A 65,976-nucleotide genomic window follows, 5' to 3' on the forward strand; every position below is an offset into this window, starting at 1 on the left:
CTTTAAGAGATAATTATAAGTTTCGACATCAATCCGCAAATAATTTCGCCAGTCGTTAGGTTCGCCCAACAACTCTCGCAGTAAATTTACGTTAGAAAACTGCTTTTGCTTTATCAGCCACTGTCTACACCATTTCGACCGCTTTCTCTGTTTCCTGCGGTTGGTCTGAATGTTTTTTCCAACACAAGTTGCGGACACAGATCACAACAGAACATTCTGCATTTCTATATTTCAAAATAACTGAATAAAATTTTTGACGTTTACGGGGAGCGTAGTTGCTTGCCACTGATATTTCTTTTCTACACCGACAGATGTCGGGCTAATAATAGATTGGGGTTTGTGTCGTGTGAACACACCACATTTGCAGCGATCTTTTGCATGTACAGACATCTGCGCCGATGTCTGCGCAGACAGATCGTTGCGTGTGGACCGGGCATACGTTGTACGTTGATCAGGTTGATGTGCAGAGTGAATCGATCTATACTAGATGCGAGAACAACAGTAGGCCTGTAGATAGTCGACTCCAGTGCGTCACATCGTTTGCACATCGACCGGATCAAACATCGATAGTTAAAATTTTGAAAACAAACAATATGTACCATCGATATATTCGATTACGATCGATATCTTTAGTGTGACTGCTGACAGCTGTTGTGGTTGGAGAAGCAAGTGTCTGGTCTCGGTATTGATTGTTGTGTGCAGATTTATTGACGAACGTTGACCGTTTTGTGTATATGTAAACATTTTCAATAGAATGCAGGCGTGTATACAGATTACAAGGAAAGTAGAATGCTTGAGCGTCACCCAGGAAATATGAAGAGGTTGTGAATCTGCAACCAAATATATAATTGAGATATAAATTTGCCTTTCGGCAACCTAGTAACTCTTATGCGAAAGTCTGTCCCAAAACATGTCGGCAGCGCCAGCAGAACGATGGCCGATCAGTTGGGTGTGGGCTCTGGGGTGATGGAGCTAAAACTGGGTCAGAGTTTTACAAGTAAAAATTCTGCATCATTTCATACATTACGATGTGAGTATAACATCTTTCACATTATTTTATACATGGTTACTTTATTCTCGAAGAATGAAGTCAATTTTGCCCTTGTTTACATTAAACGATCAATTGTAAACATGAAGCAGAAGCTTTGGTTTGATTTTTGTTTCGTCAACTTGCTGCTTAAACACTAGCTCCAAAAGAATCATTTTTTGTCAGATGTACTGTGCTGTACTCCACTGGACCTGTGTCTAGCCATGTATGATTTCCGAACACCACATTTAAATACAAAAGTACTTACTTTAGGGTGCACTGAAAAATATTAATTGTTGTTGGAGGTGATCCACTAACAGCCAATACGTATAACATTGTCGTGATATCGTTTTAATGCCCGAGTGTAACAGATTAAATACTTAAAGGTGCTCGATTTGCTTTGCAGAGTAGGGAAGTGCAGCAGTTTTTACCATCAGGATGCGCTCATTTTATCAATCTTTTCAGTTTTTTTTAACCATTTGCTTCCTTTAGCGTCTTCACATTTGTGTGTTTTCGGTAATTCTTTTAGTAATTTTATTTCATATGTTACTGTATGATCTCATTGCCTCCATGACCAGCATTTGCGCAGCAAAATTTTTAAAATACATTCAAAATTAGTGTGTTTGGACAGTCAGCAGCCTGTATTGCTACCACATAGACCTGTGTTACATACTCTTTTCAATGTTTGCATTTTGGTTTATCTCCGTAGTACAGTAATGAAACTGTGATACAACAGTTTGGCTGTAGAGGACCACATGTTCTGCTCTGCAGCAGGAATTGATCAGTGTCATTTTATGGCAAAATAATATGTTTAACTGATACAACAGCTTACTACCTAGTTTTCCAGATATAGCTATATTTTAATTTTAGTTCAGATAAAACTTTTAGTAACTTGTTATGTTAAATCTATGCTGCTACAGTAACAGCAACAACAGTTAGTAATAATACTACTGTTGCTACCACTGCCACAACAAACACCGGCATCAATGTTGCTTTTGTTTATTGTGAACATAGTAGTAGCAATAGTTTATGGTGACTGAGGTCAGATTGGTCATCGTAGTGTTACACTTGCTTTTATTAGCTTCAGGTCTTTGACTAGTTGTTGCAAAGGCCATTAGTTGGGCATACACTTTCCTTCAGTCCTTTTAAATTCATCTACATCTTTTCTCTTGAAACCACTGTGAAGTGCATGGCAAAGGGCATGTCCCATTATTCCAGTTACTAGATCTTTTCCCATTCTATTCACGTATGGTGTGCCGGAAGAGTGACTGCTTAAAGATCTCTGTGTGCACTGGGACTAGTGCAGCCTTGTATTCGAAATCCGAATGGAAGAGTCACATAGGGGTTTGTAGTATTTTCCTAGATTCTTTACTTAAAGTTGGTTCTAGAAAGTTTCTTAGTTTGTTTTCACGTTGTTGTTTCCATCTATCTTCAAGCATCTGCCAACCCAGTTCTTTCAGCATATTTGTAACACTCTCCCATGGGTCAGATGAACCTGTGACCACACGTACCAGCATTATTTGTATCCCATTAATGTCCCCTGTGGTATGGGTCCCACACACTTGAACAATATTCTAGACTGGGTTGGATGAGTGTTTCATGTGCAATCAAGTGATCAAAGATTTTTGTTGCTGAATAATGTACTCCTTTTTGAGCTACTGACAGCTTCAATAACAGATAGGACAGGTCATTTCTCCCTCTAGTGTTGTACGTATGAACATCACTGTTCTTCGCAAATTGAGATGGATTATTTGTAATGAATTTCATTAGCGAATATATGTACTCTGATGGTGCAGTTAAAATACCTGAATAAGTGCGTACATGACATCCTTGGGTGAACACCATTAATTATTCTCACTGCCTCTTTTGTGCTATCAGTACTTTATGTCTAAGTGGTGAGTTAACCCAGAAAACTAGACCATAAGACATTATTGAGTGGACACCCAAAAATTTGGAGAAATCTGCCCTGTTGACTGAACCCTGTTCATATGCTTCATCAGTTGGCGGTATGACTCTGTTCGTTGTACAGAACTGGATATAGCGAGTTTTTTCAAAATTAAGGGACAGTCCATTTTCTGTGAACCACTTAATAATTCTTTGTAAGACATTTTTAACAATATCTTCAGCTGCTTTTTCTGTAATGGAATTTATTATAACACTTGTGTCCTCTGTAAAAAGTAGTAGTTCTGCTTGGTGAACGTTAAGTGAGAGGTCATTGACATGAATAAGGATCAGCAGATGACCCAAAATTGAACCCTGTGGGACTCCCTTTGTGATAACTCTCCATTCACTAGAATTTACCACCCTCCCAACATTATTTGTGTTAGTCAGCACAACCTTTTGCTTTCTGTTTATTAAGTATGATTCAAACCAGCTGTGTGTATAGCCTTCAATTCGATAAAACCTGAGTTTTTCTGAGAGTGTGACATGATACACACAGTCAAATGCCTGTGACATGATACATACAGTCAAATGCCTTGGAAAGATCACAAAAAATACCAACTGGTGATAATTTGTTATTTAGGGCTTGTACTATTTGATGGATAAATGTATAGATAGCATTCTCAGTCGAGTAACCCTTTTGGAATCCAAACTGTGACATGCTGAGTAAATTATTTTCACTTAAATGTGAGACTGCTCTTGAAAACATAACTTTTTCGAATATTTTAGAAAATCAAGTCAGCAATGAAATCATAATCATTGAGTCGTAGGTATCTGAAAGAACGGAAATTGGTGTCTGACTAATGACTAGGTACACACCCGAGTCTTCAAACCCAAATTTTTCAAGAATGGTTAGCTTTAGGACAGCGCTATTGGACAGTTTTACTATTAAGAAATGCAGGTATCTATGCATTATGATTAAAAAAAAATCTGAATGATGTATTCTACTCTTCATACCTATTTCAGCTTAGTGGCCTACATACTAATTCCACAAAAAACTGAGGTCTGTAGGTCAACTCATTATTGAGTTGTGCTTGATTTTTTTTTTTTTTTTTTAATCATAACTTTGCACAGGGAAATTGTAGAGACCACATCCTGTGTGCTGTAACTCTGTATAATATAAATAATAATGAAAAGCATTGGGCATTGCAATTAGTAGTTCATACTTTCTCTTAAAGACGACTCCATCACAAAACAATGTCAGTCAAACTTGGCAGCAAGTCCTTTGGTGGGGGGGGGGGGGGGGGGGCTATGTAGAGAATTGAATCTCAGCTTGATTTTTTGCTGGAATTTTTATATAGCTAATAGCAATCCCAAGTGCAAAGAAGTATATCATAACAGACTTTATTCATTGACACAGAATAAAATGATAATGCTGCTTACACATGCAATCCACTTTCAACACTGTAGGGAATTGGTAAATAAAAACCATGTGTAGCCCTTGAAAAAGGGTTCCTGAAATATGTGTGTGTGTGTGTAAAAATTCTACAAAGAACAGTTTCATAATAAAGTTCAAAAATAAAGAAGGAGATTGTACTTTTAAAACTCTTTTGCTTTGCATATAACTTTGTTTTCCTTGACATCTTCATCCAAAAACAAAATAAGTTCACTGAAAAGTGAGAGATACCATTTTTTCACAGTACTTATTGTCAAGTTTATACAACTACACACTGTGACTTTGTAATAATGGGACATCCACCTTAATATGTAACTTTGGAGAAGGGGAACCAAACAGCATAATTCATTCTGAACCGTGAAAGGAATCATGATTCAGCAGGAGGCATGCAATTAATCTCAACATCTTTAAATTCATGTGATGCATGGGAAATGTGTCCTATGTACCAATTTTCATTGTATTCGAAAGCCTCATATTATCTGACTTGAAACTGTTCCCACAGAGCATTTTCATGAGCTTCCATAGCAACAATGCTTGCATTTACATCTGTTGGAAGTGTCTTCTTCATTAGAAAGGTGTAAGTAGCAGTAACTAGGTACACATGGTGAAGTCATGTTCCTGGAACTGTCCTCATTGTACAGTACCTGTGTTCCAAGAAACCTTCATATGGTTTGATCTCTTGTGAAGAAACAATGGACATGTGAACATCCCGTATTTTGTGCACATCTCTTTTAGAGTAAATAAAATAATCATTTTATTTACCACGACAGAAACGTAATCTATCCTTCCTTGTAAAAAATCTTGAGAAATTATAATTTTTGTAAAATATCAGTACATCTTGTTCCACAATTTCAGGTAACATCTTTTAACCTTTTCTGCTTTCTGGAGGAGCAGTTACACTCCTGCACTCTTTAACTTTTCTTTCTACATGAGCCATGTACTCTGTGACACCAACAGTACATGCCATGACGATGGAGAAAGTGGTAAAACTTGAATGTGTTCACTGCGATTTGAATTTTGGTTTCTTAGAGCACAGGTACTGTACAGCAAAAGACAGTTGCAGGAACACGATTGCACCATGCAGTCTAGTCACTGCTACTAACACCTTTCTAATGAAGAGACTTCCAACAGATGCAAATGGGAGCACTGTTGCAATGGAAGTTCATGAAAATGTTTTGTGGGAATAGCTGCAAGTTGGATAATATGTGGCTTTCAAATACAGTAAAAATTGATACATAGGATACATTTCCCAGGCATAACATGAATTTAAAGATCTTCAGTTTAACTGCGTGCCTCCTGCTGAACTACAGTTCCTTTCGTGGTTCAGTATGAATGATGCTGTTTGGGTCCCCTTCTCCAATGTTATATCTAAGGTGGATGTCCCATCATCACAAAGTCATAGTGTGCAGTTGTATAAACCTGACAATAAGTACTACAAAAAAAATGTACCACTCACCTTTCAGTTAATTTATTTTGTTTTTGGATCAAGATGTCAAGGAAAACAAAATTATGTGCAAGGCAGAAGAGTTTTAAAAGTACAGTTTCCTTCTTTATATCTGAATTTTATTATGAAACTGTTATTTGTAGAATTTTTACATCAATATAAACCAGTATGTAATTAAAAGTTATTAATGTCTCTCTTTCTTATGTTTCTGTGAAATTATCTTTTTAATTTACAGTAGCAGAATAAGAATTTATCATATGCTGAAAAGACATTTAACAGTGAAATTCAGTATATAAATTAAGAAAAATGATTAGTAACTGTTTTCAGCTCTTACCAGTTTGCAGTTGTGACCTATAGCCCAACCACAAATATTTTAGGAACCTTATTTCAAGGAATACACACGGTTTTCATTTACCAGTTCCCTGTAGCATTGGTTGTGAATGGTGTGCATAACTGGAAATTCATTTTATTCTATGTGAATGAAAAAAATGTTTGTTAGGATATTCTTCTTTGTACCTGGGATTCTACTAGCTATATAAACATTTCAGCCAAAAATCAAGCTGAGATTCAGTTGGCTGCGTACCCCCACAGGACTTTGAAGCTTGTCAAATTTCACATTTTTTGTGATGGAGTCGTCTTTAAGAGAAGGTAAGAATGACTAACTGCAATGCCAAATGCTTTACCGAGTGATATGGCACATTGGTTAGCACACTGGGCTCGCATTCAGGATGACGACGGTTCAGACCCACCTCTGGCCATCCTGATTTAGGTTTTCCATGATTTCCTTAAATCACTTCAGACAAATCCCGGGATGGTTCTTTTGAAAGGGCATGGCGGACTTCCTCTCCCATCCTTTCCTAATCCAATGAGACCAATGACCTTGATGTTTGGTCCCTTCTCCCAAATGAGCCAACCAACCAGCCAAGTGCTTTTCGTTATTATTTGTGCTAAATGCTAGGATTAAAGAGTTACAGTGTACAAGATGAGGTCTCTACTATTTCCCTGTGCAAAGTTAATGATGTTTTAAGAAATAACAAATTAAAGGAACAGCATAGAAAAAGTGTGGTTTTCAACATTTTTCATAAAAGATCTGAATGATGTATCCTACTTTTTATACTTATATCAACTTAATGGAGTACATACTAGATGCATAAAAAAATTGAGGTCTGTAGATGAACTCAGTATTGAATAGTAGGTCTCTGAAAATAGGGAACTGGTGCCTGACTAATGGCTGGGGACACATCCTTGAGTCTTCAAACCTGAATTTATTAAAAATGGTTAGAGTTAGGACAGTGCTATTTGGCTGTTTTACTATTAAGAGATGTAGGTTCAAATGGCTCTGAGCACTATGGGACTTAACATTTGAGGTCATTAGTGGCCTAGAACTTAGAACTACTTAAACCTAACTAACCTAAGGACAGCACACACAACCATACCCGAGGCAGGATTCGAACCTGCGACCATAACGGTCACGCGGTTCCAGACTGAAGCAGCTAGAACCGCTCGGCCATACCGGCCGGCAAGAGATGTAGGTATCCATGTACCAAATATGACTAAATTTTGAAATGGTCACCTTACGATCCCCAGTGAGATTGCATGGACTGGCCCTAACTGTAAATCAAGTGTTAAATAGGAAAACAACTGAAATAGTTAATGAGGTCACAACAGACACCTTTAGTAGGAACCTGCAGGCATCCACTGGAATGAAGTACACATAGTGATGGACATAAATTATAAACTTTGGAGTAACTAGACAGTTGATTGCAGTGGCGTAGTGAAGCTCTAGAAGATGTGGGTTTGCCAGCATTTCTCAATCGTTGATGTGGCATGCTGCGACTGTACATGTCCGTGGTTTCGTTGTGAGATGCCAACCTTGCTTTGACACCTTGTCCTTCAGACACCACCACATTCCTCTTCCCCAAACCTCCTCACTGTTGTTGTGTAGGGTGGATGCTCTGTGCCTGCAAGCTCAGTATCTACCTTGCAAGTTATCAGGAACACTAACTCAAAAACCAGTTACAGGATGCACGCCTGCATTCAGAAATGCAGACTTTGTAGTTGGGTGAACATTAAGTGTATCTTCTTGGGTGGCATGATGACCATATGGGGATGTTACATACATAGACATCTGTTCAGGTAGCTGAATGGATGGCAATGTGGGTGGCAGCAGGGCATCAACCACCGTGGGCAGCACAGTGGATTGTGCCGCCCGTGACTGTCAAAGAGACGGAAGCGACAGCTGGTGTGGACCCCAGTGACATGCTGGGCCTGTGGACAAACATTCTGGAGTTGACTCACTGACATAGAAGCACGCCACAGCTGGTTTTGTTGGTACAGCTGAAACCCTGTAGAACCTTGGATGACATGAGAAGACCATCTAGTGGCCTTCTTAATGACTCTGTGCTGGGAGGAATGGAATTTCTTCATGTGACTTTTGAATGAACCATTCAGCTTCACTGTTACACTGAGGAAACTGAAAAGATGCAATAGTCACATGGTGTATGCCATTGGCAGCACAAAACTGTTGGAAATTGGCTGTGGTCCATTGTTCGAGATAATGACATCTGGAAGCCAACAAGACAAAAAAATAGAAGATAAAACCGATACTATACTTGCAGTGGTGGATAATTTCATGGGAACAACAAAAGGAAACTTGCTGTATGTGTCTACCACTAACCTGCATTTGTTCCAGTATGGATCTGCGAAATCAGTGTTAATGTATTTAATGTATTGCCACGAGCCAGATGAGTGTGGCCATTCAAAAAAGCATTGCAGTGGAGCTGACTGATATTCTACAGAAACTTTCCAGTGAGATGTCATTTGCTCAATCTGAGCATCTATTCCGTCTTAAGTACAATGATGCCTGATGAATTCCTTCATGCAAACTATGCCCCAATGACCTTGGTGCAATAAAGACAAAACTTCCTGCTGTAGGGAGTGAGAAATCACAAGACACATATCGGCATTCTCTGTATGTAACAACAGGACACCTGATCCTGCAGATAGCACATAATAATGCGAAAAATTGTGAAGGTGGCACTGGATGAGGAATTTCTTTCAAACTGCATGGCTACCCATGGGGCATGTATTGCAACACAACCTGAAGAGCTGTGTCAGTCAGTTGGGGCAGTATGCTGAAAATCGAGGAAAATTTTGAAGACATTAAAAATTCTGAGAATCAATTTGAAAACATGATTCCCCACATGAATCAAACACTGTATCAGTACCGACTGCTAACCGAGACAACAAGTCAGTGTCCAGATGTTGGGCAATGAGCCCATACAACAACTCATGCTAATAATTTGACAATATCAGAGGACAGCATTGCAGTTTTTGCACTGTCTGAGGTGGGTCAAACTTGGCAGGATTGAACAAAGCCACCAAAGGGCAATGATCTGGCAGAAAATAGAACTTCCGTCCATACAAATATTGGTGGAATTTTGTAACACCAAAGATAACGGCAAGTGGATCTTTTTCATGCTTGACTGTAGTTTCACTATGCTTTGTTAAGAATTTTCAAGGCAAAAGCAACAGGTTTTTCAGGTGAACCAATTTTATGGGAAAGCATAGCTCCAATTTCTCAAGGAGTTGCATCCACAGCTAGCATGACAGGCTTAGTTGGAGCGAAGTGAGTAAAAAATTGCTGAAATGCATTCTGGGCCTCACAAAAGGAACATTTTTCTAGTGCAGCCAGTTGAGCAATGCAGCAATTTGCACATTGTTATCAACAAATGAGATATAATATGTGAGCTTTCCCATGACTGATTGGAACTCTTTAATGTTTCTGAGCACCGGCAGTTCTATAATTGCAGCCAAATGCGATGTAGGAGGATAAGCACTCTGTGTATGAATTATGTAACCTAAGTAGTTCAGTCCTTCCTGGAAGAAGGAACACTTTTCTTTGATGCACTTTAAGCCAGCCACAGCAATAACTTGAATCAAACACTCTAAATTTGCTAAATGTTCAACAGTTACAGAACCCTTGACTATAATATTGTCCAAATAGATTTTACAAGCAGATAGTTTTGCTGTTAACTGTTCCAAGAACTGTTGAAAATTGCAGAAGTTGAAGCAGTTCCAAGGTGAGTGTTCATAACAAATTATTGCATGGATGCTTGTCTAGTGGTAACTGCAAATATGCCTCACGCAAATCAATCTTTGAAAAGTATCTGCCCTGTCCCAGTCTGTCCATCAGTTCCTCTGGATGTGAAAGAGGAAAAGAATCCATGACAGTTTATGAGTTTAATGTTGCTTTAAAATCAGCAAGCAGATGTATGGTATACCACAAGAAGGCTTCTTGTGAATAACTGTGGGTGATGCCCATTGGCTTGCAGATACATGTTGGATAACCCGATTGTCTTTCCATCTGTGCAGTTCCTGAGCAGTTTGCTAATGTATTGCATGGGGGATAGACCGTGAATGAACATATTGCAGCTGTGCATTGTCTTTTGTTGTAATATGTGTTTCAAACAGTTCCTTGTACTGTACAAGTTTGATTTTTGTTAAGTTATCAGCGGAACAAAAGGCAGTTCGCTTACAGTTGGACACTGGTGATTCTCTTTCCTTAATTAATAAAGACACATATGACAGAATCAGTAGTCTACATTACATCAGCCTACTTTTGTTTCGTCTGCCTACAGTGGACATGAAACTTCATTCCTTGGCACGTGTAATTTTCCTGCCAACTTTTCGCGGAGTGATGAACTGTGTTTTGTTTATGCCTGCCTGTGTGTTGCAACGGACGATTTCCATGATACAGAAGTGCAAGATTCGATTTGTGCCATTGTTAGTGGCTTACCTAACCTTAACCCTATGCACTTGTTCACAGCTTTGCTGCAGTTGTGCATTTGCACAGTGGTGGCCATTGATTGTGCCTAGGTTGTCACATAAACTTACAATTTGAATGCGGCCATGCCGTCCACACTGTCAGCAAATTGCATGACAAGGACAAGCTTTCTGGCCATGATTCAAAAAGCACTGAGGACAAGACTGCCTCACAGAATGTTGTAATACATGGCATGTACCAAAAGATTGATAGATTTTACTTCTACACTTACTGTTTGTCTAAGTTCTTTGTTTAATCATTTTAGCACCATAATGTACGTGAGTGACTTGTGTACTATGAACAAAAGAAATACATAGAGCCTCAAAATCAACCTCTGTTGAGTCAACAATAGTTTGAGATTCCATGATAGACAGAAGTGTTTTTAGATCAGGATCTGTCAGTTTTAGAATTGCAGTGTGAATACACATATGTGATACATTCTGTGTGATTGAATCACAAAAGATGACATTACTGTAATTGATACCACAAGGACACTTAAACTTAGAATGCCTTGTTAGCCCTCTGAGTTGGCAATCCACTGTTTTAGAGTTTGATTGGGCTTCTACTTGTGACGAAGTAATTTAAACTTTGCAGGTGCAACCCGGATCTGACTATCGAAATGTTCATCCAGCAGTTTAACAATGTCGTCATACTTGACTGATTTGTGACTAGTATCTGGACACAGATTAACACATTGACAGTATACATTGGCATTGACAGTTGACAAAAAAAAGGCATTACACTCCTTACCATTGCGTAAGGGGGGGGGGGGGGTGACGTGAAATGTTTCCATCATCCACTCTTAAGATAAGAAAATGTGCCAATGTGACATCATGAGCCTACTTTACACTTCATGAACTTCTGAGCTGTGGCCTTCTGCACCATTACAAAGGCAGGTTTTAGGCACATTTGAGCCAAATTTCATGCTTCTGTGTCATGATTGGGGGGGGGGGGGGGGGTGAATGCCTGAGTTTAAAAGAAAGTGGTCATTTAATTGTTTTGCGCAGTGTATATAAACCTTCTGAAGTACATGAGTTCAGCAATGTGTGCTCTATGTGTAATTGCTGATGTTCGTGATAAATGCATTAAAAAATTGCCTTACTTAGCTTACTTCATTGGCTGGTGACTTATGAAATAATTTTATGGAGCAGTGTCACATGTAGGCAAAGTATTCATTGCACAAGTACATTACGTAAGGATAGTATCTGGTGTCTGTTATCAATGTAAGCAACTGTTTAGATGTACTAACAACAGCTTCACAGTACATTATATTTCTAATGACATTTGTTGTGAAGAATCGGACACCATTTGAAAATAATAGTAGCATTAATAAATACTGTGGTGAGTGAAATACAACACTAAGAACAAAAATACCTTCCACTGTCCACAGCTTAACCCTCTCACACACAGAAAGGAGCACGGAATGCAGCCATAAAAATATCTGACCACTTCTGATGTGAAATAGAGATAATGGCAGTTTTAAAAAAACAAATTGAAATTATTTTTGCTTGAGAATTCCTCCTACCTGATAAATGAATTTCTCAGAAAATAACTTGTATGTGGTTGAGTTATGTTTATAAGACTTTGTGGTAGCTTAAGATTGAAATACATCCAGTTATGTTACTGTCCAGCGTGTAGCCATTTTTTCACTGAGGAAATGTATCTTATTTGTAAAATTACTGACTTATTTCACATCGTAGCAAGTTGTCATGCATATGATCCATGGAACGTGGAAAAAAATTAAACCAAACTTCTGCTTGGTACTGGGCGCATAGAAGTTTGGGGAAATGATGAATGCGGTGGAACAACCTTGATGGTTCGTGGGGAATACAATGTGTAATTCGTGATGTTGAATAATAGGTGTGCAACTGTGGGATAATGAATGGTTGGTGGTGAAGGACAATAAGATATGATCCATGAAACCAATGCTCTGACCACAGCACATCTTATATCAGTCACTCTGATGTGTTTCCTAGTAGGGCATTATCATTTATTGCATATCTTTACTAATGGTGAACAAATTGTTGTACTACGTACTTCAACAGCTTGCACTTCATATTTTAATACCGCACAACTGCTACGGTCACAGGTTCGAATCCTGCCTCGGGCATGGATGTGTGTGATGTTCTTAGGTTAGTTTGGTTTAATTAGTTCTAAGTTCTAGGGGACTGATGACCTTAGATGTTAAGTCCCATAGTGCTCAGAGCCATTTGAACAATATTTTAATGAGAAGACAGAAGCAGACTTAGGTGGGTACCTACCCTCTATTTTAATTGATGGCAGGACAAATGGGACAAAAAAATTAAAATGTTGTGTGTTGCCTGGACTCCAACCTAAGCTTATAGGCAAGGAGCTTTAGTCTGTTGCAGAGTGACTTGCTCATACTTTTCAGTCTAGTAATCAACCAACTTCGTTTTTTGTTTCATAATGTTAGGTTTTTCTTATTTTTATCTTTAAATTTAGATCTCTCTCTCTCTCTCTCTCTCTCTCTCTCTCTCTCTCTCTCTCTCTCTCTCTGTGTGTGTGTGTGTGTGTGTGTGTGTGTGTGTGTGTGTGTAATCACCTCTATTACATGAGATTTTAGAATAGGCATAGACATTATGCGCCAAAAGAAATCTTCTCCTCCTCATTACCAGTTGAACCAGACAATTTTGCTGGTTTACAATCCTACATCCACGTACATATTCTGCAAGCCACTGTATGGTGCGTAATGGGGGGTACGTTTTACCACTACTAGTCATTTCCCTTCTTTTCCCACCCACAAATAAATCAAGGGAAAAACAACTGTCTGTATGCCTCCTTACAAATCCTAACGTACTTTATTTTATGTTAATGGCCCTTATGTGAAATGTGCATTGGCAGCAGTAGAATTATTTCTAGTTAGCTTCAAATGTCAGTTCTCTAAATTTTCTGAATAGTGTTCCTTGAACAGAACTTCTCCTTCACTCCAGGGATTCCCATTTGAGTTCCCAAAGCATCACTGTAAAGCTTGGTGTTGACCGAACCTACTGGTAACGAATCTAGCAGCCTGCAGACACTTGAGTAGTACTCAAGAATGGGTCACACTAGTCTTTTATATGCAGTCTCCTTCACAAATGACCCACACTTTCCTAAAACTCGACCATTCGCCTTCCCCACTATAGTCCTTACATGATCATTCCATTTCATATCACTTTGCAGCTTTGCAGTATTATGTCTAGACATTCAATCGATCTGACTCTGTTCAGTAGCACACCATTAATGCTGTATTTGAACATTATGGGATTGTTTTTCTTACTCATCTGCATTAATTTACATTTTTCTACAATTAAAGCTAGTTGCCACTTATCACCAACTAGAAATTTTGTCCAAGTTTTCTTGTATCCTCCTACATCACTCCACAAAGTCACCTTCCCATACACCACAGCAAACAGCTGCAGATTGCTGCTCATTCTGTCTGCAAGATCATTTACATATAAGGAAAATAATACGGGTCCTATCACATTTCCATGGGGCACTCCCTGTGATTCCTTTGTCTTTTATTGACTCTTGCTGTCGAGCACAATGTACTGGATCCTATTACTTAAAGAAGTCTTCGAGCCACTCACATATCAGGGAAACTATTCCATATGCTTGTACCTTTGTTAAGGGTCTTCAGTGGGGCACAATTTCAAATGCTTTTTGGAAATCTAGGAATATGGTATCTGTCTTTTCCCCTTCATCCATAGTTCACAGGAGAAGATGCAAGCTGAGTTTTGAACACACAATGCTTCCTAAACAATGCTAATTTGTGGATCTGTGGACAGAAGTGTTTCCTTCTTAAGGAAATTTACTATGTTGAAACTCGGAACATGTTCAGGGCTACTGCTGCAAACTGATGTGTAGGACAATGGTCTCTACTTTTATAGGTCAGTTCTTTTACCCTCTTTGTATCTAGGCATCACCTGCACTTTTTTCCAGTCATTTGGGACTTTGTGCAGGGTGAGAGATTTGTGAGAAATTCTGTAAGTGCCGTAGAGTACGCTTTGTAAAACCAAGTTGGGATTCCATTCAGACCAAATGACTTATTTGTTTTCAAATTTTTAAATTGCTTTTTGTGCCATTGACACATACTGCTATGTCCTCCACATGGGAGACTGTGATACTGAAACAATGTTATATTTGTGTGATACTCCTGGGTGAACTATTTCTTAAATGTGAAATTTAAAACTCCGGCTTTCTTTTGGCTGTCTTCTATTGCAGCACCAAATTGGTCAACAAGTGGTTGCATAGAAGCCTTCGACCTGCATATCAGTTTTACATAGAACCAGAATTTTCTCGGGTTTTCTGTTAGATCCTTTGCTAAAGTATGATGATGATAGTCATATGCTTCATGCACTGATCTTATTGTGGACTCATGATCCTCTGTTAACTTTCACCTGTTGTCATGTGCACCTTCTCATTTGAACTGACAGTGCGGCAGTCTCTGCTTCCCCAGCTTCTTCCGAATTCTGTTAGTAATCCACTGTGTGTCATTTCTGTCCTTAATCCACTTACTCTGCAAATACTTTTACAGAGTGTGATTTGCAATGCATTTAAACTTTGCCCATAATTCCTCCGCTTCTATCATACTGGGACTAAATGATGTCTAATTACTAAGTGGGATGCTAGCAACTGCTTATCTGCTCTTTCTAGCAAAAATACTCTTCTAGCCTTCCTGATAGGTTTGTTAACTTCAGTAACCATCATCACTGTGATGACATCGTGATCAGTAGTCCCTGTCTCTATACTGACACCATCAATAAAGTCAGGCCTGTTTGTAGCTACAAAACCCAAAATATTTTTATTGCACATGGGCTGGAGAACTATCTGCTCAAGACAGTTTTTGGAAAACATCTTCAAAAGTACTTTGCAGGACTGTCCTTTCATACCCCTTGCAGTGAATCCATAGATGACCAGTGTTAAAGTCACCTCCAACTAAGATTGCATGATCTGGGTTTTTCTATGCTACTGACTGTAGACTTTCTTCGAATGACTCTAAAACTGTCATGGTAGAATCAGGTGGCCAGTAATAACGTACAACAATTAACTTAATTTCACCTAGACTTGTTATAAGCATCCAGATAACTTCGCAGTCTCACTCAAAGTTGGCCTTATTAGAGACAATATTTTCATCAACTCCAATGAACACTCCCCTTTCCATGGTGTCTAATCTGTCTTTTCGATATACGTTCTACGACTCACTAAATATTTCAGAGCTACCTACTTGCAGGTTTCAGCCAGCTCTTGGTCCTGAGAATAATTTGAGCACAACGAATTTCCTGCAGATCATAAATTTGGGTACCTTGTTACAAATACTTTGACAATTAACTCATAAAATTTTGATGGTCTAAGTGTCACCCTCCATTGAGGGCCGACCCCCCCCCCCCCCCCCCCCCCCATCGTGGCAGATGCGCACAGAAGGTGCCTCGGCAGCAGAGTCTGTGAACGAAATGAGTGATACCTGAGGTATCTCTGCCACTGCTTAGCCCGAAAGTAGCAGGCTGAAGACAACTGACTGTAGCCAAAAGCACCTTGAGCTGTTCATGATCTGTGGCCAGCTCCTCCAGTGTCCGCACACAGCGCATACACATCCTGTTCATACTGGCACTACTAAGAAAACCCAGAAAAAACTAAGTACAGGGTGATCAAAAAGTCAGTATAAATTTGAAAACTTAATAAACCAAGGAATAATGTAGATAGAGAGGTAAAAATTGACACACATGCTTGGAATGACATGGGGTTTTATTAGAACCAAAAACAAAAACAAAGTTCACAAAATGTCCTACAGATGGCGCGTGAATGATCTCTTGCGTGCGTTGTTTGGTGTGATCGTGTGGTCAGCCTCCACTTCCGTCATGCTTGGCCTCCCAGCTCCCAGACCTCAGTCCATGCGATTATTGGCTTTAGGGTTGCCTGAAGTCGCAAGTGTATCATGATCGACCGACATCTCTAGTGATGCTGAAAGACAACATCTGACGCCAATGCCTCATCATAACTCCGGACATGCTTTACAGTGCTGTTCACAACATTATTCCTCAACTACAGCTATTGTTGAGGAATGACGGTGGTCATATTGAGCATTTCCTGTAAAGAACAACGTCTTTGCTTTGCTTACTTTGTTATGCTAATTATTGCTATTCTGATCAGATGAAGCGCCATCTGTCGGACATTTTTTGAACTTTAGTATTTTTTTGGTTGTAATAAAACCCCATGTCATTCCAAGCATGTGTTTCAATTTGTAACTCTCTATCTACATTATTCCGTGATTTATTCAGTTTTCAAATATATACTGACTTTTTGATCACCCGCTACATAACTGTATGTGCAATATAACTGAGGCAACAATAGCTGTGCATCTCCATATTAGATTCATTTGCACACTTCCCATGAACATGTAGTAATGAATTTGCTTTGTGTTATAATAGTCTTACAACTTGTTTGTCACATAACTTAATGTTGCGTAAAATAAACATAGCATGCAGAAGAAAAGTCCAAACAACAGAAATGAATCATAACTGTTCTGTTGCCAGCTGGAAGCATTCTCTGTAGCTGACTGTGATAACATGGCTTGCTGTAGCAGAATAGTGTAACAGTAGTGAAAAGAAATACAATATCGTCAAACTCATTCTCTGATTTTTTATGTAGTTGGTGTTCTGTAAACAACTGGCAGTGACTCAGTTTATTATTCTGTTCCATGTATAGGACTGTGTTATCAGTCTTCATTGATTTTATGTCAAACAGGTTGATAAATTTGGTCATAAATTTTCAATGCATTTTTGTGAAATAATTGCATTTATATAACTTGTACATATATTTATTGTCAGTCTATGTATACATTTTCATTATACTTCAGTGTGTGCTCCTTCCATTTTGAATCCTTGCTTCCACCATACAAGAGCAGACCTGAATACATTCTGAAACATAACTAGTGAAATAGCCATTGCTGCATTCAGGGTTTGAGCTCTTAGATCATGGACATCCCTTATCTTTGTTTTGTACACAATTGATTTTATGAACCACTAAGTGAAGAAATCTATAGATGTCAAATCAGTTGAACATGATGGTTGCACTTTTGCTGAACCTCTGCCTGTCCATCTGTTCGTGAATCTTCAATTTTGGTACTCCCTTGCTATGAGAGCAAAATGAGGAGATAAGCCATTCATTTGCAACACAACAATGTCAGCAGTGCCTTCTTGTCGAAGATGTGACTCCAGGAATTGCTCCAGCATATCAAGGTAAATGTTTCCAGCAACTGTTTCTTCTTCAAAACTGAATGGTCCGTAAACTGTAGTCTCTCTGAATTCAAGCCACACATTCACTTTTGATATCTTTGCCACTCAGTGGTAGTGTGAGGTGGCGCATTACCCCAAATATGGCAGTTATGTTTGTTCAATTCTATGCAGATGGGGAACTTGGTCTCATAAGTAAACAACATATAATCCACGAGGTGTTCATTGTATACAGAGTGTATCAAATTGTAACACACAGCTTGGCGAGCTGTATAATCTTCATGTTCTAATGTATAATCTTCATGTTCTAATTTGTGAAGCATCTGAATGTGGTTTGCTTTTTTTCTTTAGCATAAGGTTTAAACCCCTCAAAATTGTTGATTTTGACTTGTCTTTAACTCATTGCTTAAATGATGAGTTGATGCATTCACAATTCTTTTGATTGCTTCTCAGATTCTTTGAACAGTCTCTCATGGTACAGGACTCCCAAAATGTGATTCATTGGCAATGTATCCAGTTCTTTGGGACTTATTGACATGTAACCAAATGTTTCTCTTGCTGGTGCTAGCGTATGAAATTTCCCAATAAATTCCTTTTGTCCCTCCAGGTAAGATATGATACCTGATCTCAAGACTTGCAATAGTGGATGCCTCTGGTGTAAACCATGGTGACATTTACAGCTTCGTCTACATAAATACTCCACAAACCACTGTATGCTGTGTCGTGGAGAGTACCCTGTACCACTATTGATCATTTCTTTTCCTGTTCGACTCGCAAATAGAGTGAGGGGAAAAGTGACTATCTATATGCATTCATACAAGCCGTAATTTCTCATATTTTATGCTCATAGTCCTTACACGAAATATATGTTGGTGCCAGTAGGATCGTTCAAAGTCAGCTTCAGATGCCAGTTCTCTAAATTTTCCCAGAAGCATTCCTCAAAAACATCATCATCTTCCAACTAGGGACTCCCATTTGAGTTCCCAAAGCATATCCATAATATATGTGTGTGTTGACTGAACCTAACAGTAAAAAATCTAACAGCCCGCCTCTGAATTGCTTCAGTGTCTCTCTTTAACCTGACATGATGGGGGGATCCCAAACACTCAAGCAGTACTCAATAATGGGTTGTGCTAGTGTTCTACATGTGGTCTCCTTTAAACTTGAACCATGTTGTCCTAAAACTCTCTCAATAAACCAAAGTTGACCATTTACCTTCCTCACTTCAATCCTTACATGCTTGCTCCATTTCATGTTGTTTCACAAATATTAATCCTACGTATTTAATTGACACAACTGTGTCAAGCAACACACTACTAATTTTGTATTTGAACATTACAGGTTTGTTTTTCCTACTCATCAGCATTTACTTACATTCTTTCACATTTCGAGCTAACATCCATCACATCAATTAGAAATTTTCTCCAAGTCATCTTGTACCCTCCTACAGTCACTCAACAATGACACCTTCTCCCGTACACCACAGCATCATCAACAAACAGTCACAGATTGTTTCTCACTCAGTCCGTTAGATCATTTGTTTGTATAGAAAATAATAGTGCTACTGTCCATATCTCTGGGGCACTCCTGACGATGCCCTTTTCACTGAGGAGCACTCACTGTTGAGAACAGTGTTACTGTTACTTAAGAAATAATCGAGCAACTCACAGATCTTGGAACCATTTCCATATGCTCATATTTTCGTAAATGGTCTGTATTTGAAGTTACTGATTTTTAGAATCATAGGGGGGATTGAGTTCAATCCTAAGTGTACTCTATGGAGCCTTGTAGGCTTTAGGAGTGTCACAAATCAGCTAGTGTGTAACAAGGAGTTTCCTGTCAAGGTTTCATACTTTGGTAAACTTATTTTATAATAAATGAATGAAGAAGTAAATGAATGAAACTGTGGTTTTCTCAGTATATAATTGCTGTGCAGATCAGATAATACTGTAGAATACACCACCTTCTCAAAAATGTTGGAAACTGATGTCAGTTGTGGAATAGGTTGACATCTCTCCTATCACCTTTCTTAAAGAGGGGTTTGACAATGGCTTATTTTAGTGACTCCAGAAAAATGCCTTGAGTTAGTGATGTATTACATTTTTAAGATAAGACTGCGCATATTATATAGAAATAAATCTTTAGTACTCTGTTGGCAACACCATCAAATCCAGATGATTTTTTATTTTTGATCAAATATATAATATTCTTAATTTTAGAAGGAGACGTTGGTGATGCATTAATTTGATCAAATTTTATGAGAGTTGCTTTTTCAACATACTGCTGTGATTTTTCTGTTGATCTCTTTTCCCTATACTTTCTACTGTATTTATGAAATTATTACTAAATATATTTGTTACCTGTGACTCATCATTTATAGCCCTTCCGGTTAGCTCAAGAGTGGTGATATCCTGTTCTGGGGCTCATTGTCTTGTCTCTTGTGTTACTATATTCCCTATAGCCTTAAGTCCATTGTTAGGATTACTGCTTTCTGACGTTATGTGCATGTTCCTTGATATTTTTAATAATTTTTCTTAGTAATTTTGAGAAATAGTTTTTGTAGTATGTGAGTGCTGCAGTATGTGTACTTGTTATTGCCCACAGGTTTTTTGTTCACAAAATACTTTAATCTCTCTTGTGATCCATGGTGGTTTTTTACATGTCTGTTTAATGCCCTTTCTGATTAGTTTATGTGGAAAGCTATTTTCAAGTAATGATATGAATTTAACATGGAATAGATTAAATTTTATGTTAGTGTTTGGGTCATTATAAATTTCTATTTGAATGAAAAGTGTGTTAAATCATATCTAATCTGTAGCTTGACTCCAGTTAACTTACATCTTTATCAAATACACTTGACATTTTTCATTAAATTTTGCCATTGTTTGCATAAATTTTCTTCCATGCTGTTGTTAACTTGCAAATTCTTTGAGTGCAGGAGATAAAAAATACATATATATTGTTGTTTTTAATGTAATGACACTGTGACTGTATTTCAAGTTATTTTATTTATTTCTGTCAGATGACTTCAAACCAGCAAGTGTCGATATGACAAAGAAGGCAACAGTAACTGTAGGTGAAAACCACCAAGTTACTGTAACTGTACCTCATATGGATGGAGCAGGAACTCCACAAACAATATTTAAAGGCTCTCATCGACCATATAAGAAAGAGTGTGTTCTCATATTTGATAGAAAAACTGGGGAGGTGACATTAGAGAAGCTTACACACAACGTGCAAGTGAAGAAAACACGGTTGGTGACTGATTGTCTTCTTTTTATCTTGTTAGAAGCTAATGTGTTGATTTAAATTTAAAATTTATCAAAAGAAATCAGACTGAATAATAAAGCAAAACATGTGAAAATTAATTACCAGAATGAAAAGTTACTGAAAATAGTAATAGTAACATATATAGAAATAATTATAAACTATAATAAAAGAATTCACTTAATTTTTCAGTATTCAAAATAGTGCAATTCTTAAAAGACATTGTGGTCATCTTCTACTGCTAAAATGATTTGTTTTTAAAACCCATTTCTCAAGTTTTGGCTTGTTGCCATTGTTAAATGAAACAATGCGTAACTCCAAAAATTGAATGTACATACAGAAATATATCAGTTTGCTTACATTATGACATGCAGATTGCGTTTATCTTGAAATGACACATTACTCACATTTTCATGCTTTAGTAAATGTCAAAATTTGAAAAATGGAGTTGAGCCACACATGACAACACACATTCATGTCTGATATTTTTTAATTTTGGCATGTGCTAAAGCACAAAAATTGAAGTGATTGTTTTATAACAACTGTCAAGTATGGTGCTATGTAAGTGAAATGATATAATTCTGAAGATATATGTTGGTCCCCTCCCCCACTTAACTTTGGTGATCTGATGGGAGCTGGTGTTACCACAGTGACTATACTGTTGGCTAGGCATAAGGATGAACATGTATTATTGGAAGTGACTTGAGAAAATCATCTCACGAAAAATAAGAGCAACCTTTGTATGTATATTTATATAAGAGGTGTAAAATTAACACCAAGGGGATAAGAAAATTCACTGACTTATGTTTAGTGCTGAAACTGTATAATTATGTGGTAGTTTCTGTGTCAAGGAGCCACAATCTGCTAGTGGGTATCTATTGATTACACTTTGCAGATAATTGGCTACAATAGAGGTGAACCTGTAAGCAATTTTAAAAGTTTCATTGACAGGCTTTCAATACTGACATTCTAGTGTGTGCATTTATGACATGGGGCCATCTTGCTTTGCATAATTGTGCATTTTGTAATTGTGCTTACTACTTTGATTATTTTCTTGGCAGACCTTATATGCATTTGTAAAAGACAAATGTAATGTTGGGGCTGCAGTACTCTTGTGCATAAATTTACATAACTTTACAGAACAACGATTCTTAGGTGTTCTTTGAGAGTTAAGCCATAGGCTATGGCTCAGACCCAAATGCTTTCCTTTTCATATTTCTTTGCACTAATTAATAGCCTGTACTAACTTCTTATGGCAACTTGAGCTACACAGTGGATACATTTGTTAATATCATGTTTCCAGGCTTAAAAGCATTCCTGATTCTACATCTGCATCTGCATACATACTCTGCAAGCCAGTGTATGGTGCATGGCGGAGGGTACCCTGTTCAACTACTAGTCGTTTTGTTTCCTGTTTCACTTGCAAATAGAGCGAGAAAAAAACAACTGTCTGTATGTCTCCATAAGAACCCTAATATTTCTAATATTATCTTGACGGTCCTTACATGAACTATACATACGTGGCAGTAGAATCGCTCTGCAGTCAGCCTGAAATGCCAGTTCTCTAAATTTTCTCAATAGTGCTCCTTGAAAAGAACGTTGCCTTCCCCTCAGTGATTCCCATTTGAGTTCCCAAAGCATCTCCATAGTATCTGTGTGTTGTTTGAACCTGCCAGGAGCATATCTAGCAGCCCACCTCTGAACTGCTTCTATTTTCCTTTAATCTGACCTGGTGCGGATCCCAAATACTCGAACAGTACTCGGCAGTTGGTCTCCTTTACAGATGAACCACACTTTCCTAAAATTCTTCCAATACACCGAAGTCGACCATTTGCCATCCCTACTACTGTCCTTACGTGCTCATTCTATTTCATATTGCTTTGGAGTGTTACGCCTGTATATTTAATAGACATGACTGTGACAAGCAGGACACTACAAATGCTGCATTTGAACACTATGGGTTTGTTTTTCCCACTCACCTGCATTAACTTACATTTTTCTGCATTTAGAGCTAGCTGCCATTCATCACACCAACTAGAAAATTTGCGTACGTCATCTTGTATCATCATACAATCACTTGATGACAACACCTTCCCATACACCACAGCATCATCAGCAAATAGCTGCAGTCTGCTGCTTACCCTGTTCGCCAGATCATTTATGTATATGGAAAATAGCAGTGGTCTTACCACACTTCCCTGGGCACTCCTGATGATACCCTTGTGTTTGATGAACACTCATTGTCAAGGACAGCATACCAGATTCTGTTACATAAGAAGTCTTCAAGCCACTCACGCACCAAGGAACCTATTGCGTATGCTTGTACCTTCATTACCAGTTGCCACTGTGGCATCTTGCCAAGTGCTTTACTGAACTCTAGGAATATGGAATCCATTTGTTGCTCTTCATCCATGGTTCATAGGATAGGGCGGGCTGAGTTTTGCATGAGAAATGCTTTCTAAAACTATGTTGATTTATGGACAGAAGCATTTCCCTCTCAAGGAAATTTATTATATTTTAACTGAGAATATGTTCAAAGATTTCAAAGATTTTGCAGCAAACCAATGTTAAGGATATTGGCCTATAATTTTGAGGGTCCGGTTTTTGTCCTTTTTATATGCAGGAGTCACATGCTCTTTCTTCCATTCACTTGGGGCTTTGTGCTGGATGAGAGATTGGTGATAAATGCGAGCAAAGTAAGGGACCAATGCTATAGAGTGCTCTTTGTTAAACCAAAATGGAATCCCATGAGAAACTGGCTACTTATTTGATTTCAACTCTTTCAGTTGTTTATCTACACCAGTGATACTTCCCACTATGTCCTCCATAAGGAGTCTGTGTGATGGTCAAATGACGATATGTTTGTATAGGTCTCCTGTGTGAACAATTTCTTAAACGCTAAATTGAAAACTTCAGTTTTACCTTTGCTATCTTCTACTGCCTCACCAGACTGTTCTCAGCAAGGTCTGTTGCTAAGGTATGACAGTGGTAGTTGCTGTAAGCTTTGCACATCGATCTTTTTATAGATGCATGAATTTCTATTAACTTTTATCTTCGTTATTTATGTATAATGTTTAAGTTGAATTCTCACTATTTAAGGATACAAATTTCAAAATACATAGTCTGCTCTGTGGGCCTTAAACACTATTTCAGGTCTTACAGAATTTATGATATTGTAAGAGAACATGAGACATTTCATGATGTATTTTACTAGAACTTGCACAATAGAAATAGTTCAGGTATTAAAGGAAGCTTGCTAAAAGCAGTAGGCAGTTCATGACATGCATAAAGATGTATTCCCAGTATGAATTAGATCAGTAGTGGCCAAGTATGTATGTTCACATTGTGTGTGACTACAGACATTATTTCACTGTTGTACAGCAGCTAGTGCAGCAGTAAGATAAATGTAATAATTATATGTTCCCAAGTTAAACATTTCATTAACAGAATATTTTAACTTTTGTTGCCTTTGCTAGCTAGTATTGCAAGGTATTGAGGCCTTCACCATTGCACGTCAATGGAGCAGCATTAGCAACTGGGTCAATGCATATGAAGTGGTTCAGTGATGGTTTCTTGGCCATTTTCAAATATTTTTTTTTGTAAGTGATTGCCCTATATTTGACTAGTTCAAAACAGTTTTTTTTTTTTTATAATTATCTTACACCTTTACTGGATGGCAACCATTTTTATTTGTAGGCGCCCAACGATTTTTCAGTCTGGAGACATTAGCGAAAATTTGAATATCTCTGCACTGGGTTAAGTTACAACATTGCAATTGACATGATTGTTTTTAGAAAAGTGTCCTCTACAACATTGTCTATTACACAAAATACCCTAAATTCAAAAATTCCCAGTCAAAATGACCTCCAAAGTTTGGTATCCAAATTTTAAAAAATCCAGTTTTTAGTTCCAAAAATAACAAACAAGGACTGATTTATGAGAGTCTATTTTTTCCCCATAGTTAGATATCTTACACTACTAGCTTCATATAGAGCAACAACACTTACAAATCTTTCCTTAATTTTTTTATGAATTTTTGGAATTTGAAAATGTTTGATTTTGTAAAGTTTGGGGTTAGTTATCTCAGGTGGGACTGAATATAAAAATATGGTTTTTGCACAGTTTGTACACCTATATAATAGCAACATACTGTAAACAATACGACATTGATATCTGATTGTAAACAAAGATGTGAATTTTTGAAAATGAGTAAATAGTTCACATTACTCTACAACTGATCTTATGGCCATTGCGTATTTAAATTGTTTATTGTTTCATTGTAATAAAATTTAATTGTGACATATATTTAGTTAACACTATCACCCAATATTCATTTAGTTTATTTATTTTTAATAATGCAATATTAAACAATAGGAGCTTTTGCTTTTCTTCTATGGTAATAAAAATGCCCATTTATGTTTAGGTTTATTGTCAATAAAGAAGTTCGTTATTGCTGGGTGTGGCATTGTTTTAGTCAGTCTGTTCTGAAACCTCTGTTAGAGTGGATGTCCATACGTCATTGAGAGTGTAGAATGTATGTGCTTTGTTCTGTGTGTAATTTGTAATCAATTTTGAGAGGTTAACTGGAATGCAATAACAGGGATGAACAGTGCTCTGTTGGACAGATAGCAAGTGAAGTGTGTCACAAAACAGTTTATGGTTCAGTTTCAAAAAACTTGAAAAATGTCAATGACTTTGATGAAGTGAGACAAACTTTGTTTAAATTTTGAGTAAGTTCTTCTGTAACATCAAGAGTGTATCATGAGAAGAAATATATTCTGAAGTACAACCACATTTTTGGAAGAGAGTGCTGTGATCCACTGAAAGTTAATAAAAAGCCTATTACTAAAAGTTTGAAGGAAATAAAACTTGAACATTTGTTCTTGTTATGTGAGAGTGAAACAGCTTCCCAAGTGAAACATAATATGATTCCTGGAAATTTCCTGTGTCCAAATTGTTACTCAAAAATATTTGTTGTGAATCCAGAACCAGAATCAAGTAACCTTGTTAATGACATTTATATTCTTAATGAGGAAGCTGTTAGCATATTGGATTTTGCTTGTTCTAAGTTAGACGTACCTCCTGCTTCAAAAATAGTAAAATTAAGTAGCAGAAAAAGAAAAGCAGCTGTTGAAAATAAGGTACAGCAAATTTCAGACAAAATTAGAAAAGACTTGGAATCATGCTTTAGTAATACAGATACCAACATTATTTCTAAAGAAGAAGGAAACCTACCACCAGCATCATGTGACACTGAATTTTTGAACATAACAGAGAAATTAAAAAATTTTAAAAAACTGTTTTGAACTTCTCAATTATAGGATAATCACATATAAAATATTAAAAAATGGTTAAACAACCAACTTAATTTTTATTGGACCACTTCATTTGGATTGACCAAACTTTGCTTTTCCAATTGAAAATGTAATGTAAGTTCTAACATAGTTGTTTTTGCATATTTCAGCTCTGAACCAAAACATAACAAACAAGTTCCATTTCCTCAGCATCAAGAAGATATTAAGCCACCAGCTTCTAAACAGCCAACTAGAAGTGGCAGTGGTAATCAAAAGAAAACATCAGCATCATCACGTCCAAAAAATCATAGAGAGGCACAAGCACAGCAAATGGCATCATCTCTGTCAACAGTTGTACCTCGACATTCGCCTCTGCATGCCTCTCCATCATATCCCCAGAAAAAGTCACCACACATGCCTGTTGCTGCCAGTTTGCCAGTTATCGGAGAACTGACTGCTATCAAAACAGCAGCTTCTCCGACTTCAGATACTGAGCGATCACTGAGTTATGGGGTAAGTTAGTATATCTCTCATGGCAACAGTGGCAGTTTATAAATTATTTCTTAGGGAAATAATATTTATGTGGGGATAGAAGAGGCACTGAGCAATGGACACGTGCACAGAAAGACAGAAAATTTATTGGCTCTCTTCGTGTCCTTGTTCCAAGCTAACATACATCATTTGCTCTCTCTCTCTCTCTCTCTCTCTCTCTCTCTCTCTCTATATATATATATATATATATATATATATATATATATATATATATATATATATATATATATATATATATCACACACAGCAATAGAGACAGGAACTGTTCTAGGTTTTCCAGTAATGCATATTACTTACAGAAAAAATACTTTTCTGTACGTTTATATCACACTGTACTGGCGGATGAAATACATTAAAAATAATGAATGAAGTAGAGAAAACTAGACAACATAAAGGAACTTTTAGCACTCCATAGTATATTCGGAGCCCTCACCTAAGAACAGTAATGCAATAATTTCACAGGCTTCACATTATCAGTAGATCTTGCGGAAGTGTCCATACTAGCATTCAGTAAGCAGGAACTCACTTCCAGGTAGACAATGAACAAGAAAACATTTATTTTAAATGACATAAAATAACACTTCACAATGATCCATGAGTTGCAAATGACTCAGTCACCAAGAAAAATCCTGTTGGCACAATAAATGGTCTATTGTCTACTTGTAAGTAGTCTGTGAGAAGTTTATATTTGCTGTTCCTATCTAGATATGTTGCCTGAATGTCACACAGGAATAAATCTTATGTCTGGAAAAGGACAACTGCTCTTGGATGCCTGTCTAGTAGCACTAACATGCTGCCAAGCTGTTGAATATGAAAGTCCTGGTGCCAGAGCTCCATGAGGCCAAAGGCGGCATGTGGTAGCTTCGTGTTGGAAGGCCGGCAGCTTGAGCTTGACTCTGTAAGTCAGTGGCCTCTGGGTTAGTGGGTCTCCAGATTGGTGTGTTGGCTTTGATTGTTGGGCCCTGGTCGTACAGTGTTTTAAATACAGTTCTGGCAGAAGAATACATATTGGTCAATTTGCAAAAACGTGGTAGGACAGAAGCAAATAGACCTATACTGGCTCTGCCTCGTAGGGGCAATATGGCTGCCAACGTGTCAGCAAGGTGAATGTCTGTGGTCACAACAGTCGTGTCCAGAGTTTCCCTTGATAGCATACAATTGTTGTTGTCATCATCTGTGGCCTCTACTGCCACGTGTTTCAGCTACCCATGGCACTATCATCTCCTGCTGGTGGGCTGTGTGCCTCCCTCCTCCTCCCCCCTCCTGCCCCTCCAGAGGACAGATCGTTGATCATCTCTACATTGTGGAGGCTGGAGTTGCTGTCATCTTTGTCCAGAGGAAATAATGACCCGGAGCCTTTGCTGTGGATGGCCATGCGAATGAGAGCATCAGTGGCAAACAATGTTCCATCGTGGAAGCTGGTGTCGGGTGTCTGTTCTGAGAGTGGTTGCCGTGACAACTGGAGGAGCTTGTGCTTGGACCCCAGTTGTAGAGGATCTGGAATAGAGATAGTGGAGAAGTCACCAGTCAAGGCACCTGGACCCTTGCACGGGTGCAGTTGATGTAGGTGTTTGCAGCATTGCAACTAGTTCGGAAGCTGGACCCTGACCATAGTTCTGATGAGGAGGCAGGTCACGTGCACTGGAAACCAGCAATTATATTATTCTGGAAAATTTCATTGCCTGCACATCATCCTATAGTATTACCAGTGAGGCCTCTGAGGAAAGGAATCTCTGAAGTAATTGTCTCTGGGGCCACTGTAGTCAGTCATGCTGGGCTCACCCCATTCAGTGGAGTAGAATGATGTGAGACCAGGAACAGTGTAAGTGCATCATCAATCCTGTAGTCCAATTGCAATTTTGCACTTTGTATTAATTCTTGTTGCATATCAAGTTAGCTGTTTCTGAAGTATGAATGAGAGCTTCCAGATTTGCAGTGAGGTCCTTGGCTTTTCTGCCCATTACAAGAATCTTACCGAGGTAGTTAGCCGTACCTGAGACTCCCTGAGCTTGCTGCTCCAAGTACCATTGAAAAATGGCCAGCACACAGTCTTGGAGAAAGGTAGGCAGCTGTATTGGAACAAGCTAAAAGAGGTGTTAATCATCATGATGCACTGGGATTCCTCATCCAACGGTAGCTGTAAGCAAGCCTCCCAGAGGTCAATCTTTGCAAACAGTGTGATGCTTGGATGTTTTGCCATGACATCCCCGTCCCTGGGAATGGAGGAAGTGTAGTATCTGCAGTTCTTTATTTACAGCAACAACAACATGCAAAAAATGTATTTGCAGTGAGCAAAGCATTGGAATTACACAGACATGTGAAAACAGCTGCATGTTCATGATGTTTACTTCCATCAATTCATTGGCATCATCCCTGGAATGGAGTGTCAGCTGTCTTTGGTCTGTTGGGACATACAGGCGACGATGAGCCAGGTGTTGGAATGACCTCGAACATGGCTGTGATGTGGGAACAGCACCATTGTGGTGGTGGTGGTGGTGACGATGACTGGAGAGGGTCCACGTTGTGCTCCAGCAGACAAGTGGCATCCAGGCAGTCAGTGTTAGACATTGCTTGGGGGCCCGTCACGGTTGGCAGCTGCATCTCGATGTCACTGGTGTCAACTCTCTCATCCAGTGGAGGCGTCCCCACAGTGTTCAGGCCCTGGAATGGGACAGCACTCACAGCAGGGCTCCCTGCCGCCATCTGCTGTGGCTGAAGCTGAGGTGAGTCTGTACCCCACCAAGGACACAGCTGCTTCTGATGGTGTGAGAGTGACATCCTGCCAATGTCCACAGTGAACATTCGCCGATCATGCGTTGCCTTTACCATCACTGGTGCCCATCCAGGCTGCTGACTGAAAGTACACACACATACTGGGTCACCCAGGGTGTACTACACAGAGTGCAAAGCACGTTGGGCTGTGGTGCATGGCAGAGCAGGCGCAGTAGCATCTGGGACTGTAGGCCACGAAGGATCTCTGCTGGGCTTCTGCCATTCAGTAGGGTGGTCCTGTAGGTGCTAGGTGCTCAGTGGATGAGTCCATCATGCACCTTTTCAACTGTGTCTTAAAGGTGCACACCGTGCACTTTGTCTCACCATTTGACTGCAGGTGAAATGAAATGGACATTAGGTAGGTAACAATACTTAGGTGCAGACATTGTGAAACAATGTCAAAGTGACCCGTAGACCAAAGATGATCATCTGTGGCAACCCTTTGTTCGCAAAAACCTTGGTGAGAGGACTTACAGTATCTTCCACCACGGTGGAGTGCATGTGCATGACAAGTGGATAGTTGGGCAACAAGTCAACCACCAACAACCATATGAAATTATAGAAGGGGCCCGCAGATTCAAAGTGTATGCAGTCCCACAGCCGATGCACCATGGGCCTTGGAGTGGATGTTTGTAGTGGTGCCACCTGCTGCTCGGGACACTGTTTTCACTCACGATCGACCTTCTGAATTGCCGAGTCAGTGCCAGGTCAGCAGACAAAATTCCGAACAGGGGCATTCATGTGGGACGTGCCACAGTGACCATGTTGTAGGAGACCAAGGATGCAAGCCCCTCAGAACTGGAGAGCTAACAACATAGGGATCGTCGAAGTTGGTGCTAAGGAGGAGTGTGCTGTCAACTACTGCCAGCCAATAACAGATGAAGAAATAGCTGTGGAACTGATCAGATCCTTTGTGGCCATCGCTCGGGTCAACCACTGTGCACAAAATGAATCACTTGATGGAGCACGGTCTTGATGGGTGGCTTGCGCTACGCAATGGGCCATTACTCGGGAGTCTCTCCACCATGTGTTGGAGGTGATCATCAATCTGGAAACAGCTTTGGCTTTGTTGAAGGCAGGGGCAGGTCCTATGAAATGCGTCGGCTTTAGCGTGCTTTGTGGTTGATTTGTAATGAATCTCTTAGTGATACACATACAAAAATAAAATCCGACATTGGTGTTGCTGTGTGATTCCATCAGGGAAACTGTGAATGTGGCCCAAAGAGTGCCACATGCAGCTTATGGATGGTGATAAGGTGGAACATGTTGCCTTAGAGGAAAACATGAAACACCTGGACTGCATACACAGTGACCAGAGCTTCCTTTTATATCTGAGAATAACTGTGTTGAATGGCTGTTGTTTCAGAGATGTATGCAACAGGCTGTTCAAAGTAGCATTTCTATGAGACAAAACTGCTCCAATCCCACATTGGGAGGCATCCATGACAAGGGCAAGTTGTTTACGTGGCTTAAAAATACTGGGGCATACTAATAACTTGAGCAGGAAATTTATGCGGGTGGAGACTCTTTTGCAGTTCAGTGACCAAATCAAACCAACACCTTTTTTATGTAAGGTGTTTAATGGATGAATGAAATCGGCCGCATTGAAAAAAAAAGAATAATAATTGACTTTACCCAGAAATGATTGGAGTGCCTTCAGATTTTGTGGTTGAAGTGGGTTGACAATAACCTTTAAAGGAAGGTGTCTCAGATATTCTATTTCCATCTCCAAAACATCAGCATCAGCAAATTTCATTTAAGGCCTGATTCTTGCAGTTTAGTGAGCAGGATATGAACGTTAGCGAGTTGTTCCTACCATGATGAGCCCTTGATGATAACGTTATCAAGATAGTTTGCACAGCACAGAACATCCTGCGTAAACCGTTATAAGTTATGCACAACCCAAAGGGAGAGTTAATGACCACGATATGTTGAGAGGCGAAATCGAGATGAAGCTGCAGGTACACATCTGCCAACCCAATTTGTGAAAAACGCTCAGCACCTGCCAATTATGTGAGTATTTCTTATCGACGGGAAATAGAGTAGCAGTTTGCTATTGACTGGACATTAATGGTGGACTTAAGATCCCAGCACAAAGAAAGTGCCTCTGCAGGATTATGGGTAATATAATCCATTAGGTAGAATGAATGGATTCAGGCTCTGCAACCTGTCCAATTTGTTCTCGATAGTGGGTCACAGACAAGAAGGGATAAGCCAAGATTACAAAACTTAGGAATGGCCTTAGGTTTAAGGGCAATGTGAGCTTCATAGTCCTTTATAGCACCCAAGCCAGTGAAGACCTGAAGTCACAGAACATGTTGTCCAACACCTGTTATGGTAAAAGCGAGTTACTCTGCGTCCTGAATTTGAAGTCCAAAAACCATAAATGCGTGGAGACCAAAAATATTTTATGACTTCGCACTGTTGATGACAAAAAATGTGATCACCCTCTTGGCATGCTGATCATCATTCATGAACTGGCCTTGAACAGGAATTATCTGATCACCATAACTGACCAAATGATGATGTGCTGAGGAAAGAGCAGGGGTGACTGAAGTGATAGTAGGTTTCAAAATTCACAAGAGACACAGAGGCCCCAGTGTCAGCCTGGTAATGGAATGGCTGTTGTGGAATGTGCAGCATGATGTAGCTCTTGTTGGAAACATGGAGCTCTGAGCCATGCTGTGGAGTAACACTGTGCACATCTGTAAACACCACATCCTTGTCCAAGGACTAACTGCACAGGACACTACAACAGACAGATGCCACATGGTTGTATTTATGGCACACCTCACACAATGTCTGCTGGTGCAAGCAGCGACTACAGATCTGCATAAGAAAATAATTAGGAAATGAGGGGAACCATCAATGGAATGGGCCAATGTCTGATTGCGAAAGGTGCTAACAAGATGACCATGATGAAGGTGTCGGTGAATTATGCCATTGCTATCGAACTGAACACACATACGCTATGTCCGTTACATCATTAGACTTTTCTGTCACAGACTATGGCACTTCAAATGCCTGAGCAATAGCCAGTACTTACTTGATTGTAAGGTTTTCTTAACGCAATTACTCTGACACACCTCTCAGTCCAGGGCAAAACAGACACTGCCGTTGTGTCTTTGAGACTTAGTGTAGGACTGTTTATGGGGAGCACAGATAAATTTGTGCTTCCTACTTAAACCACGGAGGTCAGCTACTCGTGCTTGATAGGACTGGCCTGGTTTCTTTCGCCACTGGTGAAACTACACTCCTGGAAATTGAAATAAGAACACCGTGAATTCATTGTCCCAGGAAGGGGAAACTTTATTGACACATTCCTGGGGTCAGATACATTACATGATCACACTGACAGAACCACAGGCACATAGACACAGGCAACAGAGCATGCACAATGTCGGCACTAGTACAGTGTATATCCACCTTTCGCAGCAATGCAGGCTGCTATTCTCGCATGGAGACGATCGTAGAGATGCTGGATGTAGTCCTGTGGAACGGCTTGCCATGCCATTTCCACCTGGCGCCTCAGTTGGACCAGCGTTCGTGCTGGACGTGCAGACCGCGTGAGACGACGCTTCATCCAGTCCCAAACATGCTCAATGGGGGACAGATCCGGAGATCTTGCTGGCCAGGGTAGTTGACTTACACCTTCTAGAGCACGTTGGGTGGCACGGGATACATGCGGACGTGCATTGTCCTGTTGGAACAGCAAGTTCCCTTGCCGGTCTAGGAATGGTAGAACGATGGGTTCGATGACGGTTTGGATGTACCGTGCACTATTCAGTGTCCCCTCGACAATCACCAGAGGTGTACGGCCAGTGTAGGAGATCACTCCCCACACCATGATGCCGGGTGTCGGCCCTGTGTGCCTCGGTCGTATGCAGTCCTGATTGTGGCGCTCACCTGCACGGCGCCAAACACGCATACGACCATCATTGGCACCAAGGCAGAAGCGACTCTCATTGCTGAAGACGACACGTCTCCATTCGTCCCTCCATTCACGCCTGTCGCGACACCACTGGAGGCGGGCTGCACGATGTTGGGGCGTGAGCGGAAGACGGCCTAACGGTGTGCGGGACCGTAGCCCAGCTTCATGGAGACTGTTGCGAATGGTCCTCGCCGATACCCCAGGAGCAACAGTGTCCCTAATTTGCTGGGAAGTGGCGGTGCGGTCCCCTGCGGCACTGCGTAGGATCCTACGGTCTTGGCGTGCATCCGTGCGTCGCTGCGGTCCGGTCCCAGGTCGACGGGCACGTGCACCTTCCGCCGACCACTGGCGACAACATCGATGTACTGTGGAGACCTCATGCCCCACGTGTTGAGCAATTTGGCGGTACGTCCACCCAGCCTCCCGCATGCCCACTATACGCCCTCGCTCAAAGTCAGTCAACTGCACATACGGTTCACGTCCAGGCTATCGCGGCATGCTACCAGTGTTAAAGACTGCGATGGAGCTCCGTATGCCACGGCCAACTGGCTGACACTGACGGCGGCGGTGCACAAATGCTGCGCAGCTAGCGCCATTCGACGGCCAACACCGCCGTTCCTGGTGTGTCCGCTGTGCCGTGCGTGTGATCATTGCTTGTACAGCCCTCTCGCAGTGTCCGGAGCAAGTATGGTGGGTCTGACACACTGGTGTCAATGTGTTCTTTTTTCCATTTCCAGGAGAGTACATACAGAAAGCAACAACTTTGTTTTGATTAAGATAATAGGTACATAGCAACTCACACGTTTCAGGAAACAACAATGTTGCTAGGTGCTTTAACAGAGCAAGTCTTCAAATTAGATAAAATGTTTCAGGTTCAGTTCAAGACAATTAAAAAGATTTTTGCAAAGATGTGTCCACTACTTGATACACTGTACAATGTTGCTGCAAATGTTGCACATATGAGTCTCAGTCTTCCTTCATTTCCTGGAAGGGTGGAAAAGCTGGGGGAGCAGTCGGCCATGCAGAGGGCAGTCCAAGGCACCTTTAAAATTTGTAACCAACTGACAAACCAAGTACAATTGCTGTTGTTGTTTCTCAGGTTGCTATTGTTGTTAAATCCACTGCTGCTACTCATCTTGTAACAACTGAACCAATGCTGAATCCATCATACTGCAGAACACGTGTGGAACAAAAACAAATTCCTTATCAAAAACTATAGTAGCTACAATTCTTTATTTACAACAACTACATATAAGAAATACAAAAGTGATGAGCAGAGCACCAAAATTGCCCAAGCACATTAGAACATTAACAGAAGAATGTGATCCAGGTCAAATTCGATAATGTGCAATGTTACTCGTACAAAATCACAGAATTGTCCTAGTCCATATGCGGAATCTTCACCGAGCATGGCTGGAGCAACAAAGTGTGAGGCTGCTCTGGTAGCATGCAGGTGAGACCACTCACCCAGTGGTGGTGCTGGTAATGAGGAAAGCAGGAGCCCTGGTTTTGCCCTCTCACCAGTGGTACTGAATATGAGTTCTTAGGTTGTAGTGGCAGTGTACAAGGGTGCACCACCAGAATAAGTGTCTGTGACTTCTGGTACATTCCCCGTTGACTTGGAATCCCCACAAATCCTCAAACACTTGTCTGGCTTTTCTACTAAAACAACTGGTGTAGCCCATGAACTGGTTGAGACAGGTGTCAGAAGCTCTTCATATTGCAACTTAGAGTGCCACATGGAATTTGTCCTGCTGAGTGAAAGGCACTTTGGTGTGCTTAAAAAAAAGTTTCAAAATAAGATGTGCTTCATAGTTAGTGACACATCTAGTCTGCTGGGAAAATATTGAAGGGTACTTTGTCAAAAGTTCTTGGAGGTGGGTATGGCGCAAGAAGGGCTGTATCTGATGAGTATGATTGTGCACATTCAAGCCAAGTGCATTGGAAAGGTCTTATCCTAATCCAATGTGTACCAGTGACCAATATGCAAGCCAACATGGAGGACTTGTTATATTTAACTGTAGAACAGAATTGTTCCATCACCTCAGTGTTGTCATTACTATATCTATGTAGCTGTTTTGCAGAAGATGGAAGTGGCAGTGAGCCAAGCTGTTTGTAAGCTGCCAAATTAATGAATGTGGTGTTGGAGCCAGTGTCAACTAGGAATATGACAGGAATGTTGTTAAGTGGTACTTCTAATATTAACAATATGTGTGAAATAAGTAACATAGCTTGCACCTGGAGGACATCTGGCCCTGGTGGAAGTTCATCGACTTCTGAATCGGAGTCTGTGATTCCAAGGTGGACACTATCCATATCATCTTGGGTGTGGATTGACAGACTTCAGTCTTGTGTCCTGATTTACCTCAGAATTTACATTTTTCTCAATGAAAATAGCAGTGTTGCCCTTGATGAGTGACAAAACAGTTGCTACATGATTACAGTTTCTGGATATGTAGGCCCTCAAAACTTTGCGTGAAGATAGAGCGTTATCTGGTGGAACAATGAAACCAGCACAGAGAGTTTGGCCCTGGGCTTTACTGTACGGGCAGGCAGAGAACACCTGGGAAAGGTCCTGTAGGGCCACCAAGGACTATACTGCTGGTTCAAATGCCTGGATGAGTGGAAGACACATTGACAATGAGAGGTCCCTAAACTTCAGAAGATCATTTCTGAGCCCTTCCGCAGGAGAATGCACTAAGATCGTGTTACTCATCAATGAGTCGCTGTAAGATGTTTAAACTTGGAATTAGTGCACTAAAAACGAGATTACTAGGAAAGTCCCCGAGACTGTACAATCCATTCCTGGTAAGTCATCTGTTCTTTTATGACAACTAAAAAGTTTGTGCTAGGCACTGAACACATGGATTTGAGAATCAAAATATTCCATCAATTTAGTCCTAAGCTAATCATAGGACAAGTAAAATGGTTCTACTTCTGGATTCAACTGTTTGAGGAAGCAATAGACATCAGCACCTGCGTAAGTTGTAGGAAGGTGTGTTGGTGGATATTACCTGAGATTCCATGTGCAATGAAATGCTTTTCCAAACAGGCAATATAGTTCTTCTTGTCAAATATTGGAAAGAGTAATGGCGATGCTCTGAAGCCTTTTATCACAGAATTGATTTGGGACAGTTTGTTGGAAACCTTGGGCGATGTTGTTGTTGATAGGAGCCATCTTTTCCAACATCAGTTCTTGTGCCAGCTGTATGTTTTGCACCAGTAGGATTACTTGGGTGGTCACATCCTAGATGACAGCAGACATATTGAAATGAGAATTGTACATTATCATACCAAGTATGTGGAAAGATATCTTGAAAGCACCATCTACATGGGTAGTAGTATGAAAGTTCAGTTCAAAGTTTTGTAAATCTTCATCACAATTAACTGAAGTGATCGGACTAGGGCTCTGTAAGGAAGAACTATCTCGCAGGTAGACAAAGAGCAAGGAAACAGTACTTTAAAATGTTGATTTCAAATCTGTGTTGTATCGTTATACAGGAAGTCCCAGGAGGAATAGTCAGTATTCAGGGCTATGACAGGAATGATCATTTGATACAAAAACTTCATATGGACATATGCCCTGTTCCAAATAGTTTTCAAGAGAGGACATATTTAATGTACATTGTTATTTATTTTCTGTTTTATTCAATGCAGAAAAAAGGTTTTTAAAGTGGTACTTTGCATGCCTGATCAGTAGAGTGGTCCCTAATTAATCCAACATGATATTTGTTTATCAATGCGTATTAGTAGAGACAGTAAAACACGAAGACTAACCAGTTACTGCATGGTGTTAGTTGTCAGCATCGGCCAGGATGCTGCTGTTGGAGTGCTGGTTATTCTTCATGTTTTGCTGTCCCTGGTAATATACACTGAAGAGCCAAAGAAACTGGTACACCTGCCTAATATCATGTAGGGGCCTCGCGAGCATGCAGAAGTGCCATAACACAATGTGGCATGGACTCTACTAATGTCTGAAGTAGTGCTGGAGGGAACTGACACCATGAATCCTGCAGGGCTGTCCATAAATCTGTAAGAGTATAAGGGGGTGGAGATCTCTTCTGAGTAGCATGTTGCAAGGCATCAAAGATATGCTCAATAATGTTCATGTCTGGGAAGCTTTCTGGCCATTGGAAGTGTTGAAACTCAGAAGATTGTTCCTGGAGCCTCTCTGCAGCAATTATGAATGTGTGAGGTGTCACATTGTCCTGCTGGAATTGCCCAAATCTGTCAGAATGCACAATGGACATGGATGGATGCAGGTGATAAGACAGGATGCTTACTTACATGTCACCTGTCAAAGTCATTTCTAGATGTATCAGGTGTCCCACATCACTCCAAATGCACATGCCCCACACCGTTACAGAATCTCGACCAGCTTGAACAGTCCCCTGCTGACATGCAGAGTCCATAGATTCATGACCGTGTCTCCATATCCGTACACATCCATCCACTCAATACAATTTGAAACAAGACTTGTCACCAGACAACATGTTTCCAGTCGTCAACAGTCCAATGTCAGTGTTGACGGGCACAGGCTTTGTGTCATGCAGTCACCAGGGTACACGTCTGGGCCTTTGGCTTCGAAAGCCCATATCAGTGATGTTTCTTTGAATGGTTTGCACACTGACACTTGCTGAAGGCCCAGCATTGAAATCTGCAGCAATTCATGGAAGAGTTGGATTTCTGTCACACTGAACGATTCTCTTCAGTCGTCGTTGGTCCTGTTCTTGCAGGATTTTTTTACAGCCACAGCGATGTCAAAGATTTGATGTTTTACTGGATTCTTGATGTTCAGGGTATAGGAAAATCCCCAATTCATTGCTACCTTGGAGATGCTGTGTCCCATTGTTCATGCGCTGGCTATAAAACCATGTTCAGACTCACTTAAATCTTGACAATCTGCCATTTTAGCAGCAATTTCTGAACTAACAACTGCGTTACACACTTGTTGTCTTCTACAGGCATCGCTGACCGCAGTGCCACGTTCTGCCTGTTTACATATCTCTGTATTTGAATACACATACCTATACCAGTTTCTTTAGCACTTCAGTGTATATTGATAAAACAGATATGTCACGAGACTAATTTAGGATTTCTGTATCAAATATGTGTGTAAAATTCCATTTTTGAATAATACAGAAAATAAGTAACAATGTATCTACCTTGAAACCATTTGGAATAGAGCATATGTCCATATTAATTTTTTTCTTCAATTTTTTTCTCTTTTCCTGTCATATCAATGAATATTGACCATTTCTCCTAACCTCGTGTATAACGATACAACAGAGATTTCAAAACCACATTTTAAACTGCAAAATATTTCCAGAGCAGAAGTGAAGTCTGACCGTAATGTATTGTTGTTGACTGTAGATAAAAACTGAAAAAAAATGCAGAAATGTGAGGAATTACGGAGGTGGGACCATTATAAGTTGAAAAAACCAGTGGTTATGGAGAGTTTTCGAGGGGATGATTATGTGATGATTTACTGAAATAGAGAAAAAGAATGCAATAGGAGATGAATGGGTAACTTTGGAAAACAAATTGGTGAAGACAGCAAAGGATTGATGAGACAAAAAAGCAATGCTCAGTAGAAATCTTTAGATGACACAAGAGATGACTGACAAAAAGAGAAAATATAAAAATACACCGAATAAAGCAGGCAAAAAAGTAGGCACAGGTAGAGGAGAAATACAAGGCTGTAAATGCATGCATGACTATGGGAAAGATAGATGCTCCCTATTGGACAAATATATATCAAAAACATACACACATTTGGGGGAAAAGAGAAGCATATCAAGAGCTCATATGGCAAATCAGAACTAAGCAAGAAAGGGAAGGCGAAAAGATGGAATAAATATATAGAATGGGTGTATGTGGGAAACAGATTTGAAGACAATTTTAGGAAAAGGGAAGAGGAAGTAGATGAAGATGGGGCAGAAGATATGATACCGCAAGAATTTCACCGAACACTGAAGGACGCAAATCAAAACAAGACACCTGTAGTAGATGACATTCCCTCAGAATTATTGAGAGCCTTAAGAGACTGAACTATTCCACTTGGTGTGCAAGATAGGAGACAGGGAAATACCTTCAAACCTCAAGAAGTATGTAATAATTCCATTTCTAAAGAAAAGTGCTAACAGGTGTGAATATTACGGAACTATTAGTTTAATAAACCATGGTTACAAAATACTGACATTTTATTTACAGAGGAATGGAAAAACTGGTAGAAGCTGACCCCTGGAGAAAATCAGCTTGGGTTCTGGAGAAAATGTAGGAACACACAAGGCAATACCTACCCTGTGGCTTACCTTAAAAGCTAAGGCTGTGTTTATACATTTGCAGATTTAGAGAAGCCTTTTGAGAATGCTAACTGGAATATGCTATTTGAAATGCTGAAGGTGGCAGTGATAAATTACAGGGAGCAAAAGGTTATCAACTTGAACAGAAACCAGACAGCAGTTACATGAAATGTTGTCTGGAATATGCTATTTGAAATACCGAAGGTGGCATGGATAAATTACAGGGAGTGAAAGGTTATCAGCTTGTACAGAAACCAGACTGCAGTAACATGATTCAAAGGGTATAGTAAGTAATTGAGAAGAGAATGAGACAGAGTTGTAGCCTATCCTTGACTCGAAGAAGGGATCAGTTGGTAGGGCATATTTTGAGATAGCAAGGGATCACCAATTTAGTATTGGAGGGCAGCATGGAGGGTAAAAATCATAGAGGGGGGACCAAGAGATGAATACACTAAAGGTTGCAGTAGGTACTAAGAGATGAAGCAGCTTGTGCTGGATAGAGTAGCATGGAGAGCTGCATCAAACCAGTCTCTGGACTGAAGACCACAACAACAACAGCATTGGACAAGCTGTAAAGAAAACCATGGAGAAATTTGAAAAGGGTATTAAAGTTCTGTGAGAAGACATAAATCCTTCAAAGTTTGATGATGACACTGTAATTTTGTCAGAGACTGCAGAGGTATTGGAAGGGTAGTTGAATGGAGTGGATTATGTCTTATAAAGAGGTCAAAAGATAAATATCAACAAAATTGAAATGAGAGTAATGGAATTTAGTGGAATTAAATCTGGTAATGATGGGCAATGATGCAGAAATTAGAGTAGGAAACGAGATACTGAAAGTTGTAGATAAGTTTTGCTGTTTAGCTAGAAAAATATTTTGACAAAGGCTGAAGCAGAGAAGATATAAAAATCAGATTGGCAATAGTAAGGAAAGCATTTCTGAAAAAGAGAAATTTGTTAATATTGAATATAAATTTAAGTAGTAGATAAGTCTCTTCTGAAGATATTTGTGCTGAGTATAGCCTTATCTGGAAGAGAAATGTGGATGATAAAACAGTCCACATGAGAAAAGAATAGAAGCTTTTCAAATGTGGTGATACAGATGAATGGTGGAGATTAGTTGGATAGATTTAATAACTAATGGGGAGACACTCATTCAGATTGTGAAGAAAAGGAATCTATGGCATAGTTAGACTAAAAATAAGGGATTAGTTGATAGGATATATGCAGAGACATCAAGGAATTCTCAGTTTGGTGATGGAGGGAAGTGTAGGGGTATAAAAATTGCAGATGGATACCAAGGTTCAAATGGATGTAGATTGCAGTAGTTATGCATTGCTGAAGGGGCTTGTGCAGGGTAAATTTCTGTAGATATGTGCATCAAACCAGTCTTTGGACTGATGACCACAACATTATTCAATACATTACCATGACTGTTGCCCTACCAAAAGTCATGGAGTCCATAGCCAACCAAATTTTCTGACTGTTATCAGTATGCTACACTGGCTATGACAGCCAGCACAGCAGATGGTCATCATTCAGGAAATGTGAATAGGTACTTTTTGGTGATAATACTCAGTGTTTGCTCACTGCTCAACAGTTTTGTTGTTAACTACTGACAGTAAAGGAGATAAGGTCTGCTACTGCATGTTCAGAACACCATGTCAGCAGAGTGAACCTGGAAACAGTATGCTGAAAAAGTTAGTGTGTATTAAATCAGTGGGGAGAGCAATAGTTATAATTTTTATATGATCTTCATAAAACATAAATAACTATATATGAAACCTTTGGAAAGTCAAACTTATGTAATGAAATGTCCATCACGATTAAGGAACTGATGATCTTCCAGAAAGACAGTGGCTCAGTTTGTGGACAGTGATGTGGATAGCAAATTGTCTGCTACATATTTCATGTGTGCAGTGTAAACTATCTGATTCTTCCCACTGCCTCTGAGCTAAATGCAAAGGAAGCTGTAGATGCTCTTAGCATTCTTACAATTACTCACTGTAATAAACTGCTTTGTTGCGTGCATATGTAAATTGAATGTTCGCTCGACATTTGGTGACCTCAAGTTTCCAAATCATGCATCAGAATGATCGCATCACACACTGAAAAAATTTAATCACACGCCAGGATGATGAAACACACCTTATTAAAGTTTTCGCATCAACAGGACCACACAGAATCAATCGTGAAGAATGGTGTCATGTAATTAATGCATACAATGACAAACATTACAATCCTGCAAGTACTGACTTATCAGCAGCAAATGCGATTTTTAACTCAATTGTGGTGAAACCCCCACCGTTATGGGCGGATAATCCAGTGCTGTGATTCACCCAACTTGAGCCAATTTGTCGTGGCCCACATCACCTTGGGCAATATTAAATACAGTTGTGAGGTGGCTCCACTTAATGAGCAGATGACTGTGAAAGTACAAGACATCATAGCTTCACTGCCAAGCACTGAAAAATACACCTCTATCAAGCATGCACTTGTTGCAAATGGCAGCTAAGCGGCTTGAAAAATTTCTCTCCACTGAAGAACACGGCGACCGTATACCGACTCATCTAGTCCCTTGTCTTCACATGCTGGCAGGCAGTGTAATTAGGTGGAATATATGGCTGTTGCTCTTACCTGTGGATGCACAAAAAATGCTCACAGTTTGCACTGGTGACCTCATTCAAACTGCTGACTGAATAGTCAAAACGTGTCCATCGTCAAGCATTCCAATTTTCTCACCAGAAAAGAGACTTCTCTGGGAACACTGCAAGCATAAATAGCTGAACTGTAAGCAAGTCTCAGTCCTACAAATACGGCACTCCACGTTTGTCACAATGGCGATGCTCATCCAGCAGAAAGAGGAGTTTGCCCACCAGGCAGAATATCTGCTGGTATCGTAAAAACTTTGGAGCTGAAGCTCAAAAGTGTCAGCCGCCCAGAACGCTGCTGGAAATGAGTAGTGACAGTGACTGGTTTCAGCAGGACAGCCTTCAACTATTCATAACAGAACACTCTACCAAACACAACTTTTTTGTTGAATACTGGTGCTGATCTCTCAGTTTACCCTTCTTCTAGTCCTCCATAGCAGAATACCTGTATACTGCAAATGGATCTTCCATCAAAACTTATGGTTACATCAAATTACATCTGAACTTCAGTCTGCGACATGAATTCATATGTAGATTCATTGTTGCTGATGTGCTGTACCCAGTAGTTGGAATGGACTTCGTATCTTTTTACAGTCTCCTCCCAGATCTTCACAACCAATACCTGTTTGATTCTACAACAGAGTTATCAAGTCATGGGCATCATGCCAACTGTGATGGCATCAAAGTGAGTGCTGGTGATTCATCATACAGTGACCTGCTTCGTCAGTTACCTGAAATCATTGTTATGACTCTCAATGGTAGTATTGTCAGTTCACACACAGCCTTAGAAAGTAAAATGTGCAAAGCAAGAGTTCTCTTTTATGTTAGCACAAGGAATCTGTCACCCTTCAAATAGTAGCTTGGCCTCTTTACTCCGTATAGTTCCCAAGAAGAATAATGGCTGCATCCATAAGCCAACTGGCATCAACTTACTTCCAGAACAATACGTGATTATTATACTGTACCACATACGGAAGAGTTTGTTATACACATTCATGATAAGACATTCTCCATAATCGACCCTGGGCTTTTTTTATCATTTTACCAATTGCAATGGAAGATATACCCAACACTACTGTTTACACTCCATTCAGACTGTATAAATTTGTCCAAATGCCATTTGGACTGTGTAGTGCCTCCTAGACTTTACAGCACTTCATGAATGAAGTAAGACTTAGAGGTTTGTTACATCTACATCGAGGACTGGCTTGCAATGTCATTTAGTGAGTCAGAGCTTCTAGCACAATTGTAGCCACTATTCACTAGACTACAAGAATACTGTTTATTGATTATCCTCCAAAAATGTGTCTTCAGAACAATGGAAATAAAATTCTTAGGTTATCTTATCAGAACACAAGGAATCCAGCCACCTTGAGAGAGAGTGGAAGCTGTTTCTCAGGTCCACTGCCCACTAAAATATGAGAATTATACTGTTTCTGGGGCTTGCTAACTTTTATTGATGTTTTGTGTGCAATTGTGTGTTGTTGGCAGCACTTCTCAATGAAATACGAAAACGTTCACCTAAACCTGGAGACACACTACATGGACTGACGAAAAAACGCATGCTTGGCCAAATTAAAAGCTGCAATTGCAAAGGTTGCATTATTAGCTCATCCTCTTCCTGATGCACCTCTTGCAGTTGTGGCAGGTGCATCATCAGCTGAAATTGGAGCCATGTTAGAACAATGTGTGCAACACAGTTGGCAACCTCTAGCTTTCTTCAACTAGAAATGATCACCTTCACAAGCAGATTGGTCAATATATAACAACAAATGCTGTGTGGGATATGCCTCACTCAAAAAGTTTAAGCATCTGCTTGAAGGGAGGCATTTTATGATTCTCATAGGCCATAAGCCACTAGTGTATGGTTTCTGCCAGAAGCTAGACAAGGCATCACCCCAACAATAAAGGCATCTGCACTTCATTGTGCAATCTACTGCAGATATCAGCACATTTGTGATGAGCAAAATTGACCAGCAACTGCAATATCTCATGTTGAGGTCATTGTGAAGGAACTTGACTTCGTCACATTTGCCAACACCCAGGAAAGTACTGCGACCTGAAAGCATGCCTTGAAATATCATCAGGCTACAGCTCCAATGCATCCAGATCCCAGGCTTGAACGTAGCACTGTACTGTAACATATGAGCACCACATGCATGACCATTCGTTACACTAGATTTTCGCAAACAAGCAATTTCGTCTCTTGGTAGTCTCTCTCATTCAGAAGTAATGGCTGCTGTACAACTGGTGAAGAAGGCACTTGTTTTGCCAAACATTGAAAAAGACTGTAAGCCATTTGTTCACCAGTGCAATGCTAATCAGTGCAACAAAGTAACTCAGCATGTAAAAGCTTCACTTTGTGCCTTCACCTAAGTTAACACTTTGAGCACATCCACATCAACTGGACCTTTGCCATGGGGGGAAGGGCCAGTATTATCTGACAGTGATAGACCATTTCTCTTGTTGGCCAGAAATCTATCCTATGCGAGACACAATGGCAGCAAGTGTAGCCATGATCTCCTTCCATGAGTGGAACTCACACTTTGTTCCTCTCTGTGTCATTATTGATCAGAGTGAGCAGTTTAAGCCATATCTTTTTAAAGTACTCTCAGCAACGAACATACACTTTATTGTCTCTCTCCATATCAGTACCAGTAATGGTGAGCAATTCAAGCCACATCTCTTTAAAGCAGTCTCAGCATTGCTTGGCATGAGCCGTATTCAAATCTGTGCGTACCGCCCCAATGTTAATTGTCTTGTGGAAAGGCTTCATTGGCAGCTGCAGGCCTCTCACAGATGCTTTGCCACAGAACCTTAGGCTGAGAGCCTACCTATTTTTCTACTAGACATGTGGACTACTTTCAAAGAAGATCCCAATGCAACAATGACTGAATTAGTGTACAGGTAGACAGTTTAACTACCAGGAGTGTTCTTTATCAGCATATCAAACAGTGTTACTGAAGCCTCAGTTTTTGTGCAACATCTTCACTTGTGGAGCCTCAAGCTCCATACTGCCATTTCAAAAAAAACATTCTACCCTACAACCATTCGTTTTCTGCGACTTAAAGTCATGCAAACATGTTTTTGCCTAACACAGTGGTATTCAAACACATCTATAGTCACCACATGGTGGCCCATACACAGATTAACATGCAACGACAAAAGATTCAGTGTCGGTATCAATGGCTGTTCCATCACAATATTGACTGATAGACTCAAGCCTGCCTTCACACCAGCTAACACGAAGATGCTGCCTATGTGTAATTCCACAAAGAGACTGGACACACTTGGTCTCCCACCACTACCACCATGCCTCTAAGTGAACCTCAAGTCACAACTTGTTTTAGGTGCCACAAACGTTTCAGCCGACAATATTGTTGACACTAGGGGAGGAGTGATATGGGCAGTGAGTCGTCTGCTGCATATTTCATATGTGTTGTGCAAACACTCTGATTCTTTGCGTTGCCTAGGAACTAAAAACAGGGGATGGATATAGACGCTCATAGAAATCTTGCCTTTACTCGTAACTAGCTGTCATATTGTAAGCATAACTAAATTGTATTTTCACATGATAAGCTTATACAGGAACTCAGTATACTCTCTAGAATTGCATCATTCGTGTCATTTGTTTCCTTGTCTATGATGTGGCTCAGCACAGAGAAATCCTCATTTGGAGAACTCAAAAGATCCTACATTAAAAAGTAAAGGAGCAGTTCATAAAAAAGGTATGTTTTCATACATTATACTCTCTCACAGTCAGGTCTGATGACCTAGTGGTAAAGTGGTGCCTGGAAACGGAGAGGTTATGAGAGAATCCTGGTTGAGCCATAGAAGTCTTTCAGTCTGTCTTTAACATAAACTTCATCTCTTGATCATGTGAAGAACGCCGTGTGTTTTGAATTCCATGTTAAACTGTAGGTCTCCTGTTCCCGATATACTGGAGTAGGTTAGACACACGCGAGCCATCAAGGTGGCATCCAGTTGAAAGACTTGCAATAGACTGTTAATCCACTCGAAATTATTACTTCTGCACTTACTGATCACAAATGTCTGAAGGCATTTTAATGACTTGAAGAATTTTCATAGAACAGAAAAAATGTCTACAAGTTTGAATAGATGTTGCTCCTCACAGTATTAAAAATTAGAACAATGTTTTTTTTCCCCCTTAAAATATACAGCAAAATCATGTGAAGAAATTGTTTTTTATTTTTCCATCATATAATTTTAACCTGCATTGTTTGAAGAGTGTGTCACACTTTTATATTGATTCATGTATTATAATAATATAGCTTTTAGAACTAGGGAACTGTTAGTTTGTTTGTTATATGTAGCAGTTTTTGGTACTTATTCTTCATTTGATCCATGCATGTTCAGACTGATAAAAATATTGTTATTTTTAGCAGGGTCAGCAGTCATCTGACATTTATCTCTCCGAATCATCATCAGATAGTTCGGATGAGTCAGGTGCAGAAGGTCATCAGAAAGCTGCAGAATGTTCTCCATCTTATAATAATGGTAAGATTTTAGGCTTACAAGTGGTGATAAGCTAGCACACTGGTGAGTAATTTGCTACTTTTACTGATTCTATTTGTTGACAAGTAACATTGGTACAAGATTTCTCCTGCTGTACACCATACTGTCATGTGGATTATGTAGAGATATCATACACCTCGTAAAAGATATTTGTGGCTCCACACTTGAGAACCCCATTGCACAAGTGTGAGGAGAAAGAGTTTATTAGTTATGAGAAGCTCTCTCTTGTATTATTATCTGGCTGCAATAACTTAAGAAATTAAAGTTGCAATAATACCAGTACCTAGCACTCTACACCAAGTGCCATGTAGTGACTCATAGCAAATAAATGTAAAGTCTGCTTGGCAAATTGTGTTCAGTTAACAGGTGAACATCCACAGGGGAGATGGATGGACTACAGACTTTTGTTCTTCATTACGAAATATTCATGCAGTTCTAGAAATGATTGTGATTCTACAAAACCACAGGTTTATCCTAGTCTGTTACATGGCCAGGTGGAATGGGAAATACTGTGAGATTAGCAATCATTGCTTAACTAAGGTTTATTTCTTTGACACATTGTTCGTGTCAAATTCTGCTATAGCTTTTACTGCAATGACAGTTTTGGCATTATCTTATAGCCGAGGCAAATGTGAACCTTTGTGTGTCTCTTTGTGAAAATAAGTTTCTTTTTTCCCTGTTGTTTCCGTGTATACATTGTGACTTACCAGTAATAACACTTCTTACTAAATAAATCCTTGAGATAAGATTACTCACTGCAAAAATAGTTGTAACTTACGCTCCTTCAGTCAACTGTCCAGGCATTGGCAAGTAATGTGGAATTTTAAATAAAAACATTTGGTAATAAAATCAGAATAATGGATAAAAAGGTAATACTCTTCTGAATAACTGACAAAAATGACACCATAGAGTTTAAGTTGAATGAACTAATTCAATCAGTCAGCCAAACACAGAAATTGTGAAGAATGGTGGACCTACAACAATTCATTCACACATGAAATAAAATAATAATAACTGTCAAATGCAGTTACACTTGTGTATCTGCATAATTAGAATGGTAGCAGATTCCCCAACTTTTTTTGAAGTCCACTACAGCTCTCAAAATCATGAGCAAATTCTATCATTCTATCCAATATTAATTCCAAATGCAACCAAAATAAGTTAAAGTTCAATGCAGCACATCTCTGGTATCTGCGAAATGCTGAAGTTCTGCTCAACTATCGGAGGCTAAGCCCCATTTAGCTTAGAATATTTCTAAGTACACTATGTGATCAAAAGTATCCAGACACCCCCCAAAACATAAGTTTTTCATATTAGGTGCAGTTTGCTGCCATCTACTGCCAGGTACTCCATATCAGTGACCTCAGTAATCATTAGCCATTGTGAGAGAGCAGAATGGGGCACTCCGCAGAGCTCTCGGACTTCTTACATGGTCAGGTGTTACATGTGTCATATGCCTGAACATGAGATGTCCACACTCCTAAACATCCTGAGTTCCACTGTTTCCTATGTGATAGTGAGTTGAAAACGTGAAGGAACATGTACAGCACAAAAGCGTACATACTGACCTCATCTGTTGACTGACATAAACTGCCAACAGTTGAAAAGGGTTGTAATATGTAATAGGCAGACCATCACACAGGAATTCCAAACTGCATCAGGATCCACTACAAGTACTATGACAGTTAGGCGAGAAAACTTTGATTTCATGGTCGAGCAGCTGCTCATAAGCCACACATCAAGCCAGTAAATGCCAACCGAGTCCTCACTTGGTGCAAGGAGCATAAACATTGGAAAAATGTTGTCTGGAGTGGCCAATCACAGTACAAAATGTGGCGATTCGATGGCAGGGTGTGAGTATGGTGAACGCCTGGCGAGCATCATCTGCCAGTGTGTGTAGTGCTGAGAGTAAAATTTGGAGGTGGTGGTGTTATGGTGTGGTAGTTTTTTTCATGGAGGGGGCTTGCGCCCCTTGTTGTTTTGCATGGCACTACCACAGCAGAGTCCTAAATTGATGTATTAAGCACCTTTTTGCTTCCCGCTGCTGAAGAGCAATTCGGGGTTGGCAATTGCATCTTTGAACATGATCGAGCACCTGTTCATAATGCACAACCTGTGGTGGAGTGGTTACACAACAATAACATCCCTGTAATGGGCTGGCCTGCACAAAGTCCTGATCTGAATCCTATATAACACCTTTGGGATGTTTTGGAACGTCTGCTTCATGTTGGGCCTCACCGACCAACATCGATACCGCTCCTCAGTGCAGCACTCCATGAAGAGTGGGATGCCATTCCCCAAGAAATCTTCCATGTCTGTGTGAGTGGAAGCTGTCATCAAGATTAAGGGTGAGCCAATGCCATACTGAATTCCAGCATTACTGATGGATGGTGCAATGAACTTGTAAGTGATTTTCAGCCAGGTGTCCTGATACTTTTTATCACATAGTGTACAGAAGTATTCATGTGGTCGCTTGCTGCCAAAAGTCTACCACTTTTACCAAGTCCGAAACTGTCTGTTCCATAATATTTTATCTTAATGCTGATAAGTAAATTCCATTTTGAAAGTTTGCTGCTGCAGCACAGTGGTCAGCATTTGGTGAATGCACAATGTGTGCTGAACTCTGTTGGCGAGACACAGAAAGCAGTATAGAATCATTTGGTGTGTGTGTGTGTGTGTGTGTGTATTTTTTTGTGACTATATGAAAATGCCACTCTGATTAAGAATCCTGCCAACTGTGAAATACACACTGTAATTTGTTTTCTTAGTATTAAATGCATGACAGTGACTGAAATGTGTCATCAGATCAATGAAGTGTATGGAGAAAACATTATGAGTGATTTGCTGGTACAGAAATGATTGAGAGTTTTCAAAGATGGCTGTACGAATGTGCATGATGAGGAACTAAGTGCATGACTTTCTGTCATTACTGACAATTTGGTACAGAAAGATGATGAAAAAGTGAAAGAGAACAGATGCTTTATAGTTTCAGTGTTAGCTGATGAATTTCCTCAAGTGTCGAGAAGTGTGCTTTATGTAGTTGTTACAGAATGTATAAATTATTGAAAGTTTTGCTCACACTAGACATGGATAATACTGACAGGTGCACAAAAACAAATGTTTAGCCAGTTCTTTGGCTTTGTTAGAGTGATACAGTGAGGAAGGTGATGAGTTTTTAAGACAAATTGTTACAGGCAATGAAACATGGGAGGCTTATGTTACATTGGAGTCAAAGCAGCAATCCGTGGAATGGCAGATTTCAACATCATCCAAGAAAGTGAAGTTCAAGCAAATAATTTCAGCCAGGAAAATCGTGTGTACTATGTGATTCTTCAGTTTCTCCCAGTGTATTTGTTGGTCGAACAGCCCATGGGTTACTGCCAATTCATAATGTCCAATGGCCACAATATTTCGGTGACCAGACATGTTGCCATCTCCAGGTATGCTGATGATGGTGACATGTCTGATTGCCGAAATACTGTGCCCATTGGACACTATGAACAGGCATTACGTCCGTGGACTGTTTGATCATGTGTGTCATTTCTTTTTTTTTTTTGGGACAGGAAGAGTGTGTTTCTTGTGGATTTTTTGTCTCGTGGTGACTTATTGTGAGACCTTAAAAAACTGCACTGTGCATTTCAAAACAAAAGGTGTGGCTTGCTGAGTAAGGGGTCATTTTACTTCATGACAATGCTCATCCACATGCAACTAATTGAACTTGAGAGCTGATCAGATCATTCAGCTGGGAACAACTCGATCACCTTCCATACATATCTGATCTAGCACCCAGTGACTACCACATGTTCATGCATTGAAGAAGCATCTGGGTGGTCAGTGTCATGACAATGATGATGATGTCAAAACAACTCTGTTCAGTGGTTATCTAATCAGGAGGCATATATCTACAAAGATTCTACTTAAAAGCTGGTTGTATGATATGATAAGTGCCATAGTATTGGTGGAAAATATGTAGAATAGTAGATTAAAATAGAAGCTTTCATGTAAAAATAAAATTGCTATGAATGGTGTACTTACTTTTATTTATTTGAAAATGGTACTTAAAAAATATGCCTTGTACATAAGTTCAAGATGTCCAGCATTCTGAAAAACTCAGTGAATTTTTATATTTTGCCTACAAACCCTGTCTCATTTGATTGTGGCCAGAGACATTTGCTTGACTTGATGAAGTACTGTGCTCACTGCTCACCCTCAACTGGGTGCTGAGAGACCATCCTCCACCGTAGTTTTGGCACCCCCGAACACTTCCCCTCACTCAGTCCAACACAGCGGCCAGCCAAACAGCCCAGCCTGACTGAGTCCAGACAAGCTGGTGGAGGTTTGCTGGTGTTGACAGGTAATGGCTTGCACACCTGGCTGTGCTACACTGGTATTTTGTTGTCATGATTTTGTGTGCTTTCTGGCACAATATTACCAGCAAGTATCTATGATGTATTTGGTGTTGTTTACACTTACATCTGTTCAAATGTACTGCCTTGTTTGCTAACATGATGTCATCAAAAAGACATGGTTTTTTTTTTTTTTTTTTTTTTTGGGGGGGGGGGGGGGTTGTCGCCTATTTGAGTCCATGTATTTTGACTCAGGGATACAAGGGCATGATAGGTTGGCTTACAGTACATTTTTTTGGATAATACCAAAAAACTACTGTTGCACGTGTCAACAGCTGTCGATTTTATTGCTTTGTGTTCTAATAAGATCTGTAGTGGTAGGCATAAAATAGTGTAATTAGAACATTATCAAGTAGTCATTGGACTTTGGCGTGCAGTTGTTGGTTTAGTTAACATTGAGCTAAAGCCTGCAGTGCAACATAGATGGCCATAGGGTGAGTGGGGACTGTGGAAGTATAGTGCCTGGGGCATGATGGGCGAGGCAACACTTTGTATCATTTCTGTCCTCAGTGGCCAACATTTCCAATGGTGCTATGGGTCTTAGCCAACATAAACTACTTTAAATTACATGCCTGCAAGGAAGATTTCATTGCCTTATGTTGGACCTACTCAGGGAGATGTAGGCAGGGGGGGAATGTCGTGGAAGTTGCTCATAACAAAGAGAAAAGTGTAGGTCATGAAATTTTCCATTGGTTTTCTATCTTTGTGAACTGTTGGCCAATCTCAGTATATTGTTTAGGTGTGATCCTGTCTAATGCGTATGTTACCTCAGGGCTTACTTGATGAAATGGAAATGTGTGTTCAGTTCTTACTGGAATTTTGGTGGCTCATAGAGCACAAGCCTTAAAATTTCAGTTTTTATTCATGCTCTCTAAAAACCAACTTGTCGCACAGCAATACAGGCTAGCAGGCCTTGTTGAGTCATGCAAGGGCTCAAGGCTACTAGGAGTGTCTAATATCCATGCTCATTGCCACAAAAGCTATGACTCCAATGCTACTGCATCAGACATAGCCTCTGTGGTGCAGCCTGCACCTTTAAAATACCAGTTTTAATGAAGAAAAGTGGTATTTCTAATTAGCCTCCCCATATTTTTAGTCTGCTACAATACAGCCAGTACATCATGAAATTGTGGTGTGTCCCAGCAATCAGGTGTTACCCCAAGGAAATTGCATCAAGCACCTACTGCAGGAACCTCTGGGCGATTGATGACAATGCTGTTTTATGTGCAGAGCGATGCCATGATGAAGGCAGAGATCCATTTGTATCTGTTGGCTGCTGTGAGACACCAGTTTCCTATGGACATTGAGTGCTTACCAAATGTGTTCCCAGACAGTAATATTGCCTCCAAAATGCAGCTTCAAAAGCCAAAAGTAAATTATGACCTTATGTTTGGACTGGAGCTGTTTTTCACTAAACAACTATAGAAGGTTGTTGCTGCCTGTGATGTGATAGTGCTTGAGTTTGATCTTTTTGTACATTTGTGAAATAGCGTGTTGGGCCAGGTTTCAAGCAGGTACCTCACTTCAGTGTTTTTGAGAAAAAGTGCTGCAAAAAATTAATTGAAGAATTTGAGGCAGGTGCATCCAGACTGAGGTAAATCTGAAAAGGTAAGTTGTTCTTGTGCCCATGGATGGCACTAATGTTAATAGAGCATTCCTAAGAGAGCTGGAAAGCCAGCTCAGAGTTGAGGATAATCCAGAGGGTCCCATGCTTTTGGACATGTGGCCCACATACAGTGCATAGTGACCTTAAGACATATTGTACTAGCATTGATTGGAATCTTGTTCAGTTTCTGAGACTTTTTGTAATCTATTGAAAAACATTCCCTCCTGCCAAGCTGATTTCAGCAATATTAGAGACACTTGTTTTTCCACAGAAGTTTTGCATTGTTTGGTGGGTAGAAAAGAAAGTGTTGTCAGTCTGGACTGTTTAAAAATTCTTAAAGAAAGTAGAAAGAGTATAGAAGGAACAGAAGTACATAAAACCAAAACCTAAGGTCAGTACAGGAATTCCTAACAGTCATAGCTTCCAGTTAATGTGCAAGTCTTTGAGGTGCAACATGCTGATGGTTCAACTCATCTTTTTCGAGACTGGCTGCTCAAGTTGAGTCGTTTCTGACTAAATTTCAGTCAGGTTCTTCCTTAACTCCTTTCCTCAATAACTTCCACCAGTTTGTAGTGAGAGAATTAAAGAGAAAATTCATGCAACCAGAAGTTTGCAGGGGGAAAAAAAACCAGCTTCAAGACACATCTGAATGACAACAAATTCAGTTGCAACCTCAGATTTAAAAATCAATGTAACATATAACAGAAAGATATCTTGGCATTACAAAATGTGTGCCTTACATTTGTTAAGAGCATGGTACCCAAAATTCTAAATAAATCTCATGTGGCTTATTTATTTATGAATGGCACACTATGTTCAGTCCCAGAAGTGGCAATTAACGCCAACCATGAGAAGAGACAGTTAACCATAGCCATAGAATTTATGTATCTCACTACCTGAAATTGCTTTGGGTGGTCATGAGGCTGATGCCATTGCATGTGGGTTGCAGAGTCTTGTAAAGGAAATCCTCAAAGAATTTGATGGAGATCATGTTCGCATCAGTCAGTTCTGGATGGTGGTCATAGGGTCAAGAGTAGACATGAAAATTGAAGAGATTTTTGACAGTTGCTTGCAGTCTCTTCCATGCCAATGCCAGCCTTGAAAGAGGTTTCTCTGACAACTCCATTCTGTTCAGAAATTTGACTGAATCCTTTCTCATAGCCATTCAGTCAAGATTGCTGGTGTTGTCAGTTTGTAACTGTCATAATGCACTTGATACACAGCTTCCAAAATGCACATGGTATGTACCGTGAAATAGTAGCATAGAGAAGGACAGCTGAGAAGTCCTCAAAAGAAAATGAGTAGAGAAAAGCTAAAAGCACTACAAACTATAAAAACAAAACTCCAGGAAAGTGTTGAGAAGATGCTTCTCAGATTGAAGTAGTAATTCCATCACTAAAAACTACCTGCATGTGACTTCACTTAATGTCTATGTATCTATATCAGACTAGTCTGCAATTTGCTTTTTCCATATTCAATTTGTTCAAATGGTATTTGGATTTATTCATGAATTTCTATGTAAAAAGTGTATTTTTTTTTTACTGAAACAGATAATGTTCTTTGTTTATATCTTTACTAACAATGTGTCACATCCTTTGCAACCTAGACTCATTCCACACTGTCCAGTCACGTTAATAGGGCACCTGTCAAAAGCATGAATATGGTCCCCAAGAGTAGATGCATACTTACATTGATCCATTGTGCCTTCCAGAATTACAAGATTGGCCAGAGAATGCCATGAGAACATTCCTCCAGACCATAACACTCATGCCCTCAGCCTGGACCCTCGCTTTCAGATGTTTCATGCCATACACACCAACAGCCATCTACCTGGTGGAGCATAAAACTAGATTCATCTGAAAGGGCTACCTATCACCACTCAGTGGTCACCTGCTTGCTATATTGGTGTGCAAATTCCAGCCTTCGTCACCACTGAACAGCGGCCAGCATAAGTGCATGAACAGGTGCCTGCTGCAGAGGCCCATAGACAGCAATGTTCACTGAATGGTCATTGATGAGATACTGTTTGTAGCTCCTTGGTTCATCAGTTCTCCAACAGCTGCACGTCTATTTTCTTGTACACATCTCTGCAGCCATTATGCTGCCCTATCATCTAGGGCCCATGGCGCACCACTGTTGCCTTGGCACCAGTTTAGCCGTGCATGGTATACTTTAACCACCCCAGCATGAAGAGTTTACAAACTTATCTATGTCAGAGATGCTTCCAACCTTGGCCCTACAGTCAATGATCATCCCCTTTTGGATGGGAGATGTCATTCTGTTTCTGGGTGACGATGACTGCACTGTTTTGTGTGTCATCCAACATGCTTTAAAAACCCACTGTTACTAGTGCTACCACCTGTTGTTGCACAGTGACATTGAACATAGGCAGTGGTCAAATTAACGAGATTGAAGTGTGTATTTTTTTCTTTTTGTTCAAATTACATTTACACTTAATTCTGTTTTGATATCCTGGTAAAAATAAACCATGTTCATTTTAGGTTTCTTTTCTGTTTAACTGAGAAAATAGCCCCATTATTTTCCTATATTTGTTAGGGTCTGAGCACAGTGGAACTCTGGAAGAGCAAAAAAAAAAAAAAAATTGGTGTAGAAGACCTGGAAATGCCTTTCTCTCTTAGACCATACACAATTTTCTATATTGAAAAGTTTAAGTATAATCAATTAAAACATGGATTTTGTGTGCAGGAAAGAACAAAATGTCAAAATGTGTAAAACAATAAAGCTGGCCCACCCAATAGATGTGTCCTTTCACACTGTTTTTACTGGTGGTAACAAATCTTATATGCAAATCAGAACTTTCAAATAAGAAGTATCTTTAATATAAGCTGAATTAATATTTAATTAATTAAACTAAAAATCTAGACATATGTTACATAGCTAAGTAGGGATAGGTATGGGGAATGCCATACAGCATTCGTTTGCTGCATAATTGTGGAGAATATGATGATCTGACACATTTACATAATTAAAAGGCTATAAAATGTAATAATTCAATAAATAAAATGTGTGCAAGTGTATGGCTTTCAAGGATGATTGGTAGTGTCCTAAGCTAACATCCAATACACTGTTTGTCAAGATTGCGTCGAGTTCAGCAGCCATTAATTTTTAATGGTTTATATAAGGATAGCCATTTATTGTGACTACCTAACTTGTATAGTTTCTGTTGTATTTATGATATTAATGCTCCTCAATGCTGTAACTGGTTTTACGTTACAATGAAACCGTGTTGGGACACAAAAATATGTATCCTAATAAAACATTCCTTTGTTCTGTTGCAGGTAGAGCTAATGCAGTTAAATGCAGATACTCACCAGGTGCGCAACTGCTAAATGAAGATCTGCAGCTTTCTGAATCAGGATCAGATGACTGACAAGTCCCATGCTCGTTATTACTGTACTGCTTATAATAATGTAGCCAAACTAGACTCTCAGTTTTGTAAGCAAACGTTATTGGTACAGTTTCTTTGAACAGTTTCATTTGAGAGTTTTTTCACTCAATTGTTTGTGTGATTATTAAATCATAGTTCCTCTTTACCTGCATATTAAAAAGTGAGAAACTGCACTTCTGTGTTGTAATCTAATATATGAGAACTTTTTTCTACCAATGTTTTTCCCTTCTATTGATGCATAATTGATAGTGTGCAGTATACAATGAGTGATCAAGTATGTGTGTACCTGAACTGATAAAGTAGGGCTGTACAGTATTGTGAAGAATGGTCAGAATTTCAAAGACCTGTTTGCTTGTAGGGAAAGTGACACTTTTCTCTTCCCTCCATTCCTGATTATTGCATTTACACTTACGAGATGCCATATATTATATGGACAACTTTATTAAGATCAGTCACAATAAAGAAATTACAATACTTCGTCAGATGCTATGATCCACCCTAAGTGTCATCTCAAAACATAATGTTTCATTTTAAATGTGCTGTAGTAACAAGAATTGCATGGGCTAAAATTTGTCTAATATATAGGAGGACCATATATTTCTAATGTTAGTGCTGCAGTTCTGGAGTCAGAAGGTAACAAATGTTATAAAAATATCATTTTCTGAAAAATGTATTTTACGTCAACAACATTTTTTCTCAGGCTATGGGTAAACTTATACGCTATTGTAATATCTCCCAAGACATTACATTTTTTCTTCTATAGCTACAAGAGCTGTTCATCTCAAAACAGCTACTAATCTCAAATAATCCTGAGAGAATTGAAGAAATCCAGATGATGTTTCTGATAAGTGATAGTTGACTAAAGAGCAAGTGTTTTTCTGGATGGACAATGCTCAAAAATATTGAGGCGAATGTGATTTATGCAAATGCAGAATTTAGCTTATTTTATGATGTATGAGAGCATACTGATAAGATGGTTACTATATGAGAATGCATGCTTTCTCAGCAAGTTTTGTTAACGAGATCTTTGTGGGTTATCAGCCCAGTGGCAGCATTGTCTTTATGCGCCACATTTTGATAAGTTTCCGACTCGTCATCTTCAGGCAAACTGCTGTGTTTCTAGAGGACATGATCCTTTATAGGTTTTGTACCACACTCCTTATCAACTTTGTGTTTTGGGAACACACTTTCAGACATACATGACTGATCTGTCTGTTTTCCTCTCCAGGAAAACAGAGCTCAGTCTAGAATCTATACAGGATGACTCCCTACAAGAATCTGGCACATTACCTGAAGCTGGCAAGTACAAAACTTGCTTCAAGATAATGCTGCGAGGCACAGAGCTTGTGACGTTCTGGCAGTCGTGGCTTTCACATTTAATGCATTTCCTGCCTCTTCTTGAGATAAGTTTCACTGTGAACTATGACAGCACACCACTGTCCTCTTCTTTTCAAGGCTGTCAAATGCTTAAAAAAACTTCAGTTTTTTTCAAAAGTTTAATTGTTTCACTATCTTGGTAGGTAAAAATCACAAGTATTAATCATATTGTAAAATTCACATCTCTTAATGTACTATCATTTGTCAAAATTGTTATTTTGGTATCTGTAATAGTACCAGAAATATTTGAGATTACCAGCTCAGCTGGCTGACAGTAGTAGTTGTTGTTGTTGTGGTCTTCAGTCCAGAGACTGGTTTGATGCAGCTCTCCATGCTACTCTATCCTGTGTAAGTTTCTTCATCTCCCAGTACCTACTGCAACCTACATCCTTCTGAATTTGCTTAGTGTATTCATCTCTTGGTCTCCCTCTACGATTTTTGCCCTCCAATACTAAACTGGTGATCCTTGATGCCTCAGAACATGTCCTACCAACCAATCCCTTCTTCTGGTCAAGTTGTGCCACAAACTTCTCTTCTCCCCAACCCTATTCAACACTTCCTCATTAGTTATGTGATCTACCCATCTAATCTTCAGCATTCTTCTGTAGCACCACATTTCGAAAGCTTCTATTCTCTTCTTGTCCAAACTTGGCTGACAGTACCATAGACATAAACAGTGAAAGTTCTTACAGTCCTCCCACAAATAGGTTGCTATACAGTTATCCCAGGGTACTTCTTTCAAATACTGTAAAATTACACACGTGATTACATTTACTGAGTAACATGAGGATATCTCTTAGGTGACTTCTTGTATTAACAGCCATACCACCACCTACAAAACCATCATTTTCAAATGACGCAACACTTTCCTCAAAAGGATGAAAGATAATTATACCTTGTAGAGAGGGTGGGATGAACTGAGAGTACCACACTCTTTCATATATCATTCAACAACTATGTAATAGTAAATAGAGTCAGAGCCCAGCAAGCAACAGTAACCTAATTTTTAGTAAGGCTGTAGTGTTACACTGGAGAACTGCACAGAAAGAGGAGATGGTAGAGACAAAGAACATTATTCAGTGAATCAATGTTGATTCGTAAACAACACCTGCCTTTATTTTGACAAAATCAAATATGCTGCTGTTAATTGCCATCTTGGCTTCTTCGGGAAAAGTATATTTGTAGAAGTAAACAATTATCATGACTCGAAATGGTTCAAATGGCTATGAGCACTATGGAACTTAACATCTGAGGTCATCAGTCCCCTATAACTTAGAACTACTTAAACGTAACTAACCTAAGGACAGCACACACATCCATGCCCGAGGCACAGGATTCAAACCTGCGACCGTAGTGGTCGCGCAGTTTCAGACTGAAGCGCCTAGAACCGTTCGGCCACATTGGCCGGCCTCATGACTCAGCAACAGTCCTAAGTCACTACCTCTGGTAATCACAATGTGTAGAGTACAGATTGTCCATTATTCCTTACAAGAGGAAGAGACAGAAGGTAACAGTAAAAAGGTGAATACACTACATCTCTACAATGAAACAGAAAGCCACAGGGAGAAATCCTATGTATAGACAATGATGCACATCATCTTGAAAAACAGCTGTGTGGTGTCTGTGCAGCATAATGTCCTAAGATAAACAAAGCTGGCAACAGCACCTGCATATATATATACACTCCTGGAAATGGAAAAAAGAATACATTGACACCAGTGTGTCAGACCCACCATACTTGCTCCGGACACTGCGAGAGAGCTGTACAAGCAATGATCACACGCACGGCACAGCGGACACACCAGGAACCGCGGTGTTGGCCGTCGAATGGCGCTAGCTGCGCAGCATTTGTGCACCGCCGCCGTCAGTGTCAGCCAGTTTGCCGTGGCATACGGAGCTCCATCGCAATCTTTAACACTGGTAGCATGCCGCGACAGCCTGGACGTGAACCGTATGTGCAGTTGACGGACTTTGAGCGAGGGCGTATAGTGGGCATGCGGGAGGCCGGGTGGACGTACCGACAAATTGCTCAACACTTGGGGCGTGAGGTCTCCACAGTACATCGATGTTGTTGCCAGTGGTCGGCGGAAGGTGCACGTGCCCGTCGACCTGGGACCGGACCGCAGTGGCGCACGGATGCACGCCAAGACCGTAGGATCCTACGCAGTGCCGTAGGGGACCACACCGCCACTTCCCAGCAAATTAGGGACACTGTTGCTCCTGGGGTATCGGCGAGGACCATTCGCAACAGTCTCCATGAAGCTGGGCTACAGTCCCGCACACCGTTAGGCCGTCTTCCGCTCACGCCCCAACATCGTGCAGCCCGCCTCCAGTGGTGTTGCGACAGGCGTGAATGGAGGGACGAATGGAGACGTGTCGTCTTCAGCGATGAGAGTCGCTTCTGCCTTGGTGCCAATGATGGTCGTATGCGTGTTTGGCGCCGTGCAGGTGAGCGCCACAATCAGGACTGCATACGACCGAGGCACACAGGGCCAACACCCGGCATCATGGTGTGGGGAGCGATCTCCTACACTGGCCGTACACCTCTGGTGATTGTCGAGGGGACACTGAATAGTGCACGGTACATCCAAACCATCATCGAACCCATCGTTCTACCATTCCTAGACCGGCAAGGGAACTTGCTGTTCCAACAGGACAATGCACGTCCGCATGTATCCCGTGCCACCCAACGTGCTCTAGAAGGTGTAAGTCAACTACCCTGGCCAGCAAGATCTCCGGATTTGTCCCCCATTGAGCATGTTTGGGACTGGTTGAAGCGTCATCTCACGCGGTCTGCACGTCCAGCACGAACGCTGGTCCAACTGAGGCGCCAGGTGGAAATGGCATGGCAAGCCGTTCCACAGGACTACATCCAGCATCTCTACGATCGTCTCCATGGGAGAATAGCAGCCTGCATTGCTGCGAAAGGTGGATATACACTGTACTAGTGCCGACATTGTGCATGCTCTGTTGCCTGTGTCTATGTGCCTGTGGTTCTGTCAGTGTGATCATGTGATGTATCTGACCCCAGGAATGTGTCAATAAAGTTTCCCCTTCCTGGGACAATGAATTCACGGTGTTCTTATTTCAATTTCCAGGAGATAAAAGTCTTTCTTTCTCAAAAATGAAGATTGTGTTCTCTGAAATGAAAATGTCATTCAGCTGTCATGTAATTTCAACAGCAGACAAAAAAATTAGCTCTACGAAAACAGTCACATTCTTCAAAGAAATGGAAAAGCATTGGTACAACGAAAAGTATAAGATTTTAAGCCTCTTGTCTGCCACATAAGGGCCTGTGGAGGCTAACCCAATAAACCTCTCCTAAGATCACAGGCATCTTATGTTGATAGAAAGAAAGGATCAGACACAAAGAGAAACTTAGTTCCTGCATAACAGTGGAACATCAATTGATTCAGAAATAATCTTGAGTAATTCAGTTCCCTAACACAGCACAGGTGAACATGCATATGTTTGGTGATTTTAACTGTAGGGACATTAGTTTGTGATCCATAGCATTTTACTGTGCGTAATATTTCCTCTGGAGACACCATCAGAGGATATAAAGACTTTGTAGTTGCTTTTTGAAGTCACACAAGCTCAGCAAGTTAATCATTTCTGCATAGCCACGTCTGGTTGAGTAGTCCTTTCGACTGTGGAGCTGAGTTGGTCATAGAAGATTTGGTGCTATAACTGAGGATGTAAATACTGCTGTGAAAGCCTATGATGCATGCATATGTTTATCAGAAATCTAGTTGGAGCCAGGTAAACATTCATTCTAAAAGGTTACAACTGCCACAGGAAGTACAGTCAATGGTGACAACGCACAGGACGGTGTAGCTGTGCATGGAACTCCTCACCTTTATCTCTTTCCACAGAGATGGAATCAGTTGCTATTATAGTTCTTGTGCAAACCTGAATAACTTGTACCTGCTACCACATGATACTCTTGACAATGTAGAGGAAAATAATGAAGATAATAGTTCAACAAGTCATTGATGCTATTAGAGATGAAACCCTACATCATCTAAAGAATTCATAAAGAAAGTAATTTTTAAAGAATCACCCAAGCTTTTATCTGAAATGAGTTGAGGAAACCATGGAAAACATGGATCAGCATGACTGGACAGGGGCTCGAACCTCGCTTCTTTATGACTGTGTCACATCATTTGGTTTGTAGATAATGTGGCTCTGAAAGAACTCAAAGAACTACCCTCCCCATAAAGTGCCATGGTGCTTCAATATTGCTATTCACATAATCAAAGAATGGGTTAATTGGTCATTTATCTTTTTAATTCAAGGCACATGAGACACTTTTGCGCAGAAGATGAGCTATATGCTGCTATGTATCACTTCTGCTTTACCATTCTCCCAGATACTCTAAAGTAGAAAGTAACCGTACATTTACACCCCAGAATTGATTTTCCACCTGGATTCAGGTAAGAAACAGAACAGTGACTGAAATGAAGGTGAACTTGTATGGTCTGAAAGGGACACTGGATGCTTTCCACCTAGATGGCTGTTTTAAAATCACGACAGTGTCCTTGCTGTTGTGGGTGTAATTCACTAAGCCATTGGTGTGTCCATTTCGAAGTAGAAACTTCATGGCAGATGAGGACTGCATGCCTAACTGGGACCCTAATCCAGGTTCGAGTTCAAGCTTCTGTCTGGCACACAGTTTTATTCTGCCAGGAAATTTCAAAGCAGTTTGCCCTTCATGGCAGAGTGAAATATTCACTCTGGTTTTTCAGAGTTGTTAGTTATCTCAAAATGCTGCCTGTTGCTGAGTGAATAAATGAGTGTCATTTAGCAGTCAGGGAGGCAGCATATGCATGGAGGCTGAAGACGAATAAATCAACAGGAAACGTAAAGGAAGGAAGAGCGCATTAACTCTTAGAAACATTTTGATGTGCTCTCAGAGACATGTCCTTAGTAGAGATGGGCAAAGTCATTCATTCTTGGGAACTAGTTCACTGGTGATCGCTCTTTTTCGGGAACTGTTCATTTTTACTCGTTCACCATTCATTGTGCTTGGTATATGGTTCTTATGAAAAATTGAAAATTAGTAGCATACGTGACTGAAGATGGAAGGCTCCAAGAGGGGCACTTGCCTACCCCCCTGGAGTACAGTTTTCATTCATAACAGAATTCTCACACACTTGTAATTTTCATCATTCTGCTAAAATCCTGTTTAGCCAACTGTAGCATTATGTGGCTGAACACAGTGAAATAATGTAAGGTGCTGCACGAAAAACCCGGTCCCGAGTACAGACTGCTCGCCAATTATGCACGATTTGTTGACCACTATTAGCAGAATAGATAAACATGTAATAATTAGGCAATGCAGAAATAACAAATAAGCTAATGCAAACAACTTCGAAACAATAGATGATGAATGGTAAGCAACAATGAGCAGTCTAGTACTCGGGGCAGATTTTTCATGCGCCACCCCGTACCACTGAAATAATATTGTAGTAGTTATCATATTCTCTTTACAAAATGTGACACCATACACTCGATTATGAAGTGCAGGCTTCATTCGGTTGTGAGTCAGTCTGCCTTCCATTACAATGAATATACTCTTGTACCTTGCATAAAAAAAAAGATGGAAAATGGCCACTCGCGTGTGCCGTGCCGACATCCTTTGCATGTGTAATAACAAAAAATCTTGTCTTTTTACAAGTATTTCTTCTGCTGTTTATTGAAATAGTGAAGTAAGCTGATGCGCTGTTTTGTTCCCTGAAAAGACGTATGTATTACATACCACGTAATTTTTATTTAATCACAAAATACATTTTAATTACCAGTCTTGGATGCTGAATAGAATACAAAAAGAACCAGAAGTTCAGAGTTGAGAAAAGATTTGAAACGGATCTAGAATGGGTGTGCAAAGCGAATGAAATGAACAACGACAACTCGATACTGAACTAACTATGAGCAGTCGGCAGTGGAATTGCGACTAGTGGCCACACGAAGGTTGAGTCCGGCCGAGCGAGACCGAGACAGATGGGAACAGGACCGAGGCTGGAACGAGACTGGCCAACGTGCTGTTTGGGAACGAGACCGACCATTTTCCGTTCCCAGGAATTATAAGTAGAAAGCCATGACCAAAGTGAACCATGAAAGACTGTTCCTTAGAATTTGTTCCTCGCTTGTTCCATTCATTTTGGTGAACCTTTTCTTTGGACCCGTTAGTCTGCGAATGACCCATCTCTAATCCAGAGACTGACAGGCCATGTGTGATTGACTTCTAAAAAGTACTGCTAACCTAATGTCCTGAGAGAGTAAATATTGTATGTCAGACCTTTCATGTATCCCACTATGAGTGCTGAGGACGAAGTGTCACATCGTAGCTGACAGTATATGTGTCAGCTTCCTCATGGCAAAACATACATCGAAGGTATTAAAACTGGGTGCAATCATAAGCATTCACCATCCATCCTCATTCACCTGCCAAACATCGACGCTGCAGGCAACAGCATTATTTTGGATCCATGGCAATGTAAATCACATTGAGCTGGATGCAGTAAATCTGAAGGTTCTTTGCATGTAAAATTACAATAGTAAGTTTTGGTGCTTGCACCAAAGGCTCATTACTAGTGTGATGGGTTCAGTTTTTGAACATATGAATAAAAGAAGGAAGCAAGGTAAGGTTTTAAAGTCCTGTTAACGTCAATGTCATTAAGAGACAGGGCACAAGTCTGAAGTGAACAAGGGTGAGGAAGAAAACTGCCATTGTTCTTTTCAAAGAAAAAATCCCAGCATTTGCCTCAAATAATTTAGAGAAATAAAACAAAACCTAAATCTGGAAGGTTAGATGGTGATCTGAACCTTGCTCCCCCTGAATGCGAGTCCTGTGTCTTTACCCACAGACTTAAAAAGGTAACTTTTTAGTGTAAAAGCCATTAGCTGTTCCTATGAAGTGTACCATCTTTTGTACAAGAGTCACTCCATAAACAGAATTGTAGTGGTACAGGGGTGGGGTTTCTAATTGCTCATTGTTATTATGAAGTAGATATGACTTACACACGATTATGAGTAAGCATTATGCGCCTAAAAGTTTTCATTGAGCGAAAGTCTGTAGTAAGTTACCAAAAAGCATTAGTGAAGGAGAGCAGTAAAAATAAATTACGTTAATCTTTTATTTGTACAAATACTTGCAATGAAGTGCAAAAATTGCTGAACTGTGTTTTATTTCTGTTTAAATTATCCTCAGTATGTACACCTTTTTTCTTTTCTGCCATTGTACCTAACTCCTGAGAGCAAGTCTTTAATTGTACTAGGAACATTATGCACCAACTGTCAGATGTTTGATATTTTTACAACATACTTTAGAACTATCAAATCCCATTATAAAGTGTTATAAAATGAAGAAACATTACATTGCTATACTATATGTAATGACAACCATATAAAAATATTTTAAGATCCTGTTGTACAGTGTACCTTAAAGCTTCCATGTTGTTAGGCACCATCAAAAGTAAAAGCACAGCAGCAAATATCAATTGTCAAACATATAAATATTTTTACACAGTTGTCATTACATATACTATTGCAAAGACATGATTTGTTTCCTTGTTTTGTAGCACTTTATAACAGAATAACCCAGTCCCCAAAAATACACTATGTGATCAAAAATATCTGGACACCACCCAAAACATATGTTTTTTCATATTAGGTGCATTGTGCTGCCACTTACTGCTAGGTACTCCATATCAGTGACCTCGGTAGTTATTAGACATGATGAGAGAGCAGAATGGGGTGCTCCGCAGAACTCGTGGACTGTGAATGTGGTCAGGTGATTGGGTGTCACTTGTGTCATACATCTGTACACGAGATTTTCACACTCCTAAACATTCCTATGTCCGCGTACAACACAAAGCATACAGGCCAACCCCGTCTGTTGACTGACAGAGACTGCCGACAGTTGAAGAGAGTCATAATATGTAATAGGCAGACATCTATCCAGACCATCACACAGGAATTCCAAACTGAATCAGGATCCACTGCA

The 65,976-nt window shown here is 40.0% G+C and overlaps 1 protein-coding gene across 2 annotated transcripts; it reads left to right on the plus strand.

Moving 5' to 3' along the window:
• The first annotated feature begins 407 nt into the window (after positions 1-407).
• Positions 408-56,764, plus strand: LOC126297770 (ELL-associated factor 1-like). 2 transcript variants are annotated; one of them, XM_049988945.1, is made up of 5 exons: positions 408-1,030; positions 20,885-21,116; positions 26,594-26,936; positions 47,038-47,152; positions 56,482-56,764. In XM_049988945.1, the coding sequence occupies exons 1-5, from the start codon at positions 889-891 to the stop codon at positions 56,571-56,573; spliced, it is 924 nt and encodes a 307-aa protein (XP_049844902.1). In that variant the 5' UTR covers positions 408-888; the 3' UTR covers positions 56,574-56,764. The 2 variants fall into 2 exon arrangements, with proteins under 2 accessions (XP_049844902.1, XP_049844903.1); XM_049988946.1 differs by having other exon boundaries at positions 609-1,030; positions 47,041-47,152.
• Positions 56,765-65,976: the final 9,212 nt, after the last annotated feature.

The sequence above is a fragment of the Schistocerca gregaria genome, chromosome X (genome assembly GCF_023897955.1).
Source record: "Schistocerca gregaria isolate iqSchGreg1 chromosome X, iqSchGreg1.2, whole genome shotgun sequence".
Lineage (NCBI taxonomy): Eukaryota > Metazoa > Arthropoda > Insecta > Orthoptera > Acrididae > Schistocerca > Schistocerca gregaria.

Bases quoted from the DNA above. Each gene is read 5' to 3' on its own strand.
- LOC126297770 (XM_049988945.1), top strand. From the start codon at position 889: ATGCGAAAGTCTGTCCCAAAACATGTCGGCAGCGCCAGCAGAACGATG. The intron at 21,117-26,593 runs GTTGGTGACTGA...TGCATATTTCAG, and splicing joins GTGCAAGTGAAGAAAACACG to CTCTGAACCAAAACATAACA. The intron at 26,937-47,037 runs GTAAGTTAGTAT...TGTTATTTTTAG, and splicing joins AGCGATCACTGAGTTATGGG to CAGGGTCAGCAGTCATCTGA.